We start from the raw sequence: 72,089 nt of genomic DNA on the forward strand, positions 1-72,089 counted from the left end.
TTGATTTCTAACATATTAATTAACTAACCCATATTGGATATTGTAGAAGTCCTTTATATAATACACAAACTGACAAACGTAACTATTTGAATCTAGAACCTCGAAGAAGAACAATGCTTTCCTCCATATTAAATCTTTCCTCACGAAAGTTTGAAATAGTGGGGAAAAAAGATATATATCTTCGACTATAGCTTGAAATTAAAGCTTTCCTCACGAAAAATGACAGAATATGAAATTTTGGTAAAAGTTTTCAAGCAGTATTTGCATCGAAAATTCATATTAACATGTGGATATGCCAATACAACCCTCCATGCATATGAAAACAAAAAAAACATTTTTTTATTAAACATATTAGTTCAAACCAGAGTGCAAGTAATATAAAAACTAGTACCAACTCTGAAGATCAATTTGTACACAAAATCAATAATGGAAAATAAAGAAAAACTATGCGTGAAAATTTTAAAAATACATGAAAACCCCATAAAATAAATTACCATGGTCTCAAAAGAGGGAAGATAATGAAAAATAAAGGAAAAGAAAGAAGAAAATAGGAGTAGAGATGAAGAACAAAAGGGAAAAGAAAAAAAGAGAGAAAGAACATACCTGGAACGGCTGAAACAAATGAAGAAGTTAAGGAAAAAAACCCTAAATAACATATAAATAGGGAGTATAATTTTCTTAAATAAATTTATATTTAACTTAAAGTAAATGTGTTATGATTTAAATTTGATGTTATTGTTATTTTATTTAAATAAATTTTATATTATTTTTGTATCTCTTATCAATTATATTTTTATTGTATAGTTTAAATTAAAAAATTATATAATTTATATATCAATATTTTTAAATAAATATTTTACCTGATTTTAAATAAATAAAATATTTTAGTAAGATTTAATTTTAGAGATTATTGTTTATTAAAAAAAAGTAGAGATTATTGTCGAACTTTTGATAAGATTGTTAATAATAACTTATTTTATAAACTACTTTATAATTTTTTAACAAGTATATTACTCAAGAATTACCGTAAGATTTTTGTTAAATGTTTTGTGTTAGAAATGTTTACTTTAATATGAATTTGTTTTATTTTAATAAAAAGAGAAAATTTTCAATATGTTTATTAATATTAGCATATATGTGAGTAAATAAAAAAATTAATAATTGGACACGAGTAAAAAAAGAGACATTTTTTTATGAATGAGATTAAAATGAATGATTTAGTTTTTTATATAAAAAATTACACAAAGGTGACAGGTCAAGCTTAACACATACATGATCAATGTCAGGACCTATAAATGACCAGACCAAATTCGCTAATTTTTATTTTAAAAATAAATAAAAATAAATAATATTATAATGTTTTTAATTAGTCAGAATAAGATATAAAAAAATCTTGGCGCAAAACATTAAGTGACATAATTTCATGATGTTATTTAAAATCATCATGCTAAAATTAATTTTTGTCACAAGAATAAAATGTCACTTTTAATATCTTCTAAATTATGACAAATCAAATTGTAACGAATAAAACTAATTAGTGACAAATGTGCAGCATCACTAATTCAAATCAAATTTTCATTATAATAAATCGTCACTAATACATTTTTTTTTCATTGGAGACAATTTTACAATGTCGTCATTTTATCTAAATGTCATTAAAATGTTTCTCACCAAAGTTTATGGAGGAAAGATTTTGACGCCAAACATATAGTGACGAAAATCAATGACTATTTTTAAAATTGTCATAAAAGATATACCATTAATCACTAAATATGACGAAAATAAAAAAAGCCACATTATAGTATATATTGTGACGTTATACGCAACGTCATATAAAAATTTCGTCACAAATTGATAAATTTGTTGTAGTGTTCAAAGTATTGTATTGTAGCTTTAGTAGGCATGTTTACTCATAGAACCTTATGTATTTGATTTGTAAACCTCAAGATGTATTATATTATTTTAAATTATGTGTTATGGAGCTCCGTTTTGTAAAATGTTTTTATAACATTTATTTATGTTTTATTTATGATATCATTCAATATGTTTGAAAAGAAAACGAATAGGTTTTGAAAATCAAGGGTTGCCTCGGTATCTCAATGTGGCACTTTAGGCCCAATTAGATTTAAGGTGTGTTACATGAGCAACATGTTTTGTCTTATTTCTGCATAATGTAAACAATTTCATATTTATAATTTAAACGGTTGACATTAAAAAACGCTACCTAGTACGTTATCATGAGCAACATGCTTTGTCTTATTTTTGCATAATATAAACGGTTTCGTACTTATAACTTAAACGGGTGACAATAAAAAGGCGCTACATACTACGTTATCACGATAAACATGTTTTGTCTTACTTTTCCATAATATAAACGGTTTCATACTTATAATTTAAACGGTTGACAAAAAAAAAGGTGTTACCTACTACGTTATCATGAGAAACATTTTTTATCTTACTTTTGCATCATATAAACGGTTTCATACTTATAACTTAAATGATTGACATTAAAAAAAACGTTACCTGCTACGTTAAAAGCTTAAAATGTTATGAATATTTATAATAAAAAAATTAAAAGTATCAATATTTGTGGAAAATATTGATTTTGCACTTTCTCATTTTCTATGTTTTTCTTTAATTCAAAAGTATCAATATTTTTGGAAAAGTATTTATACTTTTGAATTTTAAAAAAATGGAAAATGATATTTTAACTTTCAAATTTAAAAATATCGGTACTTTTGGAAAAGTATAAATACTTTTGAATTTTAAAAAATACATGAAAAATGATATTTTAACTTTCGAATTCAAAAGTATCGATACTTTTGGGAAAGTATCGATACTTTGCAACCTTCTCATTTTCCATGTTTTTCTTTAAATTTGAAAGTATAGATACTTTTGAAAAAGTATTGATACTTTCAAAATTAAAAAAATGAAAAATGAAATTTTAACTTTTGAATTTAAAAGTATCGATACTTGAAGTCTTCTCATTTTTAATTTTTTTGTTTAAATTCGAAAGTATCATACTTTTGAAAAAGTATCCATATTTTTGAATTTTTATAATAGAAAAATTAATATTCTAGATCGCAACTTAGTTTCTCATGAATCATAACAATCTTGTGCGCAATCTATTTTATTAATAAAAATATTAACATTCCAGATCGCAACCTATTTCTTAGTGAACCATGACATTCTTGGCGAAACTCATTTTATTAATAAAAATGTTAACATTCCAGATTGCAAACATCAAAATAATTTATCATATTATAAATGGAATCGAAATCAAGTTTACTAAATATGGGAGTCTCTCAATACATACAAATACATCCATAGAGTATAAATCAAACTAGAGTTATGACTCGATCGTACAAAAAGGTCCATATAAAATACATGCCGTTTAAAATAGACTCGAGATATACTTTGCAAACGTTTGATCTGGAATGTACTGATGTGATAGGCTTATCGACGGTTTCTACTAACCTGCGCACGGAAACACATTTCATACGTTGAGCTCACAAGCTCAGTGTCACGAAAATAACTATGCAATAATAAACACATTCATTGCATGAACATGTCGGCGTGCAGAGTCATAAACATGCAAAAGTACATAACAAACATGAGATAGGTCAAGTGGTGTAGTTAGAGAATTTACGTGCATCTCGGACGACACACTAGCCTATCTAGAACGGGATAGCTTCAGGGTAAGAACCGAAATTTACATGCATCGGAACTTATAATCGAGTCTACCTCAGATACCCGAGAGGTTGGGTGAAGATCGAAATTTACATGCGTCAAAAGCTCACATCTTGGACTTATTCGAGCATAGGGTACAATCCAAAATTTACGTGCATCGGATGTATACTGGTACGATCCAGAATTTACATGCATCGAATACATACCAAGCAAACAATATATGGGTATTTTACAAACAAAGGACGATCGTCATAATGCTAGAGTAACTCGGGTGTCCTAACCAGTTCCCGAGAGTCACACGAAGGCCAATCTTATGTCATCATATCTTGCTTGATTTATAGGTGAGAATTTAGTTATCTTGATTGTTTTCACTTGTATCGAATACTTGGAGCTTATTCAAATTCAAAACACCCAAGCCCGAAAACCCAAACCGATTGAACCAAAATTGCCCAAAAATCAACGATGGTACATACTGTGCCAGCAATATCAAAAATAGCTTCGATGTTTTGAAAAATGCATTGGTATCAATACTCATATGGGTAGTATCGATACTCTACCCTTGGTATCGATACTCCTTTGAGTATCAGTACCAAATTTGGCTACTGAATCTCAAACTTGTCACTAGTCTCTGAGTATCGATATTGGACCGGAGTATCGATACCCCTAGTTAGAGTATATGTACTTCCTTTATATTTTGCCTTGATTTTGGCCTTTTACGAAGAATAGTATCGGTATTGTTCTTCCAGTACTGATACTTACCGATACTGATGACCTAACATGCCTTGCTTTAGGCACGAAATTACATCCCAAACTCACCCAATCACTCCCCTAAGACTAGCAAACGTTTTCAAAGTCTTATTTGAGGTCTTAGAGGTCAGAAGGTATCATCATGCTTACAAACATCAAATACGAATTATGCCATGGATTTACTTTAGCATGCTTTCATGAGCTAAACATACCAAATATGCACATACAATGACCTACATGTGATATGGTCAAGTTAGAATTGTGTTACCTTGATTCCAAGCTACTGAAAACGCTCTTGAATCACTCAAGAATGAGTTTCTCCTTGCCCCTTGCCTTAAAGCTCTCACCCTTCTCTTGCACTAATTAAGACATAAGAAATGTGTTACTAGCTCATTGAAATGTTTGGAACAAAGTTAAAAATGTTACCACTAAAATCCCACAAAACTTGCTAGAACACAAGGTTCTTTAAACCCCCACTAAAACCCACTCTTGGGAAAACTAAGTCAAATCTTATAAATGGGGGCTTAAATGAAAGCTTGGAAGATAAAGATTGTAAATTTTACTTTAGAATTTCAAATGGATGCTTGAAACTCTTAAAATTCAAAGCTTTGTGTGATGCTTGGAGAGAAAGAAGATGAAGATAAGGTAGAGAAGAAAACAAGAATGTGGTGAAAAAGAGGAGTAATGGTTCAGACGTGATATCATCCCAAATTAAAGGGATTTAACCTTTAGTTTAAAAAATGGGATAATTACTCCCTTGGTCCCTGCACATCTAGGTCCAGATTAAAAACACCCTTTTTAATACTTGTTGGGCTCATCTCAAGCCCAAATCAAATGCTACTTGGGTCAAACTCTTCATAGGCTAAGGGCATTTATTCTAAGGTCCAAATCGAATATACCCGAAACTTCTAATCCGAAATTCGACGTGTTACAACAACTTATTTCTTAGTGAACCATGACATTCTTAGGCGCAACCCATTTTATTAATAAAAATATTAACAATCCAGATCGCAACATGTTTCTTAGTGAATCGTGACATTTTTAGGTGCAACCGTATTTCTTATATATTCATAACATTTTTAACTTTTAACTTATTTTCTTATTGTGAAAAAATTCAATGCCCCATTAGCTTAAACTCTGGTAACATTTTAGACACAATCTAAAATATTAATAATATGCATAACATTTATTGTTTATAACTTATTTTTTTATCGTTTATAACATTTTAAGTGTAACCTATTATGTTACTACATTGATAACTTTTCCAGTTTCACTTTATAACATTGTGTTCCGCTTTTAACTTGTAAGATAAAATTTTCGGTTATATCATTTTAAGTTATTTTAAAAATAATTACAACCTAATATATTACAAATAAATTAACATTTCATGTGCCGCTAAACCTGTTTTGTTAAAGGTTTTTTTTTTAAAAAAAAAAATCAGTTGCGCCGTTTTGAATCTTAAATTAGTCTCTCTCCTTAGAATTCCCCATTTTTTCATGTTAGCTGCACAATTCATATGTGCTTGTACTCTGCTGGATTTCTTAGATTCTTTCTTTTAATGTTCATTTTAATTCGGTTCCATCTTTGGTTTTCAGTATATTCAATCTCTTTACTTTCCCGTAATTTCAACATCAGCTGAACGAGATCACTTCAAATCTTTAAGGAGTATTACTTTTTTTAATCGACAGTTGTTCTATTAGAGAACAAGCTTCAACAAACTTGATCACATCGCGAAATGCCAAAGCTATATATCATTGCTCAATCAACAGGTAAACAGATTTCATCCTAATGCTTTCGTAAATAATCAGTGCATTAATCGTTGTAAAACAAGCCCATCTACATGGCTTAAAATGCATATTTCTTCAGTACTTTTCAATACATTTTGAAAACCTATTTCTAAACATGAATTCCCTCCGTGCGATATCGAATTAGAAAAAGAAGCACACTCATCCTAAATAAATAAATAAAAACCTGTTTAACTTTAGATATGATTAGGTAAGGTAAGCTGAAAAATAAAAACCAAACCAAAAACTCCCACCAGCCAGCCAAATACAAGCATACGATTAGGTAAACAGAAAGGGATATTACCTGTTCTAGGTTTCATATCTCCCTTCCAGTCAAACCCTCTCGTAGTTGCATAATCTTATTTCACCTATCTTCACTGGCTGTCCTAGGAGCATCACCATCATCCGGGCATCTTGATGAGACCCCAGTTGCATTAGTCACGGTTAACGAGTTCTTAGCCATGTATGAATCTTCTTCATTATATTGGAGCCGGCGGGCTCCACCATCTGTATCATAACACCTCACCCGATGAATCATTGCATACCTGCTGCCATGTTTACCATCATCACTGACTTCATATTTACACCCTTTACCACCAGCAGCTCTATCAAGAAATCTTCTACGTTCAATCGTGGGGTCAAAGTAATCATTTGAATTCAATCTCCGAATGGAACGCGCTTCATCATACCTTTGGTCCTGCGTCCTTGCATACGATTTTCGTCCCCTAAAATAGTCTAAACCAGGATTACAATCCTCATACATCCCATAATTTCGTTGCGGCGAGACTTGATTTCGGGGTGGGAAAATGAACTCTCCATGACCTACACCCAATCGCTTTGTCAATGGCAGCCTCACTCTATCCATTCTAGCTTCAGACCTAAAGTCTGGTGACCTATTGCGACGTCTTGAACCCTCATTTCGATCCCTTGATAACCAACCAATCGGAGAGCGACTCCTCGATCTTGATCTAGCTCTCTTGTAAGGTATGGTGTGATGATGTCTCCACCATAGGGGGAAATGCTTCCTCTCCTGTCTAAACAATGTGGCATGCGACTCATGTAGTGTGTGCTGTCATCATGAATATGCCTGAGATACTCATCTCTGATGCCTCTACTATCCCCCTGCGGGTATCTTCTAAACCTACGCCAATCGGGACTAGTATCTCTTACGGTTGGAATCCTTGGATGCATACTGTAAGAATCAACTCTTTCAGTTGGTGATCTTCTCCTAACAGGTGACCTGTAAGAACCCATAAATTGCCTGGTAACACGCTGGCCAGGTCTTGCAATACCAGCAGCTTCCGAAGGTATTTGGTCTTCGCCTGTAAGATATTCTCGGTTCCCAAAAACACATTTTGGTCTGGGGCGCCCAATATTGTCAGGGAAATCATAAATAGGTGGATGCCGCCGCTCAGAATCCCAATAATTAGCTGAAGGACTGAAAATGTGATCACCTCTGGGGCTTCTTCCACGTATATGTGAAAAAGATCTATCACTCCCTGCAGATTTCTCGGAACCAGCGCCTCTTCCAGCTCGAGGATACGAACAATTGAAACTGTCAAATCTGAAATATTAAAACAACCAGAATCATTGAAGTTTGAAATGTACATCAAAGAGAAGAGACAGTTGTGTCCAAAAATTTCACCTGCTTCCTGAACATCAGAGGAAAATGATCCTTCAACACATGAAAGCAATTCCCTTTTTGATACCTTGGATAAATCAACTCGAAGATCATAATTAGACCCATCCAAGCAATCAATTTTCATAGTTTCACCATCAGATACTTTCACAGTTCTAATCTTCAAGCTCACTGAATTTTTCCTCAAAGCCTCCCCTGATTCACAACTTTTAAAATTCGCAGTTAGTTCCATATTTGATCCTCGTTCTACCTTTAGTTCCTGCTCCCCACTCTCAGCTTCCAAGCCAAATGATCTTTCTTCCTCAAATTCAGCGTCATAATCCACATGTTTAGCTTCCTCCCAATACTGAACATCTGATTCCCTCAATTCCCCGTCCTCAAATTGTGAATCATAACCAGAACATCCTTCAGATCCTGGTTTCTCTGTACTCAGGTCATCAGGCCCAACAGGAATGGTTCTCAAATCTGAAGTCGTCCTACTACCCCCAACATCAGATGAAACCACTGCGATTGTAGTGTCATTTTCTATAACTTGAGATTCCTTAGACTGCAAATGTGAATCATAACCATAGCATCCTTCAGATCCCTGTTTCTCTGTACTCAAATCATCAGTCCCAACAAGCATTATTCTAGAGTCTGAAGTCAACCTATTACCTCCATCAACATCAGGTGAAACCACTTCTCTCATAGCATCATGTTTTGTATCTTGAGGTTCATTACTCTGCAAGAGTAAATCATAAACAGAGCATCCTTCAGATTCCTGTTTCTCGGTACCAAATCATCAGTCCCAACAGCCATCGTTCTCATGTCTGAAGTTAACCTATTACCCCCATCAACATCAGAAGAAACCACTTCTTTCTTAGTATCAGGTATCATATCTTGACGTTCATTAGTCTGCAAGTGTGAATCATAACCAGAGCATGCTTCAGATTCATGTTTCTCTGTACTCAACTCATCAGTCCCAACAGGAATGGTTCTCTCGTCTGAAGTCATCCTATTACCCCCATCATCAGATGAAACTATTTTGTTTGTAGTATCATCTTTTGTACCTTGAGGTTCCTCAGTCTGCAAGTGTAAATCATAATCAGGACATCCTTCACATTCCTGTTTCTCTGTACTCGAGTCATAACTACCGGCAGTCATGGTTCTCAAGTCTGAAGTCATCATATTAACCCCATCAACATCAGATGAAACCACTTCGTTTGTAGAAACATTTTTTATATCTTGATGTTTCTTAGTCTGCAAGTGGGAATCATAACCAGAGCATCCTTCACACTCCTGTTTCTCTTCACTCAAATCATCGGTCCCAACAGGGAAGGTTCCCAAGTCTGAAGCCGTCCTATTATCTCCATCGGCATCTAATGAAACCATTTTATCTGTATTATCATCTTTTATATCTCGAGGTTCCTGAATCTGCAAGTGTGACTGTGAATCATAACCAGAGCATCCTTCAGATTCCTGTTTCTCTGTACTCAAGTCGTCAGTCTCAACAGGCATGGTTCTCATGTCTGAAGTCATCCTATTACCCCCATCGACATCAGATGAAATCTCTTCATTCAAAGTGTCATTTTTTATATCTTGAGGTTTTGTAATCTGCAACTCTTCACTTCTCCCAGAAATATTAGCAAAAGAATCCTTTCGAGTATCAACAGTCCCTCCATCACAAAGCCAAGCATCCACTGGAACATTTAAATCCCAGTGTGAACTAATATCTGCAAAGGAACAAGCCTTTCTGGTTCTGTATCCTTGTCACTAGGAAATTCATGCAAAACAGCAAAGGAATTGCCTTGGAAAGATGAACCCTGAGACCTACTTTCATTTACCGAATCTTTTGGAAAGCTACATGCCGCTTCCAATGATGCGGTAGTTTCTTCCAAATGAGTTGAAGAAGCTGAAGACTGCATCCTCTCCACTGTTAGTTCTTCTACTAATGGATTTCCCTCATATTCAGTAACATCATTGCAGATGCTATCACTGCAAGCAGCAGCTGCAAGTATTTCAATCCCTGAGAAATCTTCGACACCATTTATTACCTCTGAAATCTTCTTATCACCAACACTAGCAATATATGACTTGGCAGAACAATCCGGTTTAATGAGTTGTGTGGTGTTTGAACCAAAATTCTGATTTGAAGCAGGTTTAAAATCTACATGCTGTTCAGAGGCTTCAAGGTGCAAATAAGGAGTCAATGGAGGTGGTGGTGACGGATATCGGAACGCAAATCTCCTTTTCTTGATTGGAACATTCTTTACTCTTTCACAAAAGCGCCTTCCTAGAACATCCACCCCAACCTGCTAATAATAAAACGGAGAATTAGTTCAAACAAACGAGAGAACCCAGACTGTAGTTTATAAGTACAAAAGAATGAAATGTAACCTTCTCTGACTCTGAAACCGTAAAATGCTCCACTGTCCTGGCATTTTTATCAGCTAGCACCATTCCCGGCATCAAGATTTTAGCAACCGGTCTCCTGGTACGTCTCATCACACTCCTTTTCCTTTTTGAAAGTATCTTCCAAGTCAGATCAGGATCCATAGGACTTGTGAGGTCCAGGCCTACTGTGCTCATCATGCCTGAAGATGCAAACCCTATCCCAGCAACTAATGGTCTACCACAACAAATCTTGCAGGATGCAGTGGTTTTTTTCTTAATACTTGGCACCAAAGTAGAAAAGAAACGCCGGGTACAAATACAAATATGGCTCTGAACAATTAAACCAAAGCTCCAATAAAATATGAATCTAATGTTGTATGTGAATAAAATAAATTTCAACTGATGAAGACTATTTTTTATGAAGTTTTTTGGTTTTAAAGTGCTTTATGTCAGGCAAACTACAAGGCCAAGGAATTTACAGTTAATTTGGTTCCTCCAATCTTGTCAGATATTTAACAATACAGAGATCACTATAAGAGTCTTCAACAGGTTAAGTGTCTATCCTGCCTGCATAACAATTTCAAAAAACAAGATCAGCCATATATACAAAAAAAAAACTGAACAAAAAAGATCAAACTTGTTCCATTTAAGGATCCAATCCACTTAATAAAAGAAAATTTTATCATCGCCTACTGAGCCCAAAGCTGAAAATAAGATTATCAGCATATGCCTCCAAATGTCATTTAATTTGAGGCAGATCACGATGACAAGTTTTGATATCCAGAAAAATTTTCCTAAGGATAAAACTAGTCAAAATTCGGATCTCTTTCGAATTTTTCGCCTGATTATTAATTCGCTTTACCATTATTCTTGCTTTTAGTTTCAGGTTTGATTTACCCTCAACAACTCAAAATGGAAAAAAATTGAGGAATCTATCGGAAGTAAGAAGCCAAAGAAATCAAAAGCAAACGAAATCGGAAATACAAAACAAGAAGGAAAGCAAAGAACCTCAAAATCGGGCAAGAGGATTTCTAATGGTTTGGAGTATATTGACCGATCTGAACCGTCAGCAAGTACCGGTTGAGGCGGATAAGGATATATGTCAGTCTCGGGCCGATCCAGCGGTGGGATTCCGAGATCGGAATAAGGAAACTTGAAAGATTCCAGTCTCGCTTCTTTCAGAATTGTTTGTAGGAAATATACACCAAAAGAAAGCAAAAGGAGAGGCGGAGCTTCAATTCCGTGTAAACATAAGGCCAATCGGAGGCCGGACAGAGGCTTTAAGGGTGACTCCGGGTGGCGCCAAGGCTGTTTTGTCTTGGTGTAGGAAGAGAGAAGAGAAGAAGAAAAAGAAGAGAGAGAAAAAGAAGAATGAGAAAAAAAAAGGTGAACTTAAAGGATCCGTGCCTGCCCTACGGGTCTCTTTTCCGGTTTCCGATTAACCCGATTTCTTTATTCGGAGTAGCCCAGTGGAGGAAATCAGATCTGGCGCGGCTCTTCCTACTCAGGCCCACCATTTTTCTTTTTATAGTATGTACATGCTCCATATTTTAGGTAAACTACTCAACTTTAAGATTTGTATCGAATTTTAAATTATTAATTTTAATGTAAATATTGGACTGTTAACCTTCCAACAGTGGGATAGTGCGGTAGTTTAATAATAGCATAGAAATCAAAAGTACATTTCATCCTTTTCCCATTAAAATTATAATTTCTGACCATTTTTAGTCATCTTCAAAGACCAATAATTTCAATTCATTCATGATTATATTTTTATTTAAAACTAATAAATAATCTTAGTATAATTTAAAACAAAGTAATACTAATATAATTTGCTAATCATTTAAAATGACTAAATAACACCATTTTTCTTGAAAAGTAACATAAATATAATTTCAAAAAATATTATGTGAACCATATACATTGCTCTTGACTTCATTTAGTGTTATTAATGAAATTGTTTTAGTCCTGTGTACAATCTGATCTAATGTATATCTTCTAGCTTGATTGTGAAAACAAGCTCCACTACATCTGCAATCGTAACGAGACAAGCTTCGACCACATCGCGAAATGCCAACGTTTATAACATTGTTCAATCAACATGTAACTAACTATATCTCATCCCTATGCCAATTAAAATAAAAATGTGCATTGATATTTTGCATAATACTCTCCATCTACATGAATTCCTTTGCTTTGTGCATAACGAAACTAGAAAACGAAGCATAATTTCAGCTATGTGGAAAGAGAGTAAATATGTAAAAAAACAGATTTCTTTGCTAAAACTAAAACTGAAACAAATGGAACAAAATCCTCCCACCAGCCAGCCAAATACAAGCTTATGATCAGGTAAAGAGAGAGCTATTACCTCTTCCAGTTCTCATGTCACCCTTCTCTAGCCAAACCCTCTCACGGTTGCATTACAGCAAGTTCACCTATCTTCACCCGCCTTACTAGGTGCATCAGCATCATCGTGGTGCCTAGATGAGACCCCAGTGGAATTAGTCATGGTTAAAGAGTTCTTAGCCATGCATGAATCTTCTTTGTTATACCGAAACCGACGGCCTCCACTGTCTGTATCATAACACCTCGACCGATGAATCATTGCATATCTGCTGCTGCTATGTTTACCATCATCATTGACTTCATATTTACACCCTTTACCACCAGCAGCCCTATCAGGAAATCTTCGTGGTCGAATCATGGGATTGAAGTAAGCATCTGAATTCAATCTACGAATGGGACGCGCTTGATCAAACCTTTGGTCCTGCCGACTCATCCTCACGTGTGATTTCCGTCCCCTAAAATGGTCTAACCCAGGATTACGCTCCTCAAACATCCGGAATTTCGCTGTGGGGAAACACGACTCCGAGGTGGCAATATGAACTCCCCATAACCAGAAGCAAATCGTCTAGTAAAAGGCAACCTCACTCTATCCATTCCAGCATCAGACATAAAATCTGGTGACTTGTTACGAAGTCTTGAATCCTCATTTCGATCCCTTTGAACCAACCAATCAATGGGAGATGGGCTCCTTGATCTTGATCGAGCTCTCTTGTAAGGTACAGCATGCTGAGGTCTTCCACCATGAGGAGAAATGCTTCTTTCTCTCCTGTCTAAATGATGGGCATGCGGCTCATGTATTGTGTGCTGTCATCAGGAATAAGCCGGAGATAATCATCTCTGATGCCTCTACTAATCCCTTGAGGAAATCTTCTAAACCAATTCCGATCAGGACTAGTATCCTTTACAGTTGGCATCCTTGGACGCATATTGTAAGAATCATTCTTTCAATTGGTGATCTCCTTCTAAGGAGTGGTCTGTAAGAGCCCATAAATTGCCTGGTAATGCGGTGGTCAGGTCTTGCAACACCAGCAGCAGCATCCGAAGGTGCTTGGTCTGTGCCCATGGGATATTCTCGATTCCCCAAAACACTTTTTAATCTGGGGCGCCCAAAATTGTAAGGGCCATGATAAATATATGGATGCTCCCGCTTAGAAGAATCCCAACAATTAGCTGAGGGATTGAAAAGGCGAGCACCTTCTGGTCTTCTGCCATGGATATGCGAAGATCTATCACTCCCCATGAATTTATCAGAACCAGAACCTCTTTCAGCTCGAATATATGAACCATTAAAATTGTCCGGCCTGAATATTTGAATAAACAGAAATCAATCAAAACTAGAAATGTACATGAAAAAAAATAGAGAATTAAGTCCAAAAGTTTTACCTGCTTTTTAGAACATCAGAGGATAATGATCCTTCAACACAAGAAAACATTTCCTTTTTTGATTCCTTAGACAAATTTACTCTAAGATCATAATTAGACCTATCCGAGCAATCAAATTTCATAGTTTCACCATCAGACATTTCCACATTTCTAATCTTCAAGCTAACTGAATTTTTCTCCAAAACCTCTCCCGTTTCAGAACACTTAGACCTCTCAGCCAGTTCCGGATTTGATCCTCTTTCTACCTTTAGTTCCTGCTCATAAATGTCGGCTTCCAAGCCAAATGATCTTTCTTCCTCACATTCAGTGTCATAATCCACCTGTTCAGCTTCCTCCCAACATTGATCATCTGATTCCCTCAACTCTCCATCCTCAAATTGAGAATCATAATCAGAGCATCCTTCAGTTTCATGTTTCTCCGTATTGAAGTCATCAGTCCCAACAGGAATGGTTCTCAAGTCTGAAGTCATCCTATTAACCCCATCAACGTCAGATGAAACCACTCCGTTTGTAGTGTCACTTTTCATATCTTGAGGTTCCTTAGTCCGCAAGCATGAATCATGATCAAAGCATCCTTCAGAATCATGTTTCTCTGTAACAAAGTCATCAGTCCCAACAGGCATGATTCTGGAGTCTGAAGTCATCCTATTGCCCCCATCAACATCAGATGAAACCACTTTGTTTGTAGTGTTATTTCTCATATCTTGAGGCTCCGTGGTCTGCAAGCATGAATCATAGCCAGAGCATCCTTCAGATTCCTGTTTATCTGTAATGCAGTCATCAGTCCCAACAGGCATGATTCTAGAGTCAGAAATCACTCTATTACCCACATCAACATCAGATGAAACCACTTCGATTGTAGTGTCATTTTTCATATCTTGAGGTTCCTTAGTCTGCAAATCATAGCCAGAGCATCCTTCAGATTCCTGTTTCTCTGTACTCAAATCATAAGTCCCAACAGGCATGATTCTAGAGTCTGAAGTCACCCTATTACCTCCATCAACATCAGAGGAAACCACTTCTTTTGTAGCATAATTTTTTATATATTCTGAATCATAACCAGATTCCTGTTCCTCTGCACTCAAATCATTAGTCCAAACAGGCATGCTTCTCAATTCTGAAGTCATCCTATTACCCCCATCATTCTCAGATGAAACAACTCCATTTGTAGTATCATCTTTTATATCTTGTGAACCATAACCAGATTCCTGTTTCTCTGTACCCAAGTCAGCAGTCCCAGCAGCAATGCTTCTCAAGTCTGAAGTCATCCTGTTACCTCCATCTACATCAGATGAAACCACTTCGTTTGTAGCATCATTTTTTATATCTTGAGATTCCATAGTTTGCAACTCTTCACTTCTCATAGAAATATCATCAACAGAATCCTTTTGAGAATCGACATGCCCTCCATCACAAGGCCAAGCATCCATTGGAACATTTAAATCCCAAAGTAATCTATCATCTGGCAAGGGAATGAATCTTTCTGGTCTTGTGTTCTTGTCAGTAGGAATTTCATGCAAAACAGCAGAGGAGTTGTCTTGGAAAGATGAACTCTCAGACTTACTTTCATTTAAAGAAAGGTCCGTTTCCTTGCCACTAGGAAATTCACACAAGGGGGACTTTTCTGGTGCTGTATCCTTGTCACTAGGAACATCATGCAAAAAAGCCAAGAATTGTCTTGGAAAGTTGAACCCTCAGACTTACTTTCATTTGTTGAAACTTTTGGAAAGCAGCACGCGGTCTCCAGTGATGCAGTAGTTTCTTCCAAATGAATTGAAGAAACAGAAGACTGAATTCTCTCCTGTGTTGATTCTTCTACTACTGGATTCCCCTCGTATCCAGTAACATCATTACAGATGCTATCACCGCAAGCAGCAGCCGCAAGTATTTCAATCCCTGACAGATCCTCGACACCATTTATTACCTTTGAAATCTTCTCATCATTAATATTAGGAGCATATGACTTGGCAGAACAATCAGAATTCTGATCTGTGCTTGAACCACAATTCTGATCTGGAGTAGCTTGAAAATCTACATGCTTTTCAGAGGCTTCCAGGCGGGAATAAGGGGTCATTGGTTTTGGCGGTGATGGAGACCTGAACATAAACCTCCTTTTCTTAATTGGAACATTCTCCACTTTATCACAAAAGTGCCGTCCTAGAACATCCACACCAAGCTGTTAATAGAAAAAATGGAGAATTAGATGAAACAAGTGAGATATCCCTGAGGGTAGTTTTATAAGTACAAATGAATGTAATCTTACCTTCTCTGACTCTGACATTGTAACATTCTCCATTTTTCCGGCATTTTTGTTGGCTAGCCCCAATCCTATTGTCTTGCTTATAGCAACTGAGTTCCTGGTTCGCCTTGTCCCAATTCTATTCCTCTTTGAAACTGTCTTCCAAGTCAAGTCAGTATTCACAAAGCTTCTGTGTTCCAGGTCTACTGTGCTCATCATGCCTGAAGATACAGATCCTATCCCATCAATTAATGGTCTACCACAACAAATCTTGCAGGATGCCGTGGCTTCTTGCTTGCTACTTGACACCAGAGTAGAAGAGAAACTTCCGGTGCAAGTACAAATATGTCTCTGGAAACAATTCAAGCAAAGATCCAATAAATAAGCATCTATATAGAACTGAATGTATACATACTGCCACATATATAAATATTGTCAACTGACTACGACTATTTTTCATGAAATTTTTAGTTTATGTCAATCAAACCAAGGCCAAGTAACTTACAGTTACTTTGGTTCCTCCAATCTTGTCAGATATTTAACAATACAGAGATCACTATAAAGCTCAATTTTCAACAGGAGAAATGTCTGTCCTTCCTGCATAAAAACACCAAATAAAACGATCAGCCATATGTATACAAATAAAAACTGAACAGAAGATACAAAAAAAGAAGCTTAAGCATCCAATCCATTTATAAAAGAGATTTATCATCAAATATTCATCCCCAGAGCTGATAAAGAGACTATCAGCATATGCCTTCAAATGCCATTTACTTGAGGCAGATCATGGTGACAAGTCTGATGTCCAGGAAAATTCCCTTCAATTGAGAATGTAATATTGGACAAATTCTTGGAATCAGTGTTCTTCGCATACAACAAAATATATACAGTAAAAGTTTCATCGATCATCATCAAAGTATACAGTTTTGACAAACTGTGTTCTTTCTATGCATTATTTCTGCATACTAAATTCGGGTAATAATAGGAAGTAAGGTTGTTTCAATCTATTCCCAACAAAATTGACTTGGCATCCTAGCTACTTTTTGTCAAACTATGTGACTGGAAGCTTTACCAAGAGCCAAAAAACATCAGAAAAGATCTCCATGTCTAGTTTGAAGGACAAAAATTATTCTTCCCTTAAACCTCTTCTCTGCAGCTAAGGTGTTTTGAATTTCACAAACAAGCACATGAGGCTCCTTAAATTAGAAAAAGTAACCCAAGATCCATAGATCCAAATCAGATAAACAATAAAAACACCAAATTTTTCATCAGAAGATAAACACATCAGCCTATTGACACATCAAAAATAAACAAACAGTTCATCTAACAAAAAATATATACCCTAAAATTTCTATCGAATCAGCCTATCGACAAGTCATAATAGCTCCCAGAACAGTGTTTCAAGTCTTGGTTTAAGCAGCAGCTAGATTGATTTCGATAGAGTGAACTAAAGTAGACAAATAGCCTAAAATCGTCGCAGATGTCTACTTATGCAAGAAAAACTCCTTCGACAAAACCTCTGCAGCTATCGTTGCCAAGAGCCTCATTGACGAAAATTCCCCAGAAGAAATTTTTAATCAATTTGATGCCGAATGTTGACATAGAAGAATCCGAAATTGAAAACCCCACCTCTTCAACAAGTTTCTTCAAAGAAAAAGTAAAAATCCCAAATCTGTTCATCCTCTGATTAAGATTCTTTGACGCTTGAACAACGGCAAATCCTATCTTGGAATAAAAGGGTAAAAAACAACCACAAACAAAGGGTAGGAATCCAAAATCTAAGGTTTCTTAGTACATGTCTTCCATTTATTTTAATAAATAAAACCAAATAAATAAATAAAAATCACCTCATCCAATCGGTGATATGTCGAAAATTCCTTACCCAGATTTCAAATAAAAACATTCATCATCTCCAACGAAAAACAAATTCACCCTTCAAAAAACAACCTCCTCCGTAGAGTTTAGATCTCTAAATCAAATACATAACCGAAAACCAACTATCCGGGACTTTCAAAACGCTGATTTGGATCTTCTCATCGCCGATTAATAAAATCTTGTTCGTGTTTCTGGTGTTTGGGAGGCGTGAAAGAGTTTCCCTGATTGGATCAACACTAGGAAAAATATACGGACCTTCTAATCGCCGATTTTGCCCTAATTCAAAGTCTCAGTTGCGAGGAAAGGAATTTTGGAAAGGAATATATAGTAAAATAAATAAAAATAAAATAATAATTCTGGAACTCTCGATTTCGGTGCTTCCACAACAAAGCCAAAGAGCCCTCCCATAAGTCAAATAGTGACCAATCAATGGCGCAATTTATTGACTCGGCGTAAAAATGTCAATATTTTATTAAATTTTAGGATAATATCATATTTGGTATATATACTTTGACAAAATATCCAATCTGATACATATACTTTTACAATGTCCAATTTGGTGTCTGTCGTTTAAAAACTCTTCAATATGGTAACTATACTTCGATAAAAAATGATCAATGCAATGCATATACTTTTATAAGATTCAATGTGGTATCTATAATTTTTTAAGATGTCTACTATTATGCGTAAACTATAGTTTTGTATTATTATGATTAATAGATTAACAGTGTCAGTAAGTGTTGTACATGAACTATCATTTTGTATGTTATTTTGGTATATGGGTTAACACTATTAAAATGTTTTAAATCAATTAATAAAAAATTGTATGTATTATATTAATACAAATAATGATAGTTTAAGTATCAAATTGAAGATTTTATTAAAGTACACATTAAGTATTTTAAAAGATGTATGACATCAAACATTTTTATCAAAGTATATATATCAAATGTGATATTATCCCTTACTTTTGATAAACTTGGTACAATTATGAGTTTCATCCCTTTACTTCAGAAAAATGAGAATTTAGTCCACCTGGATAATATTGTTAAAGCTTAATGTTAATTTGATGATCTAAAAAATCAAATGTTTACATGGAAGCATAAATCAACAGTTTAACAATTTATATTTGATAAAAAAAAAGTTCAAGTTTATGTATCTAGCAATAAATGAAAATGTGGATACCCAGTAGCAGAGCCACAAATGTGACCACATTAAAATTTTATTTATATCAATCTTATTTAAAAGTTTTACATTTTTAATATATATATATGTTCACCCTGAAAAATATTTTTGGTTCCGTAAATGTTGATGCCTTGCTTCTCTCGCATTGTGCTATTCTGTTATTTTGATTTGGGTTCCATATTCTTTACTTTTGTCCTAGTGAAGGAACCCACCAACCAAAGTAAAGAATATATGAATATGTCTAAGTATATGTAATATATAATTTGTAATATAATAAAATTCATGATTAAATAATTCATATAGCATTAATTGGGTTTGACAATTGACAAAAAAAATCAAATAATTTATATTTTAACAAATATATAATTAAAAGTATTTTTTTTAACTTGAGATAGTAACTTAGCTATTTATTTTTTAAAAAAAATTACTCACATTTTCACTTATGCCTATTTCTTTCATTCATAAGAATGCAGATATTTATATAATCTATAATCTATAAAAGTAGAGGAAACGAAATCGATTTGAATTACCAAAATTGCAAATATATTTTGTTTATGTTCAACAAATTGAATAGCAAATATCATATTACATTAATTAAAATATATTTTTAATAAATTATATACATAAAATCACGTATAACACACGCGGTATTAAAATTGGTAATTGTTATAGTATTTTATATTTCAAATTTTAAAATAAAATATTTCAATAAAATAATGATAGACACTTCTAAACTAAATACTAAATCAAATCAAATATATTTAATTACTTATCCAAAATATATATATATATATATATATTAATTAAAAAATATATACCCAATAAAAATCAAATCCAAACCCAATAAATCATGGGGTCAAAAACATTTTAATTTGTCAATTGTGAATTCAAACGACCTGATGTCACCGTTCTCACACCTCAATTCAAGGGTTAAATTTCTTTTATTAATATGGGGATTAAATGTAATACCCTCAAACCAATCTACTTAGAAGACCCAACTCTACTTAAACTCTAATATCACTAAATGTAACATCCTCAAACCGATGCAGGTGACCGGATCTGATCTGAAGTGTCATATTAAGGTCACCGAACGACTCACAGTAAAAATTCATGAAACATAAAATTTATCAAACACAATTTAAAAACGTAAAACAAGTTATAAAATAAAATATAAGTTCAGGAATCGTTCTGATATTAAAGTAGAATTCAATAATATACGAAATCAAAACAAGTTTCAAACACTGTTATAAAAACAAAATGTGACCAACATGCCCCTAACTACACATGTACCTTACTCTGTAAGCAACGCCGAAAGAACTCCCATTACTGATATCAATACTGCACATGATCAATTCTTTTAACATGAAATGATAAGTAATATAGTGAGCTTTGGGAAAGCTCGGTAATATAAACTATTAGATGATGCTAAAAGTCAAGTAAATATATGGTAAAGAATGAAATTTCCTTAGTAAACCAAGCATCTACAGGTTCTAGTGATGAGTGAGAAAATTCAATAAGTGGTTTCCAAGTAATAGTCATAAAACTTACAGTCCAGAGAGACAGATTCAGGAGAAAATATTGGGGAATCTAGTATGTTCCAACAGTACCAGAAAATAGTGTACAGAAATTTCTAAAACAGTAGTAGTAGTTTATTTTAGTAACACAGATTTTTAAAATCACAGTAATACCCTCCTCCCGAATACCGATATGCAATTCCCCAGAACTACATCCAATGACTTATCCTAGGCCCATTGATCGTAGGAGCCAACCTAAGGGAGTATCCTTGGGCCTATGGGCCTACCCAATGGTCACCTTAGGTTCGTAAGGAATTACCAACTTGATCAGAGTTGAACCTATATTCTCCAGAATCCTACCCAGATAGAGTCTCACTAAAACAGTTTAGATAGTAACTAGTAGTTCCATGATCCATAAATCAGACATATTTATATTTTCCAGTAAAATATGTAATTAAATAGCATATATCAGGCAGTCATACTTTATAAATGGTAAATCAGTAAATCAGAATATCGATCAATTAAAATATTTGTAAATCAACCAGATAACAAATCGTATTCCAGAACAGATAAAATAGTCATATAGCACACAGAGAACACAATAGAAAATTCGGTTATTTTTTCAGAGACACCTAATAGTTATCAGAAGGAAAAACATAGAACTTCTGTAGATTTATCAAATTTCATATTCGAGGTCCCTTATTGAAAGGGTTCAATGACTAACATATTTAATCAAACATCTAAAAGTTGATGATTCAAGACTATTTAGAATTCGGGTGCATCAAGACGGTATTTAGGAAAAATTTACATCATAATTATTGAAGATTCATATATAACACTAGTAATTCCATTATTAATGCAATCAGAGGCATTTCGACATTACGATTCCTAAAGAATTCTTAGTAATTTAACCCAAAAAGAGTAAAACAATGATTTCCAGTAATCAAGATTTCTATCGAATTATTAGGATTTCGAGTCAAATAGAACTAGCATATCCCAACATTGTGATACTTGTCAACCATTCTCACTGATATATTATACTATTATTCACTTGCTAATGCTGATAGAATTAGTTGAATTGATCACCTTCAGAATCATTGTTGAACGAGTCTTGAGGTACTGAACATGTATTATGGTGGTATTTATTTTATTTTTGTATTGCAATAGTGTCTAGAATGACCGACGTGCTTGGGTCATATTCTAAACCTTAATGGGCGGTACAATACTTAGGTTTATCCGTATTTCCAGAATTTATCCAATGGCATCCACTTATTTCTGGGTTATGAAGGTATTTAGGCCATTTTAGTATTTGAGGGTATTTTAGTCCTTTCATTTGATTTAGTTTTTTATATAATTCAATAATTTTGAGCAATTCAGACGAAAAATGTACTTTCGATAATTTAGTCTATGGGTGTTTGCTAAAAAAAGTCAGAAATTCTAGGTCTTGTGCCTTCTCAAGGTTAGGAATCGATTATATGGAATTTTCCCAAACAGATTAAGAATTCAACATGTGAATCAGTAGTTCTACCGAACCAAACATTAGTTCTTAGGTTAATTCCACTATCAAAAGCAATCTATGACCTTTTTAAACCTTAAGGGTGTTTTCGTAATTTCTTATCTAGGTATATTCGGTATTAAAACTTAATGAAAATAATCAGAATTTAAGGATCATCAGGTTAAATGGTTTACTAATTAATCATTGAACTATATTTATTTCTTATTGGTTTTCCAATTTCTTATGCGAGGCGTCAGAGTCTTATACAATTTACTAACTTCTTACTGTATTCAGTTCGAGCTCAACAATAATTAAACTACAAATAATTGATCAATGATATTCATTCATGAAATAAACAATATCAATATATTTCGTAAAGCATGCAAAAAGTAGTAATGTATTAGCTCAATTTTTTAGCTATATCGGTTGATTGTTTGAACCCCATTTGATCGCTCTCAAATTTGTATTCGACCTATAACATCTATGATACATGGAAAAACTAATTGCATTAGAAACGGTCTTAAACATGAAAATCAGATTGAATCAAAAGGTAAAAGAAAAAACACTTACCAAGCCCGAATTTGGCAAAAGAGACCCCCCCAAACGACTTAGGACATAAAAAAATGAAGATATGTAGTTTCAAAAAAAATCAACGGTCGTTTAACGGTCGATCAATAACGGTCTATAATCAGTAAACGGTCAACGGCTCATCTTACTTCGACTCGCGACTTGTGGCTCGACTTGCAGCTCAACTCGGGTGGTCTGATTGGTCCAAACGGATTCTAGAAGTCCCTTGTCTGGAAAAAACCCACGTACAAGGGAAGGCGTGGGGCGCATACAGCGGTGCTGGTTTTCGGAACAGCTCTAAACTTCGCAGAAATGATAATTGGGGGTTGAGAGTCTCATATCGATGTTACTTTATGATGGTGAATTGTAGATGAGAGCTTTTTACCATGGTCCAAACTCATTTACACCCCTATTCACACCACGGTTGTCGATGACAACTTGAGCATAGATCGAATACTCTTTATGCCAGGAACATAGTAGCGCTGGTGGTGTCATCAACGGATGACTGGTCGGCGACAAAATACCGGTGAAAGTTTATTGGATGAGAGAGAAAAACAAAAGAGGGAAGGGGGATAGAGAGGAAAATACTTGCTATTTTGGGAATTGTCACGCCCCAAATTAGGGGTCAATTTATTAGTTTTTGAAACTTATAGGCAATTTTAGAAAGTTATAGGAAATTCAGGGACCCAAACCTTAAATTTACCCATTTTCTATTGACAGATACCAAAAATTTATTTTTTCTCAAACCTAAAACGGAACAAGAATCGGGGGAAATCAAAAGTAAATCCCCAACATTAGAACTCTCCTCTTTGACCTGATCTGCCACCGTCCGGCCAGCACCTTTGGCTTCGTCGTCACCTTCTAAGCAAACCCAATCGTCTATTCGCTTACTCAGGCCACCCTTTGTCAAGAAAGATGGAGAGAATTGTTTGTCACTTTCCATCTCCAATATACGCCTGCAAACGCCGACTACCAACACCACCAGAACCAGTCGACGCGTCATCTCAGTCTGATCAAATCCCTATTAATCATGCTCTGTGAACCACCGTCATACACTGTGGAGACTCGTCAGACTTTATCGGAAAAACCAAGCAAAACACCGTTCAATTTTAAGCTGTTTCAGATCGATCTCAACTCCGTTGGTCTCATCGCTGCTGCCAGTAGATTCCCATTATCATTCGCTCCAAACCCATCCCTTGGGCCATTTTATCGCCAACGTTCTCCTCGTCGTTGGCGTGGGTAAGGACGATTTAGTTTTGTTATTTTTTACCATTTTTGGTTGATGTTATTGGTCTGATCTGGTTTGAAATGATGTTTAGATGCTAGTGGAAGAAATGACCAACCCCACCGAGGTCATCGCAGAAGCCACACACATTTGCGTACGCATAGGCTTGTTCTGCCTACCCTGTAAACCTTCTAAAATCGCTCCAGCTGGTCTGGACCGGTCTGAAATGGCCCAACCAGGTCCGAATCGGGTCTAGTTGACCCGACCAATTCAACCCGGACTGAGTCAACTCGTATGAGTCAACTCGTCTGAGTCAACCAGTTAACTTTGATCGTTGACCGTTGACTTTGATCGAAAAAGTCAAATTTTCTGAAAAGCCCTATTTTATGTTTTTTGACGTCCTGAGTCCGAATACGAAGTTTGTTTTGCCAAATTCGCACATGATAAGCCATATTTCAATAATTTACCTTCAGATTCAATATGTTTTTTCAATTAAGTTCAGTTTTTGACGAAAAATTATTTGCTATGTATCTGAGGAATTATTGGACATTGAATTATAGTTCGAGGACGATCGAATGGAGTGTAAATGGTTGATCGATATGGCACAAAAATTGAGGTAATACTCTACTACCTTTTGTATGCTTTTCGTAACCCACTGATAAATGATAAATGCATGAATGGAAATGATTTGTCCATTAGGTGTAGTTAATTATCATTGGACTAAAAAATGGAATAAAGACGAAACACCGTATAAGACTTAGACGGCTCATAAAAAATTGGTAGACCAATCAGAAACAAATCTCAGTTCAGATATTCATTCAGTAAATCAATCAATCTCAAAACGCATAAATTATGATTAATCTCGTTAAAAAATAAATGTTGGAATTATTTGGATAAGAAATTACCAAAAATAGCACTATGGGGTAAAATTATGAAAATGCCCTTGTACTGAAAAATGACCAAGACATCTCCTAATAGTGAAAATAACCTTCAGTGATCAAATAAACAAAGTGCTCTGAACTTTAAAGGAACTAGAATACTTTCAAGCCTAAGTTATCCAAAGTAAGGCCACTGATAGAATTGAATGAAATGATGATAATACCCTTGAAGAGTAAAATAATCCAAAATATCTCTAAACCCTGAAATGACTAAATTATATGACCTATTGAATTGAATGGAAGAACTGTTTGTATCCGAATTTAAGAAATATCCAAATTACTTTGGAAACTCCGAAATAACCGGGATAAACTTGAATATTAAATGACCTGAGTACACTCAATGACCTTGAATTAATGAATAACTTGGATAAGTTTGGAAACATCAATGGTTATATATATATTGTACCGTCCATAAGGGTTTTGAATCACGAATCAAGCACGTTAACATTTCCTAATAACGTTGCAATGTCGAATTGGAATAAAGACCATTGGAATGTCTGTTTGTCTCCCTAAGACTCATTCATCGATGATTCTGAAGATGATCAATGGACAAGAATTGTTTGTATTAAAAAATGAATACTCTGGAAGTGCAACGATTTGACCGGTTGACAGGTATCATCGATGGGAGGGTTAACTCGATATTCCGATAGATCAACACAAATTGTAAATGGCCTGAATCTTCGTTTCTCCCTTATCAGCTCAAATCACTAAGAATTCTCCAAGAACCTAATGCCCAAAAATACCTCTGTTTTCCTGAATAATGGAATCACTCATGTTATATCTGATTTCTGTTTACTGACTGAAATTATTTTTATACGGAGTACTCTAGGACTCGGGTATGATTGAAGACTCTGGCAGGTTCAGTCGCTGCTGGTAATTCCTTGTATAGATTCAGCACCGACTGTAATTCCTTAGGTGACCCTTAGGTAGGCTCTACAACCCCGAGCAAGGTGCTCCCTTAGGTTGTGCAGTCCTGCGAAGCTGCATATGGCGTTCGGTTGAAGGGATTACTATGGTTTTTGAAAAATAAGTTTTAAAAAGATCTTTACATTTTCAATGGTTTTGTGGGAACACATAGACACCCTTTTTGATATCCTAAACCCAGTCATCCTAAACATTTTCCTCTAAATTGAAAGCTTATTGTCTTTTACTATATGAGATATATTGGGACCTCAACTCAGCAAAAAAGTCTTAGATGTCTGAATTAATAAGGAAACATATGCTTATATATTATCTGCATATCCTTCAGCATCTTTTGGTAGTACTGTATTACTGAGCTTCCCAAAGCTCACTCAGTTACTCACTATTTTAGGTTAAAAGGATTGAACTAATGAAACTATTGACATCAGTAAAGGATTTCCATCGGCGTTGCTTGCGGAGTACGATGCATATGTTTAGGGGGCATGTAGGTGGTATTTTGTTTTTACATCCGAGTCTAAAATGTGTATGATTTTAACTCTGCCTGTAATATATGAATGATTTTCTGAACTTTTATTTTAATTATAAATTGTTTATGATTTTACACGTTTTAAAAGAAATTTTAAATTTTTTCAGGATTTTTACGGTGGGTCACTCTGGTCGCCCTAATATGACACCCCAGATCGGATCGGGCCAACCACATCGGTTTGAGGGGGTTAGTATAGAAATGTGGGAGTTTTAAACTCTTCACATTTGAAAAATTATTAGATGGACCCGATTCACCATGTCATTCGTGATCCTAATCAATAATAATTTTTCATCTCATTTTTTCTAAGGTGAATCTTTACCTCTTTCTTACGGATAAATAAAAAGTGAATAATTATTTTAAAATTGATGGATGTGATTAATTGGGACCATGAATGACGTGGACAGCAAGGATCATGAAATAATTTCTCCTAAATTAGGGTGTGACAACCGTGAACCCGTTTTTTTTTTTGCCCAAGACCCGTCATAAAATGGTGAAGTCCTTTTATGTGCAGATTTGATTAAGGATGAAATTTTAGATATTTTAAGGGATTCAAATTTGATTAAAAAATATATTTAAAATGATGGAGGAATTAAAAAAATGGAGTTAATAGAGTTGACTAATGATGTTTTATTATTCAATTTTTATTTGGAATTTTTTGAGTGTATGAAATTCAAATAGAATGTTCAGCATAACCCTTGGCACATCCATCTATTGAAATGACTGACTATAAAGAAGCTACTCATTTGAGGGTCGAACAATACAACAAGAGGTGCTCGGCCTTTACACCACCCATTAAAGGGTAACCAGAAAGAAGCAACAAATCTGGTTAGTCATCAGCTGTCAATGGCTTTGGGAATCAGAACTTACAATTTCCATTCCTTTTCCACAAAGAAATGAAATGGAATTTAACATAGTTTTGTGCTGGTCATTTTAAACTACAATAGTCAATGGTGGCAAATTACTTGAAGTCTTCCTTTATCATTTTCGTTTACAACAAATTAATATTCTTCTGAATATATAAGATTGATGCAGAAAGTGGTGGTGGCAGACTTCCACAAACATTTACCAAATAAATGCGTTGGCTCAAATTTTCAGTCTCTTCTTATAGTGCAAGAGATTTGAGGTTGCCATTCTTCAACCCATTTTCCGGGTTGCAAACTTTCACAGTCATTATAGCCAATCAATTCAATGCCTTGTGTCGTATTAGTAATACAAAGAATCTCAGATTAAGTGTTAAAAATACTTTAAAATGAATCTCAATTTTGGTTCTCAGATTTTCAATCTCTTTACAAACGAGTCAGAGTTAAGAATGGAGCAAGAGTTTATGTATTAGTTATGGGAACATACTCCATCTGTCTCATTAAATATGTCTATTATTGATTTTTTTGGTCAATATTTTTTCATTTTACTTATTATTATTTAAAATTCGTTGTTGATAAAAATAAGAAAAGTAATATTTTAAAAACTTTAAATCAGGTAGTTTTTAAATATACAATTTACAAAATTTAATTATTTAAATATTTAAAATACTTATGTCAAAGTTTTAAAATGTTGACTTTTAAAAAGTTAATAATAGACACAATTAATGGAACTACCAAAGGAGTTGTCAAAAATTTGTCTTAACGGAACTGTGTAGCGACATGTCTCAACTATTTTCGATCAATTGATCAATCAAACAAAAGAGTATTTTTTTTCTATATGTATTTTATTTATTATTTAAGAAATTTGATTTCGTTTGTTTTATTTTTCTTAGGTGTGATTATGGTATCAGATCGTTATACTTTTGATAATCTCAAGCAGTGGTGGATCCATAAATTTAAGAATGGGAGTCCAAAATTTTAATATTATTTTCTTAAAAATAATGGGTATGCAATTTTTTTTTCCATTTTTTCTTGAACTAAATTTCAATTTTTTCTTAAATAATGGGGATGCACTTGACCCCCTACGGGCTTAGTGCATCTGTCCCTGATCTTAAAGCATGTGATTAACATATTTTTATAATGATATGATTATTATTATAGTTATTATTTTTCTATTTCATTCTCGGATGAACGTATTTTTTCTGACATTTAATACTTCATTACTTCTACATATGACTTCAATAGGTATGGCAGGTGAAAAATACAAAATCAATAGGTCAGATGATTATTTTATAATTTTTTATAGTTAAAAGATCAAAAGACAAAAGCATTACTAATCAATTGATTATTTGTGTAGTTTACCCTATAAATTTCCCATTAATATATAATGTCGTGTGATCAGCAACAATTCTAATACAATAATTAGACTAGAAAATCTAACATTATTATTGATCCAATAAACACGTCTTAATCCTTCATATCACCTGGACACAATTTTTATCTCAAAATTTGTGGAAATGTGTCAGTGATGAAATGGTTATTTTGTTAAGAAAAGAGGAGATAGTTACCTTGTTGATTGAGCGATATATTAACTTCGAAACTTGCGACGTAATCGATTTGGATGAAGTTTGTTCTTAACGGAACAAAGCTTGGCAACGACATAGCTCATGTTGATCCGTTCATTCGGTGATTCAACAGAACATGCTAGTCTTATTTCAAATATCGAAATCAAGCATCGAAGATGTATCTTATTTCCCAAGTTGTTTCCACGGAGTATAATTTTTGCTATTTCTCCTTGTCTAAGTCTTTCTTGAAAGAAGAAAAGGATCTATAATCTCCGTCATCCTTTCATCCAAAGCAGCCTTAACAAAGTTGTGAAGACTGAAACCTTCTTTAAACCTTTCATCGGTCGTTATTTTTTCAAAAAACATCTCTAGCAGGAGGATGCCATAGCTATACATATCACCTTTTGTTGACAACTCACTTCCAATGCTATATTCTACATTAGCTCATCATAAATTACACGTAAAAATAATTGCAAAGGAAAATCTCCATAAATACAAAAAAAAACTTATTTTATATTTGTATGTTTTTCTTTTAAATAATTGAAGAAATGAATAAATTGAACTTACCTGGTGGTGCATAACCAATGGTTCCTATTAATCTAAGAGAGCTTGACTGATTAGCGGAATAGTTAGGCATATTTGCATAGAGAACTTTTGCTGAGCCGAAATCACTTATTCTATGGGAGAAGTTTATGGTTTCTCATCGTATGTGATTCATTGATAACATCATTAGATGGATGTAGCCAGTGCTCCAAGCTTCCATATGCCATGAACTCGTACACCAACGCTTTAAAATCATTACCTTTGTAATCGACACTTGAAATAGCTATTAATACCTTGACAAGATTCCGATGTCGAATGTTTTTCAAGGTCTCACATTCAATCAAGAAACTCCTGGAAGCTCCTCGATTTGGATGATTAAGCACTTTTACTGCAATAGTTGCTCCACTCTCTTCAAGAATTCCATTGCTGACAAAACCAAAGCTTCCGGATCCAAGGAAATTTTGCGCAAAGAATACATCAGTTGCCTTTAGGATGCTTTGGTAAGATAATTGTAAAAAGGATTTTTCTGTTCTTTCTTCTTTCTAAACCACAAGATGAGGAGAGAAGTGAAAACCGAAGTCACTCCTAAAATAACAACAACAATTGCAATTTTCAAGAAAGTGTGTGAGGTTGTTTTCGAGATACATTTTGGTAAGCGTAACTCGGGGATGCCTCCACAAAGCTCTGTTTCCCTCAACGAACATAGCACTTACATTCCTAATGATTCTTTCAGTTGATATCACTCCATCAAAATCATTAAAAGAGAGAATTAAATACTTTAATGCCACAAAACTCATAAGAAATTCTTGAACTCCACCTGAAAGATTATTGTCAGATACGTCTAATGCCACAAGACCTCTCAATGAAGTAAAACATGAAGGAATAGGACCTTCAAAATAATTGCCATACAAGAACAATTTCTCCAGACTTGCACAACTGCCAAGATCGTTTGGAAGTAAACTAGATAAGCTGTTTTGAGAAACAAGGAAATCACCTAGATTTTTTAGTTTTCCTACTTCAACCGGAAGCTCTCCGGTCAAGTAGTTTGATGACAAGTCTAGATTTATAGACATGGATGAGATTCTAAGTACTTCAAGTGGTATTGATCCACTAAGATAGTTGTAAGAAATACTCAGTAAGAGCAAATTTTAGCACTTACCTAGACTTGCGGGAATGCTTCCCTGAAGATTATTAGAATCTAAACCAAATTTGGTTAACATAGTTAAATTTGCAATAGACTCGGGAATAGTCCCAGAGAGAAAATTAGCCTGAGCGCGAAATAGCTTTAGCTTCTGAAGCCTCCCAATATAAAACGGAATAGGACCTGACAGTTGATTAACACTTGCTGCTAGAATCTCCAAATTAATGAGGTTTCCAATCCCATCTGGCATATTCTTCCCACTATTTTGTTGTCTTCTATTACTAATTGAGAAAGGGTGCTAGAAAAGTTGCTAATCCATTGGGGCAAAACCCCTCCAAAGTTATTAGTGTCGATACGCAAGTTTTTAAGTTTGGTATTATTGACTAAAGTGTAGAGAACTTTATCCGCTGACTAGTTTATACCACTGAACTTTCAATTTTACCAATTATAATACTCAACTTTAGTTTTGTAATGCAGCTTGTAAAATTGAATGTAAAATTGAAGTTCAGTGTTATAATTGACAAAATTGAAAGTTAGTGGTGTAAACAAGTTAGCGGACAAAGCTCAGTGGTATCTGGAGTAGTTTTCCCTAGTTTTTATTGCAGAATTTCTTCGTTAAGAAGCTGATTCAGCTTGATGGAGCTATCAAAAAAGCAGTTGGTAACATCCAACTCTCTTATCCTTGTTTACATAGAAGTTATTCATCTTCTATCATGCTTTTGCGTTGCTCGAGTGACAAAGGAATTTTTTGGATAAATGAAGATTAGATAAACGAGAGGTTGCCAATGGAGGATGGGATTTTACCTGTTAAATGATTCAACCTGAGGTATAATCTTCAAGATTTCCTATGGAAATAGGAATTTCACCAACAAGGACATTACCCTTCACATCCATAATTTTTTTAAAGATTTCCTATGGACCCTTTCGGGTTAATCTAGGTGACTTGTAAGATGGGGCATTTGCAAGCTCCACATATTTTTTTCTCTGAGAAGATTTGCATAATTTTATTAGCTGTCTAAAATGTCTTCTACTTCCCTAACTTGTCTCCCTCTTATTAGTCAAAGGACCAACTCTTGGTATCACATATTTTTTTCCCTGGAGATAACCAACTGATGAGAAGATTTGCAGACTTTTATTAGCTGTCTAAAATGTCTTCTACTGCTCTAACTTCTCTCCCTCTTATTAGCCAAAGGACCAACTCTTGGTATCACTTTCATGCACGCTAATTAAGCCTTCAAATTGATGGTAAAAAAATGCGTGATTATATAGAAAATGGGCAATGTCACCTTCAGAGACTCCCACAAATTATGCAGGATAAGTACTGTTCCCATCAATCTATAGCTGTGACCCTACTAAGATTATCCACCATAGAATCCAGCGTTTACTTGACAAGTCTCCCACTGTGATTTCCTTCAACTTGCTTGGTTTAGCAAGCCCCGTAGTTGGAGGAAATCAGTCTCTTTTCCTTGGGTTTAATCATTAATATTCGATTTATTGATCTATTAATTCTAATTGAATACTGTAAAGGTTTATTATAGAGACGTTGAGAGTCGTTCGTTCCCGCACAAAGTCGGTCAAAAAAAGGTAAAGCTCATTATGGAAGAAGCATTGACCATAAAGACCAACCCCAAGTAGAGACTTACCTAACTAAAGCAGGGACCCATGGAAACCATTGCCACACGACTTTCTAAGTTGGAAAAATTGAACCACTTAAGAGGAGAGAGAAAATGATACTATCAGAGTTCAAAAACTGCTTATATTAACTCTAATTCTTCATCAATTCATTCAGGATCATGAAGCTATCAAAAATGCATTTTGAAGCATCAACCTCTTTTCTCCTTGTTTACATTGAAGTTATAATTCTTCTCTCATGCTTCAACTTGCAGGGTCTTAACTTGCTTGGTTTAGCAGCAACTCCTGTGGCTAGAGGAAATGACACTGATCAACGAGCTCTATTCCAGTTCAAAGCAATGATAACTGGAGATCAGCTTGGGGTTATGGAGTCTTGGAATAGTTTCATTCACTTCTGTCAGTGGAATGGTGTTACATGCGGTCGCAAGCATCAGAGAGTCACCGAGTTGGAGCTGCAATTCAACAGTCTCTCGGGGATATTTATCACCATATATTGGAAATTTGAGCTTTCTTAGGGAGTTGAATCTTGCTGGCAAAAGCTTTTACAACAATATTCCTCAAGAAATTGGTCATTTAAGAAGACTGGAAATATTAGATATGACCAATAACTCCATCAGTGGTGAAATTCCCTCCAATATATCATCCAGGCTTACAAGATTTAATATGAGAGGCAACCGACTAACAGGAGAAATACCTGCTTTTCTGGGTCACTTGTCAAACCTGAAATTCTTGAGTTTCGCCAACAACAGTCTGAGAGGGAGCATCCCACCTTCATTGGGGAACTTGTCATCCATACAGACACTTGTTTTGATGGCTAATGAATTAACTGGGATTCTACCTGAAGCATTGGGGCAACTGACAAATCTTTCAGGTTTCTCCATAGCCGGAAATACAATTTCTGGTATTCTTCCAATCTCAATGTTCAATCTGTCCAATATTATAATCTTTGATATTGGTAGAAACAAGATTCAAGGTACTTTTCATTCTGACTTGGAAATCAATATGCCACGTGTTGAATTCTTTTCTGTACAAGGAAATCAAATCTCTGGACAAATCCCGATTTCAATATCCAATGCTTCAGAACTGAATGTACTTCAATTTCAGGATAACAGACTTCATGGAAATGTGCCTTCGCTAGAAAAGTTGGATAGCCTATTTAGAGTTAACCTAGGCTCAAACCATTTGGGACATGGGAAAGAAGGTGACTTGAATTTTCTCTGTGCTTTAGCCAATAACACCAAACTAGAAAGTCTATACGTATACGACAATAATTTTGGAGGGGTATTTCCTGAATGCATTAACAATTTTTCTAGCACTCTTTTGCATTTAGAAATAGATGAGAACAAAATATCAGGAATAATTCCAAATGGGATTGGAAATCTTATCAATTTGGAGGTGCTATCAGCATCAACAAACCAACTGTCCAGTTTCATCCCCTTTGATGTTGGGAGGCTTCAGAAGTTAAATATATATTTATTCTTGAGGATAATTTTCTCTCTGGCATTATCCCCCATTCTATTGGGAATTTAACATTGCTAACCAAAATTGCTTTACATGGTAACAATTTTCAGGGTAGCATTCCTGCAAGTCTAGGTAAGTGCCAAAATCTACTCACAATGGATCTTTCTGACAACAATATTAGTGGAACCATTCCCCCTCAAGTATTCCGGCTATCATCCATGTCCATTGCATTAGACTTGTCATCAAACTATTTGACTGGTGAGCTCCCTCTTGAAAATAGAAAATCTGAAAAATCTAGGTGTATTAGATGTTTCTCAAAATAGGTTATCTGGTTTACTTCCAAACAACCTTGGTAGTTGTGTAAGTCTAGAGAAGTTGTTCTTGGATGGCAATATGTTTGAAGGGCCCATTCCTCCATCGTTGAGTTCATTGAGAGGACTTGTAGAGTTGGACTTATCTGACAATAATCTTTCAGGTGGGATTCCGAAATTTCTCGTGAGTTTTAGGGCATTAAAGTATTTAAATCTCTCTTTCAATGATTTTGAGGGAGTGATACCAACTGAAGGAATATTTAAGAATACAAGTGCTACGTTCGTTGAGAGAAACAATAAGATTTGTGGAGGCATCCCTGAGTTACACTTGCCCAGATGTTACTCGAAAAGATCATCAAAGACTTACTCAAAAATTGCAGTTGTTATTGTGATTTTAGCAGTGACTTTGGTTTCCACTTCTCTCCTCATCTTGTTGTTTAGAAAAAAGAAAGAGCAGCCAACAATTATTTGTGCCGAGAATTCCCTTTTACAATTATCATACCAAAGCATCCTAAAGGCCACTGATGGATTCTCCATGCAGAATTTGCTTGGATCTGGAAGCTATGGTTCCGTATACAAAGGAAGTATTGTAGAGAGTGGAGCAACTATTGCAATTAAGGTGTTTAATCTTATGAATCAAAGAGCTTCTAGGAGTTTCTTGACTGAATGTGAGGCCTTGAAGAACATTCGACATCGGAATCTTGTCAAGGTATTAACAGCCATTTCAGGTGTTGATTACCAAGGTAATGATTTTAAAGCGTTGGTTTATGAGTTCATGGTAAATGGAAGCTTGGAGAACTGGCTGCATCCATCTATTGCCATCAATGAAGCAGAGACGATGAGAAACCTAAACTTCTTCCAAAGAGTTAGTGTGTCAATCGATGTTGCTCACGCACTTGAATATCTTCACCACCATTGTGAAACATCAATCATTCATTGCGATCTTAAGCCAAGCAATATTCTACTAGATGAGGCGATGATTGGCCATCTAAGTGACTTTGGCTTGGCAAAAATCCTTTCTGCAGACATTCTTAACTATTCTTCTCATCAGTCAAGCTCCCTTGGATTAAGAGGAACTATTGGTTATACTCCACCAGGTCAGTTAACGTATCCATTTCTTCCAATTTTATAATCATTGTTTATATACTTTTATCTTGACATAATCTAAAAGCAAAACATATAACTCAAAGCATGGATGTCATAGGCTATCTAAATACTTTTTGAGGATCCATTTCCGGTTATTACTATATGATTTGTGATAAATTATTGTAGAATATGCTATGGGATGCAAGTTGTCAACAAAAGGTGATGTGTATAGCTATGGCGTTCTCTTGTTAGAAATGTTTACGGGGAAAAGGCCGACTCACGATATGTTCAAAGAAGGTTTCAGCATTCACAACTTTGTTGCGGCAGCTTTGCCTGATCGGGTGACTGAAATTATTGATCCCATTCTTCTTCAAGAGAGGTCTACACAAGGAAGAATTGCAGATGTCACTCTTAATCACAAACATCTTCAACACTTGAATTCAATATTTGAAGTAGCACTCATTTGTTCTGCTGAATCACCTACTGCGCGGATGGACATGGATGATGTCGTTTCCAAGCTTTGTTCTATTAGAGACAAGCTTCTCCGTCCAACTCGCTCTCGTCATTAGGAAGAAACTTTATATGCTGCTCAATCTGCAGGTATACTATAAGGTGTTCTTATGCTGTAGTAATCATATTGCATTGTTCTTAACAAAATGATCTGTCACTACATGACTTAAGGCACATAAGATTAAATTACTTTTCAGACAAATGCTTTATTCCAATCATGTTGGCTACATTTGACAAAATATATCTGATGGTTTAGACATTTTCTTAATTTCATGTGCTGCAGGTACCTAAGGCGTGCCATAATATTAATGGACTTGAGAGGCTTAGGTCAGGCAAAGTGCAGCTATTCTCTTTTATTCTCATTGCATTTGGTATTTGCAGGACTATTGTTTTCCCCAAAGAAAATCTGCTTTGAGAATATATGTAATTATACACTGTATCTATATATATATCGTGTGTGCCAAATACTAGTGAGATGCAATCTGATCATTTGATCATATTACGGGTGAAAATATTTAGTATAAATTACACTCAAGATCACTTATTATGGATTCGATAACAACCATGTCACTCTTTTTTCTAAAGGTTACAAACAGGTAATTCAATAAAAATATTGTTATAAGTAGATCGTAATAATAACAAGGTTATGCAAGCAAACCTAGTTAGCTTGCTCGTATCATTATTCTAACATTGATCTTAACAAACAGTGTTGTGCTTGGTTTCGTTTGTTTGGCCATAAATGGCTTGCACCTTGGTTCAGTAACTAGAATTTCACAATCAGAGAACATGGTGTTTGCGATGTTGTCTTGTATCATAAAATGCTTTAATAATTTGGCAGATTACCTGATTTGAAAGACATGTTCGCAGGCTTTAACAGTCGTATTGTTGCTTAACTATAAAACAGACATTCCACATGGTCTCCAAGGTGATCATAGGCAAAGGGTAAATCTTTCTTAAACACATGTTTGATCTTTGTACTTGTGATTATTATTGTCATAACCATTTTTCTTTGAAAAAATAATTAAATATTATTTTAAAAAACAGTTATAATTTTTATTTGGAAAAATTTGATGATTTTGGAATTGATTTGAATTAAATAGGATAGGGAGTCGTCATCGACCTTTGGGTCAGTAGCTCGAATACCTAAAAACGTCTTTTAAAACAATTTTAAGAAAAAATCATTTTTTAAGACAAGAAAAGGTCTGCGTTTACCAAAAATTTGATTTGATGGGTTCGAGAGTCGATTACGCGTGGGGAAGGGTAAGCACCCCCACAACGCCCAAAATTGGTACTGTGTTGCTTACACTTAGTCGTAAAATGGTGGAAATCATAAATCGAAAATAAAGTTAAAATAAGATCCTTTAATTGAACATTAATTAATTTGCTTCGAAATAATTAATTAGAAAAAATTCTTTAACTTGAAAAGAAATCTCGAGATTAGCAACCCTCCGTTGGGAAAGTTATTTCGACTACTTCTTATCCGTAAAGAATATTCTCTCTTCGATAAAATGTGAATCGAATATAACTTGAAAATCAACATTTTTCATACAACAAAACAAATTGTTATTTACTTTACCATGCATTGCATTATTTGAATTAAAACAAATTGATTAGTGCTAAAAATAACTTCAATTTATTTCAAGTTCACATTTCGTTCGAATGTCGTATCAGATTACACCACTTCGATCAAGTGATGCTTTCCACACCTATTCTACAAATCGGTGTTCTTGAAAATATTCGAATAAAATTTAGTTAATAAATAAGCATTTATAATAACTAACAAATATATACATAAACATGTAGGTTAAAAATTAACATCATATATACTCATGCATACATATTAGTGACATAAGCTATAATTTACAAACATGATGAATTAGAATACAAATAAAATCCAATCATACATATTAAATAAGGACTAAATAACAAGAACAACAAATTTTAGAGGCATAATAATAAACATATAACAAGTCATGGCTAATATACCAATATAACATAACATGAGTATTAAAACAAAACAAAATTAAATTACAGAGCCTATTGTGTGATAATTACAGGACTAAAACTTAATATAGTCAAACATAGGGGATTAAACTGGGAATAAAATCAAAGTTATCTAAAGTCAAAGTTAGTGACTAAAACAAAAGAAACAGAAAGTAAAATACCGAAATTAAAAATAAATAAAACAGGGAATATAACATGTTAGTGACTAAATTGAAACAAATGTAAAAATAAGATCTTAGAATCAAATGATAAAATAAATGAGGAAATGGTGGCTAAATTAAAATAAATGCAAATAAAGTGTCATAAATAAAATAAAATGAAACATAGAAATGACCAAAATAAAACAAAACATAATATGGAGCTTAAATCAAAATAAACAATAAAAGATCAATATAGTGACCTAAACGTAAAAGCAAGCTAAACATAAAGGGATTAAACTAAAAATAACCCTAAAGATATATAACAAACATAAAAAAGGGGAAAATCACAAAAACAATACCTAACTATTAAAAAATATTTAAATAGTCACCACACATGATCAAAATGCAAAACACGCCTAAAAGTAAAGGGACCTAACAACAATTAAACCAAACATATATATCATGAACAAGAAATGGGTAAATTACAAAAACAGTCCCTATAAGTGACTAACATACAAAAACACGCTAAACATAGGGGGATCTAAATGTAATTTTCCCCTAAAGTTTTCTATAAATAACATTCTATTTTTTTTATTTTCATTTCATTTTTCTAAATTATTTTTAGAGAGATATGGTCTCCCCTCTCTCTAGAAAATTGATGGGTGTCCAGCCACTCACCTTCACCGACTGTCGTGCCGTCTGTCGCCGGTGGTCGATGGCCACCAAATTACACTAAGAAGTCCGTCTCGGCCTCCCCGTCTCCGATCCAGGGTCGATTTCACGAGAATCGGCCCCAAACTTCACGAATCTAGCCGAAATCATTCAACCTTTCTCTCCCCGATCCACCGTCGTCCGCCGTTAAATCGCCTCCATTTTTCAAGTATATTGTTCTTCTCACCAATACGCACCTCCTCACCGTTCGGATCGTCAATCGGAGGTCCTCCTCCCCGACAAGGTGCTCGACCGAAGGTAATATATATATATATATATATCTCGAATGAAAAGGAAAGAATGGAAACAAATTGCTAAATTGTTTTTTATTATTCATGTTCGGAAAAAGGAGAATTTTTTTTATATTGCTTTTCTTTTCAAATCGGGGTCCCTTCCCCTTTGCCATTACGTTGTTCTTTTTTCCCCGTAAAATAGGAACCCCTGCTCTTTTTTTTTTTGCTTTCCCCCTATCTCTATATTACAAATGTTCCACCTAAATAATAATTTGCTTGTTGATTTTTTGTTGATGTGTTTGGTGGCAATTGATGGTGTCGTGACTTGTGGAAATGGTGTCCTTGTTGCTGCAGCAGGGTATGACTTTGGTAGGACATGGGCACGGGGTATGGTTGTTGCAGGTGTAGGGGCATGGGGCTGTTGGGATTTGGCAACGGGTCGGTTCTGGATCTAGGTCGGATCCGGCTGGGTTCTGGGTCGAGTCTTGTAATTGGGCTTCAACTGGGTCAATAGCTTGTAATGATGGGTCGCTGGGCCTGCAAATTTTGTAATTAAATTTGGTTAATAATAATAATAATAATATTTTTGTAGATCCGGATAAAAACAGATGTCTACAGTTGCCCCTCTTTACACATTCTTGTGTTAACAAGAATAGGGCAATGATGAAAAAGACAATCAATTTTTGTCCGATTCTCTTTTTTTTGGTTTTGAAATTGGATATGTTTGTTGTTGGGGACGACACTGCTCCTATGTGATGAAGAGTTCTGGTCATCTAAGAATGACACGACTCCTACGTTATGAGGAGATCTGGTCGGTGGATGACACAGTTCCTAAACGATGAGGATGACTGACCATCTTTAAAAAAGGTGATAACTCGGTTCTTACGCGATGAGCACGACTGATTATTCAATGCTGACACAACTCTTACGTGATGAGGAGATCTAAATATCCAATAATTAAAAGTTTTTCTTATCTATAAAAACACAAGAACCATATATATCAGAACATGCCCAAAGTGAAAATTGTTATTATTTTCCTTTTCTTTTTGTCATTTTATTTAGAAAAAGTGCTACAAAGTGTAACTTAAAATAAAATTAGATAAAGGAAAGTGATGAGAACACAGCAAAAAAAAGAATAAAAATAGTGCACTTTTCAACTTTTAGATATTTTTTATATTCCAAGATATTTTGCTGCCACCTACTGCCCTTTTTTGACAAAAAGGGTACAGCCTAAGATATTTCTAATGAGCATTCATAACCACTCTCGTGAAAGTCAAGTGGTTTTCACCCTCGACATCTTTTGAGCCAGATCTGAATCTTTTTTTACGATAAAAAAATATTTAATGGTTGCTTTCGTGATAAGTGAAAATTAATAAAATATTTGATATCGATTTAAGATTAGAATCATTATCGGTACTAACTATTAACGCACGTGACAAATATTGCAGTTAACTAGCTGTACGAGAATATAAATGTTTTCGTTACACTGCTTTTGGTGGCGCGTGAAAAGCAGCTTTCTTCAAAGTTGCAACCCTTTTCGGGTTCTATCCATGGTGACCCGATCCTAGTCCTTCTACAATTTATACCCCACAGCTCCTCTCCCCCTTCTCCCAGTGCATTTCTTCTACGACTCAAACCCTAAAACATGCTCTCATCGTCGTTGTAGCCTTCCTTTCCTACATGGAAGTGTGAAAAACTCCAATTTCTACAAGAGAAAAAAAGATTAAAAAAAAACCATGGCCAACAACCCGAGAAACAACGCCAACAAGAAACTGAAGCATCATTGGAACCATGATTCCGATGTTGTCGAGGGAAACCCCGAGGTATGGGCAACGCTGGACAAGAATTTCAAGCAGGTGCAGTCGGTTTTAGACCGGAACCGGGCGTTGATCCAACAGGTCAACGAGAATCACCAGTCCAAGATCCCAGACAACATGGTCAGAAACGTGGCACTGATTCAGGAACTCAATGGCAACATTTCCAAGGTTGTCTCTCTTTACTCTGATATGTCTTCCAATTTCTCCTCTGCGTTTCAGCAACAACACAGCAACGGGGACAACAGGGACGACTGAAACTTTCGTTATTATTAATAATAAAAATAATACTATATAAATAATAATAAAAAAGAGTATTTTTAGGTGTCTTGTTTGCTGCTCGGTTGGGTATTTTTAGGTGTCTTGTTTGCTGCTCGGTTTATCTGAAATAATTCCTTTGGGAACTTGTTTGAGATAATTGCTGGGGTTCATGTTTTTTGTTTTGTAATGGCTTATGATCGAGTTGTTTTGATATGTTACTGTTTAGTTCGGTCGTAATTGCAGACCACGGTCGCTCAAGGCTTTATGACCTGCATGAGTACCAAAGGGTGCTCGAGGCTCGGTGATAAAACCTCGAGAGACATTCTAAAATATGAACATAGCTTCGTGAATAACATCAAATCAACAATGAAAAGATGTTCGAAACCCGGTCGATAAATCATTTCTAGGATATGGCAGTAAGCAAGCAACTGATGTATGCTCTATAAAGGGAATATTATCAATTAAAACAGACTCTAAACGTTTGCATTCAGTTGAAACAAAATGTGTAAATTATAAAGGCATCTCGCCGCTATCTACAATGACAACTTTAGATTTCGGCACACCACTCTTGTTTCCTTCGGCTTCTATCTTGAAGATGACATCTATTCCGGTAATCACTTTGCCAAATACGACATGATGCCCGTCCAACCTTTCAACGAAAATCAATAGCACACATGCGTGTGAGCTTCGGAAAATCTCAAACTATTACAGGATAGCAGTTTTTAACTTGTGACCCCTCAACAACAATTTGAAGTTTTGAACTACGAAAAGTGCATGCGTAAATAGCAACATGGTTGAAGTTATTTGGTCACGAGATAAGAAAAACTTCAATTTGCTCTAAATATTTCCATATATTTGGAGGATCAGACTCTCATCTCTATATCTGAATATGCATCAAACATATATGACGGTTACGTGTAGTTTTAAAAAGAAACATAGATAAAAAGTTTGAAGACAAGTCAAATACCAGCTAGTTGTTACCGTTGTGATGAAGAATTGTGATCCATTGGTGTTATTCCCAGCATTGGCCATCGAAAGCCGTCCTGCTCATAATGAAAAAGATTCATAAGTAAATAACCAGTAATATGCTTCTTATAATGAGTAAAAATCCTTTTATAGAAAGAACGTGTTCAAGGAAACTTATATGCCATATAAGAATCACAAACAACTCACCAGGCACATTATGCTTAAGCTTGAAATTCTCATCAGCAAACTTTTCACCATATATAGATTCTCCACCTCGTCCATTGCCATGAGTAAAGTCACCACCCTGGATCATAAAGCTGGGAATAATTCTATGGAAAGTGCTCCCTTTGTAATGAAGAGGCTTCCCGCTTTTCCCGGTTCCTTTCTCCCCTGTTAGACAAGGAACAAATATATGTAGGCAGCTAAAAGTAGTGAGTTTTCCTGGTTAACTAATCAGAGCTAAAAAAAAAGTCGAGCATCAAACTGAAGCATAGATACACTGTTCAATCGATTTGGCAGTCACCTTTCTTTCACAAACTAAAATTTCAAATACCGCACGTTTATATACATGTAGATATTATCATCCAATACATCAAAACTTCACAACAATACTCATAATTGGTATTCATGCATTTTTTTTATAGTGTTAAGGCCTGCTAAATAACACTATAGTACTCTCAAATAAAGGTTTGTCTTAATAAACAAAGATTATATTTTTCATTAACTACCTAAACAACCAAAGATGCAAATAGGCAGATAAGATAGTTAGAATGTTAAGGTCCAGAATACGATGAGGCATACTGAGATTGAGAAAAAGGCAACCCAGCCATTACCAAAAACTTCCAGGAACAGATGTCGTTTTTAAGTTTACATGCTAATTATGCGAAGATAAGCTTCTTTTATGAGTGAAAAATACACCAATAATAAAAGATTATCACTTTATTACAGAAAACTTCACTAAACCGTTGCAATCTTACCAAGATATTGTATTGCCTGCTTGGTGCTAATGAGAAATAAATCACATTACTTAGTGCACATATAGGGAATTCGAGCACTAAAAACATACAAAGTTCCAATATAAGAGGAATAAACGTTACTACGCTACCTGTGCAAAGGGCGAGGAAGTTCTCTGCAAAAAGAAAAAAATTATGACTCGTAACAACCGACAAGTAATAGCACAATCTTTTCATGGAAAGGTCAAAGAACTGCAAAATCTCTGAGCTATTCACCTGCAGTTTTAGGAACGGTTTTGCCGAATAGGCCCATGACTATTCGACCTGAAAGCAAAAATGAAAGAACAAGGAGCCTTCTAAAGCAATAACAGAATCAAGAAAGACTAAATCTGAGAGAAACCGAAATCCGACATCTAAACTAAAACTGAGAGAAACTGAAATCTAACATCTGAATTTCCAACCAATGATTTCATGTTGTATAATACAACAAAAAGACTAAATTTATAATTCAGCTATCAATTAAATCCCAGTTTTATAGAAATCAAACAAAAGCATACCAGCAGATTTTCCATCAATATGGACATCGAAGTACACTTTATGTGTAATTTCTTCTGTATCGTCCTCAAAGCCCTAAAATTACATAGAAAGGGAGTGAAAAAAAACCCCAAATTCAATTCAATTACCTACGCTATAGATTCACAGATTAAAAAGGACGAATTACACAAATCAATTGGCAAACCTGATTAAGCTTGGGTTCGGAAACTCCAGCGTCGCTCAATCGATTCTAAAAACACCAAAAAGAAGGGGGGGGAACCCCATTTCTTTCACTTCTTTTTCTTCCGGTGTAAGGAAATAAAGAGGAGAGAAAAGGGTACCTGAATCAAAGCTAAGGTTCCAAAAAGAACCAGAATCCACAACGCCGCAACCGAAGCCAATCTCTTCTTGGTTGCCATATCTGCCTTCTGTTTTCAGCTGTTTCAATGTCGGAAAGGAAATATCAGTTGAAAACCGGTTACTGGGCTGGACTCTGTTTTTTATGTCTTGTGATCCCGGTAAATGTTAAAACTGATGAATAGGATGTTACCCAAATAAATATTAATTCGATAAAAATAATATTAAATCAAAATATAATGAAATAAATTAATGGATTAATAGATCAAACACATATTTTAAAACATGAAGAAAATATCAAAATCCGATCGAGTAAATCTCATTATCTTATAAAGATAATTAAAAAACTTTAGATATAAACAGTAAAACTGATGCAGAAATTAATTCGAGTAAACCTCGTTGTCTGAAAAGGATTTTAGAGGTTTCAGAAACATGTTCTACAAGGCTGCATTGAAACACAAGTAAGACATACGTACATATATATTCATATGCTTTCATCTTCTTCTATTCTTGATATCTGTCAAGTATCCAGACTCCGGTGTCGTCGCATTCGTTTATGTTCGAGCCTAGCTTTGCTGCCGGAAACATCTCTCGGGCTAAGGAGTAGAGCCTTATCCAGGGATCAATTCTGGCAAAACAAGGTCTTTTGCATCGTCCGATCTTCGAAGCCAAGGTTCTGATACGAAATCCATTTGTCCTTTCACAACCAGATTCTTCATTTGCCCTTCAGTTTCTGAAGTTCAGAAAGAATAAAGCAAAATGAAAATTATTGCTTTGGTATTATATTCACAACAACAACAGCAGTAGCTGATAATTGACAATAATTTACCTGCTTTAAACGGTAGATTGCCACCACTGAGCATTATATACAGTATAACTACGGCAGACCAAATATCGACTTTGGGTCTGTAATCATTATTAAGAAGCATCTCCGGAGCTATGTAGTTCGCCACGATATGAACAAAAAAGGGATCCTCGTAAACCCCTTTGATTCTCTCAATATCTTTCTGACCAGACAAATGTTACAGCACTTTAATCTCCCTCCTAATTTCCTCAACTTGCGTATTGAGTTTGAGTCTCTCTTTGGGTATCGACTTACGCACAAACTCCATGCCGGTGGCAATCTCTAGGATATAAAATCAGGTAATCGTTCATATTTCACTCGAATCATGTCAGGTCAGGTAAATTCTGATACAGGTAATGTCAAGTCAATTTGATGGTTCGACTCAAATCAAGTCAGATTCAGGTTAAATCAGTTCGGGTCATATTCAAGTTGATTTGACACCAGATTTAGTTCGGGTTCAGATCGAGTTAATTTCAGTTCGGATCAATGTCAGTTCAGGTCAAAATAATTCAGATCCAGAGGAGTTAAATACTAAGTTAATTCAGGTTCGAATGGACTTCAGTCGGATCTCGTTTAGTTCGGATCACATCATTGAAAGATAAAATTCAGGTCGGATCTTTACCAGATACAGATTAAGTTCAGGTCGGGTCATTTTTTATTTTTAGATTAATTATTTTTCGCCTTTCGTGAACGTTGAATTGCAATTTGTAATTGTATATGATTTAGAGTAAATTACTTCAAATATAAATAATCATGGATCAATTTTTATAAAAATATAAATTTAAGGACTAAATTGAACAAATATAAAATTACAAATAAAAATTTAAATAAATTAAACAACACATATTGACGAGAGATCAAATCAAAATAATTTTAAAATGTGAGGTTGAAATTAATATAAACTAAATTATGCCAAAAGTTATGAGCCAAGTACAAAAATATAAATAAGAAATAAGTATAGGCCTATTTCAGATGCAAATATAATTTTAAGGACTAAATTGAACAAATATTAAATTAGAAATAAAAACTAAATAACACAAAAGGATCAAATCGAAATAGTTGTAAAATATGAATAAAATCTGTAAAATAGACTAAATTACATTCATTTCAAAAGTTGAGAAAAAAATTAAAACAATTATAATATATTAATTTATATGTAAACTTATAATAATATAGTATGTATAAACTATATAGTTAAACTATAAAAACTATATAGTTTATATATAAAACATACATAAACCATATATAAACTATATATATAGTTTTTATTAATAAACCATATAGTTTATATAGCTTATATATAAACTCTATATAAACGATAAAATTTATAACTATATACTATATATAACTATAAACTATATATACTATATATATATAGACTATATGATGCATGTATATAGTTATACTTAGATATATATGTTATATATGTTATACTTAGATATGTATGTATCATGTATGTTATACATATGTATGTATCATGTATCATGTATCATGTATCATGTATCATGTATCATGTCTATATATTATATTTAGATATGTATGTTATATATGTTAGATATGTATGTATCATGTCTGACATACATATGTATATATATGATGCATGTATATATGATATACTCAAATATATGAATATATGTATAATGCATGTATATATGTATGATGTATGTATGAGTATGATGGATGTATATATTTACATGTATGTATGATAAATGTATATATATGTCATATTTTTATTTTATAATAAAATAAAATTAAACATAATAGAAAAATTTATCAAAATATGATAGATTATAAATAATAACATTTTAAATAATATAATGTAGGATTAAACTAAAAATAAATTTATCAAAATATGATAACTTATAAAATATATAGGGATCAAATTAAAAGAATCGAGAATGTAAAGCTTAAATTAATATGAATTTGGACAAAATTGAATGAATTTAAAAACTTGGGAACAACGCTACAATACGCATTAAAGACAAAAAACATGTGGACTAAGAGGCCTAAATATAACTGCCTATTTAAAGTCAAATTTTCTTTTTCAGATTTTTTTCTCATTTTATGATTTCTCTCTCTCTCTCTCTCTCTACAACTCGATTTTATCAAAATTCTCTGACTTCTCTCTAACCGATACTTCTTATGATCCCTAAAATCCTAAATCTCAGGGAATTTTCATCCCTTTCTTCATTACCATTTAATAGAGACAGTTCCCAAAATTGATTTGTCTCATGTTCCCCTTATTCATCTTCGAAACGTATTCTGTTCATTTTCTTTTCCACTTGTCCATTCAAACCTTGCCTTTTTAGGATTCTATGGATAATTTGTCTTACGAGTTGAACTTTCCAGGTAATATGCGATTTTTAATTTTTTTTATTTCAAATTAATAATTTTTTTTTATATTTTTTAGGAGATTTACCAACAGATAAAAACGAAAAGCATTCTGAAATAGGTAAATGATCAACTGTTCGATTTTTTTTTATTTTTTATATAAAATATATTTAATTTTCATATAATGGGATGTAAATGATCAACTGTCTGAAGCAGTTGATGTCAATAATTCCTCTAAGAAGAAGGCTACATGTTCATCCGAGTTTGGGAGAAGAACTTCTCCTATTTGGTAGCATTACACCTTCGTCAAATCGACAATGGTTCTGTGTATACTAAGTGTAAGTATTGCAAAATTAAAAGGTATAAAGCTGATTTTTATATTGGTACATCTAACCCTAGAAGGCATACTGAGAAATGTCAATCTTATAAGGAATATATTTCTGAAAATCCTCGTATGGTAAGTTCTTTTGATCAAAACAAACACTGTGAATTGTTTGCCTAGACTATTCTGTGTCATGGTTATGCTTTGAGTATGGTTGAGCATGAAAAACTCAAGGATTTGCATCATTACCTTAATTGTAGTGTGAAGGATATATCGAGGTATACTATTACTAAGTATTGTATGTTGGAGCATGAAATGTAACACCCCAACCCGTACCCGACTCAAATACGAGTCCGATGTGTCACTTTGACTTTTCAAACTTTGACTCTTAAAGAAAAAAACCCCATGAATTTAAAACTTTGTTTAAAACAAAACGTTTTACATAAATATACACAAAATACAACTCGATCAGAGTGCTCATAATTTAACTATTATTACATGCCAACACTCTATACACAACAAAATACATACTTTTCGATTACTTCTGATCTGATCTTCTAGTAATAATATGTCCTTGCTACTTCTATTCTTGTTCTTCTCGTTTCTTGGTACCTACGTGTAAATCACTTACACGCTAAGTCATAGACTTAGTGAGGCAATAAATAAACATGTAACAGTAGATTCATGATATGCATTTTTACCATTTGATCATGATATTTCAATATGCATGTATCTATTTCATATGACATATAACCAAGTCATGCACATTTAACTTACTTTTTTACATCACTTTCACTTTAATTTATATTTCAATTGCCCATGTATATTGTTGTTGAGAACAAAGGTATGTGAGTACATTGAGGTTGTGCACTAATGATGTCACCACAGCTCGTATAAATTCCCTCATGGGCACCGAAAATTTGTTCAGTATTCGTCCCGAAGGACTGCTATATATGTCCCGTAGGACCACTACATCCCGAAGGACTACAATATCCTCGATTCTTGGCATGTCAACTATACCTATAGCTCTCGTATCATATACTATGGGCATTTCGATGAATACATTTCTCATCACTTGTTCTTCTTTTCTGTCACATACACATGTATGTGTAACCATGTATTTTATATCATATCATAGCTTATCTCATTTCACATTGGTCATGTCTCATAGCATATATCACATATGCATATAAATGTATATCATATCATATATCTTATGTTTTATGCTCTTATGTCTATGCATATCATATAACTTATATAATAAACTATACCCATTCATGTATTCATGCATATATAATCACAAATCAAATAATATTTAGGAGTCACTTCTTACTATAGTAACTCCATCACTAGTTCATCGCAAGCCAATGTTCGTTCATAATATAAGTACAATTAAAATTGCACTCACCTTAGCCTTATTTGCTTTGATTCGATCCTAATCCTTTGATTATTCCGGAACTTGTTTAGACTCAATATCTATATAAATATAACATTTCAAAACAACTATCAAAAGCCTAAACCTTAAACTTGATGTTACAACTTAACCAAATTAAAGAACCAAATCCATTTTTTCATTTAGGGAGGAATCGATACCCCCTGAACATACTGGAATTTTTCGTTCAAGAGGGGGGAATCGATACCCATCATAGGGTATCGTCCCTCTACCCAGAAATTGTATTTAAGCTCGAAACATCAATTCTTCATTTAATTCATCTATTTTAAACCCCTACCATATCATTAAACCTAACCACCATTACTTAAACCAATTTATATCCATGAAAACCATCCATAACCTCAAAATCCTATCGCTCATATGTAAATCAAGAATCATACTCAAATTTCAATATGTTCTAAATACAATTCTAACACTTCATATTCCTTAATTAGCATGACAAGTCAAATTTAACTTCAAATTCAACTTATCAACTTTTTTTTCCATAATTTCATATAAACCCCGTTTTCTTTAATTTCTTATAACATCTTCATCTTTTGATTATAAGACAACTTAAGCTTTCCTAAGCTTAGTTCTAATGATCAAAACCTAACTTTTAATTTAACAAATAACCAAAAAAAAATCAGAAAACTCACCTCATGCTTAAAGCCTCACGTATGAAGAACAAAGAGGAGAAGATAATCTGGAGAATTATCTCCTCTTCCACGTATCTCTCTAAATAGAGAGATGACTTTAAGCTAAATTACCATACTATCCTTTTAATTCTTTCATATTCACCACTTAATCCAACTAAATATTCCTATTTAAATCAAATTCTAAAACTTTACAATAAAATCACTAACCCATAGTTTGGGATGTTACAAATCTCACCCCCTTAAGAAAATTCGACCTCGAATTTTCATTGTACAAAGATATGGGGATATTGAATCTTCATGTCCTCTTCACATTCCCACACGTCGCTTCTTCCACCTTGTGATTTCTCCATAGCAATTTGAGTAATGGAATAGTCTTGTTCCTTAATTGTTTAACTTCATGGGCTAAAATTTGGACCGGTTCTTCCTTATATGTCAAATCCGATTGCACTTCTATTTCTTCTGGTGATATAATATGGGAGGGATCAGATCGATACTTACAGATCATTGAAACATGGAAAACATTGTGAATTTTCTCCATATCAGGTGGCAAAGCTAATTGATATGCCACTGGTCCCACTCTCTTAACGATTTCATATGGTCTAATAAACCGAGGACTCAATTTTCCTTTACGTCTAAATCTCAATACTTTCTTTCTCGGAGACACTTTCAAGAACACTTTATCTCCGATTTGAAACTCAATTTCTTTCCTTTTTAAATCAGTATATGATTTCTGTCTATCAGATTAAGCTTTTAGATTATTCTGAATTACTTGAACTTTCTCTTCCATTTCCTGAATCAACTCAGGACCAATAACTTCTCGATCCTTAAGTTCATACCAATTCAATGGTGTACGACATCTTCTCCCATATAAAGCTTCATAGGGAGCCATTTTGATGCTTGACTGATAACTATTATTGTACGCAAATTCAGCAAGTGGCAAATATTTTTCCCACGATCCTTTAAATTCGATAACACAAGCTCTTAACATATCCTCTAGAATTTGAATAGTTCGTTCAGACTGACCATCTGTCTGAGGATGAAACGCTGTGCTAAAGTTCAGTTGTGTGCCCAATGCTCCATGTAAAAACTTCCAAAATCGTGACGTGAATCTAGGAACCCGATCAAAAACTATGGAAACAGGTACACCATGTAACCATATAATCTCTCTAATATACAACTCAGCATATTTATCCATAGAGAAATCAGCTCGTATCGGAATGAAATGAGCTGACTTAGTCAACCTGTCTACAATCACCCATATTGAATCTCTTTTGTTCGGAGTTAAAGGCAACCCCATCACAAAATCCATCATTAAATTATCCCATTTCCATTGAGGAATTAAAATTGATTGTAATAGTCCCGACGGAACCTGATGCTCAACCTTAACTTGCTGACAAGTCAAACACTTAGATACGAATACTGTAATGTCTTTCTTCATTCCCAGCCACTGATATCGACTCTTGAGGTCCATATACATTTTGTTTCCTCCTGGATGCATCGTTAATGGACTACAATGAGCTTCCATTAATAAATCATTCTTTAATTCATTAACATCTGGAATCACTAGCCTCGCTTGATAATATAGGTTCCCATCAGTTTTCATCTCATAATCTGTACACTCTCCATTCTTTATTTGCTACAACTTCTTTGAACACTTTTCATATTTAGTTTGCAATTCTTTAGTTCGATCTAACCATGATGGTTTGATAGTCAATTCTGCAAAAATTGCACCATCTCCGCCTAATGATAGTTTAGCATCCATAGCTCGTAAGGCTGCAAACGTCTTTCGGCTTAAGGCATCTGCTACCACATTTGCCTTTCCGGGATGAAAATCAATCACAACATCATAATCCTTGAGAAATTCCACCCATCTTCTCTGTCTTAAATTCAACTCTTTCTGAGTCATCAAGTACTTTAAACTCTTGTGATCCGTATACAAGTAGCACTTTTCACCATACAAATAGTGACGCCAGATCTTTAAAGTGAACACTACTGCAACCATCTCCAGATCGTGTGTCGGATAATTCTTCTCATGTGGTTTTAATTGTCTCGAAGCATATGCCACCACCTTACTTTTTTTGCATTAATACACATCCCAAGCCATTATGAGACGTATCACTATACACTACAAAGTCCTTGCCAGACTCAGGTTGGACTAACACTAGAGCTTCTGTCAAAATCTTCTTTAACTTTTCGAAACTCTCTTGGCATTCTTGAGTCCAAGTAAATTTTACTTCCTTTCTCAACAGCTTAGTTAGGGGTAATGCTATTATTGAAAAGTTTTTAACGAACCTTCGATAATAACCAGCTAACCCTAGAAAACTTCAAACTTCTGACACATTCTTTGGAACTTCCCACTCCAGAATAGCTTTAATCTTTTGAGGATCCACTCGAACTCCTTCTGCAGAAATTACATGTCCAATAAATGCCACTTCATTCAACCAAAATTCACATTTAGAGAATTTAGCATAAAGCTTATTGTCTCGTAAATTATGCAATACAATCCTCAAATGAGAACTATGCTCTTCCTCTGACTTTGAATATATTAAAATATCATCAATGAAAACCACCATGAACTGATCCAAATAGGGTTGAAAAATTATATTCATTAAATCCATGAAAGCAGCTGGTGCATTCATAACTTTAAACGGCTTTACGATAAACTCATAGTGACCAAAGCAGCTGGTGCATTCGTAACTCTAAACGGCTTTACGATAAACTCATAGTGACCGTATCTTGTTCTAAACACCGTCTTTGGAACATCTTTCTCTTGAATCTTTAATTGATGATAACCCGAACGTAGATCAATTTTTGAGAACACTGAAACTCTATTTAATTGATCAAATAAGTCATCGATTCGAGGAAGTGGATATTTATTCTTGATAGTCACTTTATTGAGCTGTCTGTAGTCGATACAGAGTCGCATTGATCCATCTTTCTTCTTAACAAACAAAACTGGATCTCCCCAAGGTGATACACTTGGTCTAATAAACCTTTGTCCAGTAATTCCTGTAATTGAATCTTTAATTCTTGTAACTCTTTTGGAGCCATTCTGTATGGTGCCATTGCAATGGGTGCTGTTCCAGACATTATCTCAATCTGAAATTCTACCTCTCTGTCTGGAGGTAAACCTGGTAATTCTGCAGGAAATACATCAGAGAACTCTCTCACGATAGGAATTTCTTCAATCTCTTTGTCTTTGGATCTTACATCCAACACACTAGCAATGAACCCTTGACATCCTTGTAACAATAATTTCTTTGCCGTCATCACTGAGATTACATTTGCCAATGGATTCCACCCTTCACTAAACACCACGATTTCTACCTCTTCCGGACTTCTCAACGTTACTCTTTTCAGTCTACAGTCGACATTAGCATAATAACGATATAACCAATCCATTCTCAGTATCACTTCAAATTCTTCAAAAGGTAATTCCATCAAATTAGCAGGGAATTCAATTCCCTGAATTCGTATGGGACACCCTCGACTCACCATATGTACCCGAGCACTGTGCCCTAATAGATTTGTCACTATCACCTCATTGTTAGTAGCTTCTAATTGAATGTTCAATTATCTCACTGACTTACTAGTAATGTATGAATATGTAGACTCCGTATCAATCAATACCATAACATGTTTATCAAACAGTAGAAATATACATGTTATAATCTCCAGATCATCCCAATCTTCAGTGGTCCTGAGATTATACACTCGAGCAGAGGAACGTATCTCTTGTTGAGCAGAGGACTCTGACTGACTTCTTCCTCTACCTCTACCTCTTCCCCTTTGGTCTGTAGAAATAGACCTCTCTGGCTATGCAAATTCATCGACTACCCTAGGACAATCCCGAACAAAATGTCTGGTGTCCCCACATCTAAAGTGAGCTCCAGAAATCATTATGCATATCCCGGGATGATTCTTTCCACAATGTGGGCATTGTCTATCTTGACTTTGATTAAATCTTCCAGCTCTAGATCTCACTGATTGAGTTTGTCGACTTCTCATCGGATTTGATCCTCTAGCGGAGGATACCACTGATTCTAATCTAACTTGGGATCGAGAACCAGCATCTCTGCCCCTTTTTGATGGTGCAAAACTCAAAGAAGCACCCGTTCTTTTGACTATTTGAGTCCTTGAATTTTCAAATCTCTCGTTCCGAGCTCTTTTCAGAGCTTTAACACGGTTGACTACTTCTTGAAACGAAGATAAATTCAAGACAATCAACATTTCCTTCAACCAAGGACGTAACCCCTCTACGAACCACTCACAAGCATCATTCTCAGTAGGAACAAGCTCGGCAACAAAGCGGCTCAACTTATTGAATTCACACTCGTACTCATATACAGTGTGATTCCATTACTTCAGATTCATGAACTCTTGCTTCATTTTTCGAATAAATTGATCTCTGATGTACTTATGTTTGAATTATTCTAAAAACAAGGACCAAGTTACTTAATCATCAAACATTCTCAATGTAACGTTGGCCCACCAAATTCTCGCTTGCCCTCGAAGCAAGGAGACGACTCCATCTAGCTTGTCAGCATCGGAACAATGAAGTCCCTCAAATATGATTTTCACATCATTAAGCCAAAGGTCTGCAGCAATAGGACCTTTATCGGCTTCCCCTTTAAACTCTAGAGCTCCTAAACCCTTCAACTCTTTTGCAACATTCATTTTTGGAGTTGAAGTAACAGGAGGTTGAAAATGCATCAATAATGCGTCTAAAGTTCTAAAAAATACATATTGATCATTCACAGGCACTCCAGAGGGTGTCTGTTCTTCACTCTGCCTGGCCAGGGCAGGTGAATTACTGCTTTCAGCGAGTATATCATCTCCTGCTTCATTTCTAGAACTACCTTGTCCGGACATCTATAAAAATACAATCATATAGTTCTATTAGCATAACAATATACTTACTATTCCATCATATCAGAAGTTTTCACTATTTTGTTGGCATGTATACCTTATAAAACACTCTAGACTCCAATTTATGTCAAGAATTGACTAAACCTTAGCTATGATGCCATTAACTGTAACACCCCAACCCGTACCCGACTCGAATACGAGTCCGAGGTGTCACTTTGACTTTTCAAACTTTGACTCTTAAAGAAAAAAACCCCGGGAATTTAAACTTGTTAAAACAAAATACGTTAATTTACATAAAAGAGACCACAAAATACAAACTCGATCAGAGTGCTCATAATTCAACTACTTATTACATGCCAACACTCTATACACAACAAAATACCTACTTTGTCGATTACTTCTGATCTGATCTTCTAGTAATAATACTGTCCTTGCTATTTCTATTCATGCTCTTCTCGTTTCTTGGTACCTACGTGTAAATCACTTACACGCTACGTCATAGACTTAGTGAGGCAATAAATAAACATGTAACAGTGGATTCATGAATATGCATTCTTACCATTTGATCATGATATTTCAATATGCATGTATATATTTCATATGACATATATAACTAAGTCATGTACACATGAAACTTACCTTTTTGCATCACTTTCACTTTAATTTATATTTCAATTGCCCATGTATATTGTTGTTGAGAACAAAGGTATGTGAGTACATTGAGGTTGTGCACTAATTCTGTCACCACAGCTCGTATAAATTCCCTCATGGGCACCGAACATTTGTTTAGTATTCATCCCGGAGGACTGCTATATATATCCCGTAGGACCACTACATCCCGAATGACTACGTCCCGATTGACTACGTCCCGAATAACTACAATACCCTCGACTCTTGGCATGCCAACTATACCTATAGCTCTCCTATCATATACTATGGGCATTTACGATAAATACATTTCTCATCACTTGTTCTTTATTTTCTGTCACATACCACATGTATATGTAACCATGTATTTCATATTATATCACATAGCTTATCTCATTTCACATTGGTCATGTCTCATAGCATATATCACATATGCATATAATAATGTATATCATATCATATATCTTATGTTTTATGCTTTTATGTCTATGCATATCATATAACATATATAATAACCTATACCCATTTCATGTATTCATGCACATATAAAAATCACAAATCAAATAACATTTTAGGAGTCACTTCTTACCATAGTAACTCCATCACTAGCTCATCGCAAGCCAATGTTCGTTCAATAATATAAGTACAATTAAAATTGCACTCACCTTAGCCTTATTTGCTTTGATTCAATCCTAATCCTTGATTATTCCGGAACTTGTTTAGACTCAATATCTACATAAATAAACATTTCAAAACAACTATCAGAAGCCTAAACCTTAAACTTGATGTTAACAACTTAAACCAAATTAAAGAACCAAATTCTATTTTTCATTTAGGGGGAATCGATACCCCCTGAACATACTAGAATTTTTCGTTCAAGAGGGGGGAATCGATACCCATTCATAGGGTATCAGTTTCCTCTACCTAGAAATTGTATTTTAAGCCCGAAAATCATCAATTCTTCATTAATTCTTCTATTTTAAACCCCTACCATGTCATTAAACCTAACCACCATTACTTAAACTAATTTATATCCATGAAAAATCCATAACCTCAAAATCCTATCCCTCATATGTAAATCAAGAATCATACTCAAATTTCAATATGTTCTAAATACAATTCTAACACTTCATATTCCTTAATTAGCATGATGACAAGTCAAATTTAACTTCAAATTCAACTTATCAACTCTTTTCCATAATTTCATATAAAAACCCATTTTCTTTAATTTCTTATAACTTCTTCATCTTTTGATTATAAGACAACTTAAGCTTTCCTTAAGCTTTGTTATCTTCTAATGATCAAAACCTAGCTTTTAATTTAACAAATAACCAAAAAAAATCAGAAAACTCACCTCATGCTTCAAGCCTCACGTATGAAGAACAAAGAGGAGAAGATAACTCTGGAGAATTATCTCCTCTTCCACGTGTATCTCTCTAAATAGAGAGATGACAATATCTTTTAAGCTAATTACCATACTATCCTTTTAATTCTTTCATATTCACCACTTAATCCAACTGAAATATTCATATTTAAATCAACAAATTCTAAAACTTTACAATAAAGTCACTAAACCGTAGTTTGGGATGTTACATGAAAAGCATAAAAAATTGTCCCTTGATTGAATGCATTTTGTTTATATGTGATGGATGGTCTGCTTGTACTTCACGTTCTTATTTTGCTCTTACTGCACATTATATTGATAATAATTGAAAACTTCAGTCTAAAATACTAAATTTTCATCGTTTTCCTCCTCCCCTTGATGGTGAGTCAATCTTTAAGTTTGTGAAAAAGATTATATGTAAGTGGAGTCTTGAAAAAAGCTTTTACCATAACACTTGACAATGTGTCTGCAAATGATAGGATGGTTAAGAGACTTAAATATTATTTGAATGACATTTCTCCTCTTCCCTGCAATGGTAAGTACTTCCATGTAAAGTGTGCTATCCACATTTTGAACTTGATAGTTCAAAAAGGTTTGAAGGTATTTGATTATTCTTTTATTAAATTGTGTGAAATTGTTAAGCTTATTAATTCTTCTGAATCTCGACTTTATGCCTTTGAATTAGCTGTTAAAGACTGTGATTCTTCTTTCTGTGGTAAGTTATTATTGGATGTTCCTACTCGATAAAATTCCACTTACACAATGATTCATAGGGCATTTGAGGCTATGTTAGCCATAAACTTGTTTGTTAATAGAGAAATTGAGTTGGATATCATTACTGATTATGAGTGGGAAATTGTTCAAACAATCTGTGATTTTCTTTAGCCGTTTTATGAAATTACTACTCTATTTTCTGGATCTAAGTATCTCACTTCTAACTTGTACTTGGCTAATGTTGTTGAAAATTGAAAAGTTATTGTGTGATGCTCATAATGATTCTTGTGAAGATATTTATGCAATGACAGAACCCATGCTTGAACTATATGAGAAATATTGGTATGATCACTAAATGATTTTGTCTTTTTCTGTTCACTTGATCCTCGATATAAATTACAACTTCTGAAGGAGTTATACATTTTTTTACGTAGAGGACGAGGTTCAACAGAGGGTAAGTCTCATTTATAATAAGTTTCTTGAGTTATATGTATTTATTCAAAAAAATGCACATTATGGTTCTTCTTCTGTCCAAAGTAACACATCTTTAGACATAAGTGGGCCAAGTTCCAATCGGCCTCAATCACTTAAAAAATCAGATCTATTTCAGGTAAGTTTTTAGAATTTTATATTCAATTTTATTTATTTTATTATGTTTCTAGTCACTAATTATTCTATTTCTTATTTTTTTTTTCTAGAATTTTGATACCAATTTAGATGCTTCAAGGAGTGGACGGTCATATGTTGACTCTTACATTAGTTTGCCCCTTGTCCCTCGTACTGGAGAATCTGATTTTGATATTTTGGAGTATTGGAAAAATCAAAGTATTTCATATTTGGTACTTTCTCGCATGATGAGAGATATATTGGCTATTCAAATTACTTCAGTTGCATCTGAATCATCCTTTAGAATGAGGGGTCAAATTTTGAACAAGTTGAGAGATAAAGTCTTACCTCAAAAAGTTGAGATTTTTGTAACAACCCTTAATTGGTTGTATGGTTTTGAGCTTGATGAAAATGATGAAGATTATCTTATTGTGGTTAATGAGTTTGCTCTATAAAAGGTAAACAAATTATTTATTTTATTTCTAATTTTAACTTCATTAATATTTCGAACTGCTTATTAATGATTTTAATTTTAATTTTATAGGGTGTTTATTAGTAAGTCAAAACATTAGAATTAGTTTGTGAATGATTCTGTCTTGTTTCTTCCCTTTAGAGATAACTTCTGTTTATTTATTTTTATTAACACTATAAGAAAATATACCTTTAATGACACACGAACGATTACACACGCTAATTTATGACTTGCAAAAAATGTGTGTCATTAAAAAATGTCATGTTTCTTAAAATCTGAATGATTTATGACTTACAATAATGTGTGTCATATTTAATAGTCATAATCCAAAAAAATTACAAAAAAAACGGAGTACACTTTTTAATTGTGTGTTATCTGTAAAAGTCGTTTTTTAATTTCCCCCATTATTTTCATCTTTTCCCGCTTCTTATTCCTCCACCAATTTCAATTACTTCCATTACGCATCTGCTTTCTCAATTTTCACTCCAAAAGCCGTTGTAGACCAAACACTTTCTCCTTCTTATCAATATTTCTACTCCTCATCGGCGGCGCCCTCTCCTTCTCTCTCATCGGACTCCATTTTAAAGCTAGGGTTTCTCGCTAACAAATCTGATGCCTTTCAGCCTTTAACTTTCAAAGCTAGTGATGCGATCCAGCTGGCTCGTCACTACGGTCAGTGTTACTGGGAGCTCTCCAAGACTCATCTCAGGTCAAACCTTAATTAAGATTTTTAGGAAATTTTTGAAGGTTTGATTAAAAAAGTTTACTTTTTTTGGGTTGTTCAATTTATTAGTATGTTGGTGGTGGCGACTTCGGGGACTGGATATGTACTAGGGAGTGGAGACGCCGTTGATTTGGCGGGTCTTTTGTAACATCCTCAATACCGTGTTAGTGATCAAATTGTAAAGTTTCAGAATTTGATGACTAGAGTAGAACCATGGATTAGTTCAATGATTTATTTGGAAATAAATCATAAAAGTTGTTGGTAATTATTAAATGAAGTAAAGGGTAAAATGGTCAATTGACAAGGAAAGATATTTTCTCCCCTTTATTAGGAGATTAACACATGGGGGAGAGGAAGATGAAAACTCTCTTCTTCTTCACTTGTTTTCTTCTTCTCCAACGTGCCCAAGCTAGGCAAAGGTCAGTTTCTTTATTTGTTGATTATTAGCTGAAATTTAAGGTTAAGTTTTGATTATTAGGTGATAATTAAGCATAAGAAGAGCTTAAATTATCTTGAAACAATAAGATGAAGAGAATAGAAGGGATTAAAGAAAAGAGAGGAATAAGTGAAATCTTGAAAGATGGTTCTTTAATGAGGTTTTAGAGTGAATTTGACTTGTCATCAATCTAATTAACATGTATGGAGTATTAGAATTGGATTTGTAACATGTTAAAATTTGGGTATGATTCTTGAATTTCTTAAGGAGAATAGAATATGGAGGTTAAAGAAGTGATTATTGAGTAGAAATGAGGGAAAATATGTATATGTAAGTAAGGAATATGAAAGGGGATGAAATATGAAGCATTTGAGTTGAATTAAATGGATTTTCGGGCTTAAAATGCAAATTCTGGGCAAAGTGTATCGATGCACATTGAATGTGCATCGATGCACTCTTTAAAGAAGAAACATCGAATGCAAATGGGTGCATCGATGCATAAGGAGTGCATCGATGCATCCCTTTAAAATGAAACCATCGAAGGTAATTTGTGTATCAATGCATGGGTAGCGCATCGATGCACATGTTAAAGAATACATCGATACACTGTAGCATGCATCGATGCACTTCAAGGGGAAATTGAAATAGACATTTCTTCTGGTCTAAGAAATGATAGATTAGATTATAACAATGGGATACTGATATGTATCAATGTATAATTATGTAGATATCGAACACGAACAAGTTCCGGGTTGTGTATCAAGTTAAGATTCGATCAAAAAAGAGGAAATCATAAAGTGGATTGAAACTTAGTGAGGTCAAGGTGAGTGCACATTATTTAGTATATGATGTTAAATGGAAAATAAGACTTATGATAAGTCTATTTTCAATAGTAAAATGCATGAATTCATAGAGGTATGTGTTTGTTATGATTTATATGTGTGTATGAGTATATGTGTTATATGTTACATGATATGACATGCGAGTTACATGAACAAATGAGAAATAGTATAAGTCATATGAAACGATCTACGTGAATACATGCACTTGTGATACATGTGATATGATATGAGATATATGGTTACACATACATGTGGTATGTGACAGAAAAGAAATAACAAGTGATATGAAATGTTATAATGATAATGCCCATGTTATGTGATATGAGAGCTAGGGGTATAGTTGGCATGCCAAGAGTCGAGGGTTTACCTATGTCTTTCGAGACATATGGACAGTTTACCTAGGTTCTTCGAGACCTATGGATAATTGTCGAGGTTCTTTATGGCCTCTGGATAGTTGTCGGGGTCTTTGTGACCTCTGGATAGGTCCTTCGGGACATTTATACGAGTTGTGGTGACAGCATAGTGGTGCACAACCTCTATAGACTCACGTATCTATAGTTCTCACATGTGTACCAGGGGTTAATAAAGAGATAATATTAATAAACTGGATATGATGATATATATTTGTTTCCTTATGAAATGTTATGTGTGATATATGATGGTACAAATGTAATTATAAGATTATATGATAAAAGGAATCAATGATAGTGATAAGAATGAAGATGATGATATAGTTTCTTGTGTGTATATGATTTACGATAGGATATATGTTTTACATGACATGATATATATATATGTTATATGGTATACGTGAGTACATGTTAAGGTATATGTGAATGAGTATAATTGATTGACATGATGATAGAATAACAAGTCTATCATATATATAATATGGACATAAAAGATCATAGGAACAGGAGATAAGAGATATGAATGATAATGACATGTATGTATGTATGTATGTATGTATGTATGTATGTATGTATGTATGTATGTATGTATGTATGTATGTATGTATGTATGTATGTATGTATGTATGTATGTATGTATGTATGTATGTATGTATGTATGTATGTATGTATGTATGTATGTATGTATGTATGTATGTATGTATGTATGTATGTATGTATGTATGTATGTATATATGTATGTATGTATGTATGTATGTATGTATGTATGTATGTATATATATATGTATATATGTATATATGTATGTATGTATGTATGTATGTATGTATGTATGTATGTATGTATATATGTATGTATATATGTATGTATGTATGTATGTATTTGTTACATATAACAGTATATGAGTTGTAAGAAATGATTACTAGTAAATGTTTACATTGTATGTTTATTGCCTCACTAAGTCATAGACTCACACGTAGGTTACAGGAGTGAGAAGAGTAAAGAGCAATGTGGAGCAAGACATGTCAGTTCTCCTTACCGAAGGTCAGATCAGAAGAAAGATGAATAATATGTATGTTAACAACTAAAGTTTTAGTTGGCATGTATTCAAAATAATGTATTGTATAAGCTCTGAATAGTTTTTTAAACGTTTTGAATAAGTTATATGTTATAAAAGTTTTAAATTATTCACTAATTTTGTACAAGCAAAAGTTTTGAAAAGTCAATGTAATACCTCGGACTTGGATCCGGGTAGGATACGGGTTGGGGTGTTACATTTAATGGTATCAGAGCTAAGGTTTAGCCGATTCTAGGCTTAAACCGAAGTCAAATGAGTTTTAAAAATGTGTACATACCAACATAGAGTGAAAATTTCTGATCTGATAGGGTAAAGAGTGTGCTGTCTTGTTAATAGAGTTAAATTGTTATGTTATATAAGATAAGTGAATACTTGAGAATGATTTAGGAGATATATATGTTATATGATATGAATTGGATGATCATGTACACACGTGATATGTGATAGAAGAAATAATATGAGCACATGAATATATGAGAGCTTCCAAAGTGAAGCACAAGGCGATAGACCTGAAGGTAATAACATTCACCTGCCCTGGCCAGGCAGGGAGAAGAGCGAAAACCTCAGGGAATGCCTGTATAAGATTAGAGAATGTTTCATGATGTTGAATGAATGTATAGAAATAGTTAAAAGAGTTAAGAGCACCTGAGTTCAAGGGTGAATTCGAGAAAGGTTCTGTTGTTATAGACCTTTGAGTAAATGATATGAAGATAATGTTAGATGGTTGTTATTTCTCCAAAGTGGAGAAGTTAAATTGAGAAGTTTCGTAATTATGAGAGAAAACTAGAGTATGGTGGACAAATGTCACCATAAGAACGTTAAAAGATCAAATGATGTGGTTAGAATTGTAGAAGAGTTTAACAATAAGTGCATCAGTGATACGTTTATAAAATGAATGAAATCAGAGTTATGGATTTGAAACAAAGAAATAGTATGGTGTATAAGCAAGAGTGTGGATATGATAAAGGTTTGTACTCTAGAAGAAAGAGTTAGCGTTGACTAACGAGATTACATGCTGAAAAATATGTTGATCATATGAATGAGATATAGTGAAGGAAATAACGATACTTATGGTTGAGGGAAAATAAGGATTGAAAGAGAAGTATAAAGTAATATGAAAAGCTCATGTGTATTAAAGTACATACAATGATTAAGAAATGATGAAAGGTAGGATGTATATGATTGGTTGACTAGGGTTTGTGCCCTAGATTGAACAAATGTTATTGACTAGATATTAGAGTAAAAGTGATAGAGTTATAAGATTGGAGGAAAAGATAAAGTTGAGTTAATCAATTATGATGTGAAACTGAATATAGTTGTGTATTCTGATCAGATCACTGTGATGTAGAAAAGGAGATAAGTATTTGCATGAAACCTTAGGGAAGAAAAAAAATACAAGTATAAGAAATGATAAAGAATGAAACTCTGTATAAGAAATGGATGATCAAAGTTATGAAGATGCAATGGAGATTGGTACATAGAGATGAGTATAGGTGATAAGACAAGAGTATATGAATATGAAAGGAAATATATGATTTATGTATAAGGAGAGATTTTAATTTGGATCAAATAAAGGAATAATGTAATAAAGGAAGGAAAGATTAAGTAAAGGAACTAGCATGAGAACATTAAAAGATATGTTCTTACTGATATGTTCAGTGAAAATTCGAGGACGAATTTTCTTTAAAGAAGGGGAGATTTGTAACATCCTCAATACCGGGTTAGTGATCAAATTGTAAAGTTTCAGAATTTGGTGACTATAGTAGAACTATGGATTAGTTCAATGATTTATTTGGAAATAAATCATAAAAGTTGTTGGTAATTATTAAATGAAGTAAAGGGTAAAATGGTTAATTGATAAGGAAATATATTTTCTCCCCTTTATTAGGAGATTAACACGTGAGGGAGAGGAAGATGAAAATTCTCTTCTTCTTCACTTGTTTTCTTCTTCTCTAACGTGCCCAAGCTAGGCAAAGGTGAGTTTCTTTATTTGTTGATTATTAGCTAAAATTTAAGGTTGAGTTTTGATTATTAGGTGATAATTAAGCATAAGAAGAGCTTAAATTATCTTGAAACAATAAGATGAAGAGAATAGAGGGGATTAAATAAAAGAGAGGTATAAGTGAAATCTTGAAAGATGGTTCTTTAATGAGGTTTTAGAGTGAATTTGACTTGTCATCAATCTAATTAACATGAATGAAGTATTATAATTGGATTTGTAACATGTTAAAATTTGGGTATGATTCTTGAATTTCTTAAGGAGAATAGAATATGGAGGTTAAAGAAGTGATTATTGAGTAGAAATGAGGGAAAATATGTATATGTAAGTAAGGAATATGAAAGGAAATGAAATATGAAGAATTTGAGTTGAATTAAATGGATTTTCAGGCTTAAAATACAAATTATGGGCAAGGTGTATCGATGCACATTGAATGTGCATCGATGCACTCTTTAAAGAAGAAACATCGAATGAAAATGGTGCATCGATGCATAAGGAGTGCATCGATGCATCCCTTTAAAATGAAAACATCGAAGGTAATTTGTGTATCGATGCATGTGTAGTGCATCGATGTACATGTTAAAGAATGCATCGATACACTGTAGCATGCATCGATTCACTTCAAAGGGAAATTGAAATAGACATTTCTTCTGGTCTAAGAAATGATAGATTAGATTATAATAATGACATACTGATATATATCAATGTATAATTATGTAGATATCGAACACGAACAAGTTTCGGGTTGTGTATCAAGTTAAGATTCGATCGAAAAAGAGGAAATCATAAAGTGGATTGAAACTTAGTGAGGCCAAGGTGAGTGCACATTATTTAGTATATGATGTTAAATGGAAAATAAGACTTATGATAAGTCTATTTCCAATAGTAAAATGCATGAATTTATAGAGGTATGTGTTTGTTATGATTTATATGTGTGTATGAGTATATGTGTTATATGTTACATGATATGACATGCGAGTTACATGAACAAATAAGAAATGGTATAAGTCATATGAAATGATCTACGTGAATACATGCACTTGTGATACATGTGATATGATATGAGATATATAGTTACATATACATGTGGTATGTGACAGAAAAGAAATAACAAGTGATATGAAATGTTATAAATGATAATGCCCATGTTATGTGATATGAGAGCTAGGGGTATAGTTGGCATGCCAAGAGTCGATGGTTTACCTATGTCTTTCGAGACATATGGACAGTTTACCTAGGTTCTTCGGGACCTATGGACAGTTGCCGAGGTTCTTTATGACCTCTGGATAGTTGTCGGGGTCTTTGTGACCTCTGGATAGGTCATTCGGGACATTTATACGAGCTGTGGTGATAGCATAGTGGTGCACAACCTCAATAGACTCACGTATTTACAGTTCTCACATGTGTACCATGGGCTAATAAAGAGATAATATTAATAAACTGGATATGATGATATGTTTGTTTCCTTATGAAATGTTATGTGTGATATATGATGGTACAAATGTAATTATAAGATTATATGATAAAATGAATCAATGATAGTGATAAGAATGAAGATGATGATATAGTTGCTTGTGTGTATTTGATTTACGATAGGATATATGTTTTACATGACATGATCTATATATATGTTATATGGTATACGTGAGTACATGTTAAGGTATATGTGAATGAGTATAATTGATTGACATGATGATAGAATAACAAGTCTATCAGATATATAATATGGACATAAAAGATCATAGGAACAGGAGACAAGAGATATGAATGATAATGACATATATGTATATATGTGTGTGTGTGTGTGTGTGTGTGTGTGTGTGTGTGTGTGTGTGTGTGTGTGTGTGTGTGTGTGTGTGTGTGTGTGTGTGTGTGTGTGTGTGTGTGTGTGTGTGTGTGTGTGTGTGTGTATTTGTTACATATAACAATATATGAGTTGTAAGAAGTGATTACTAGTAAATGTTTACATTATATGTTTATTGCCTCACTAAGTCATAGACTTAGCGTGTGATTGTTTCACACGTAGGTTACAAGAGTGAGAAGAGTAAAGAGAAATGTGGAGCAAGACAGGTCAGTTCTCCTTACCGAAGGTCAGATCAGAAGAAAGATGAATAATATGTATGTTAACAACTAAAGTTTTAGTTGGCATGTATTCAAAATAATGTATTGTATAAGCTCTGAATAGTTTTGTAAACGTTTTGAATAAGTTATATGTTATAAAAGTTTTAAATTATTCACTAATTTTGTACAAGCAAAAGTTTTGAAAAGTCAATGTAATACCTCGAACTCGGATCCGGGTTAGATACGGGTTGGGGTGTTACATCTTTGTTGTACTTGTGCTGGAACCATGATGGTTGCTGCTTTGGCTAATTCATTGAATCAGGTTGTCTTTTAAATATTTAATTATTTTCATTGAATGCTTTGTCATGCACAATTTTAGAATGCTAACTAATAGGTTATTTTTCATGCACAATCTTTTAAATATTTTCTTGAGGAGTTTAGGGTTCTTAGATATTTGATAAAATTATTCTTTCTTAGATATTTGGAAGTATGTTTTGTAAAGAAATGTGAAAAAATTGGAGAAAAGCATTATTATTCTTGAGGTTTGCCTTTCATGTAATTCTTTCATAATAAAAGATGCACCTTTTAGGTGAAAAAGCTTGCACTTTTGTAAAAGCCCTTATGTTTTGACATTCTTTTTTCTTTCCTTTTTATTAACCTTGGTAGAAACTAGGACCGGGACGGATGTACAGACATAGCTTTTAGGTGCAAAAGCTCATTGGTTATGATTTAAATTCGTCGACATAGCTTTATTGATAGAAGTGATAGATAAGTACCCTGGCAAAAGGGGATAGGGAAAGAAACAATTATAAATTAGTTGATATTCTAGGAATCGAATTCGTGACTTGCAAATTGTAATTTCTTCTTACCTTCTTTCTTGAACACTATGTTTTTCTTACATTTGAGTTGGCCAATGTTGCAAGGATGTGACAGCATGGTGGTTGTATTTTAAGTTACTTTCATGAATTAACTAGATAGACTGACATTTCAGTTAACCAATGGTATTCATGCCTCTAGGTTTTTGAGATAAATAATGATGCAAAAATGAAGCGAACAAAGCTAAGACCTCTACCTTCAGGACACATTAGGCAAATTAAAAATTAGTTTCGGCCGCTATTGCTTTGAAAGGACTCGGTGTTATTCTATTTGTATTTGGCTATGGCTTTGGAGTCTTCCTCATGGTGAGATTTTTGTTTCTTAAGAGTGATTATTTTGGTTCCGTTTGAACTATGAAGTTATATGTTAATTCCACCGAGCAGTTACGTTTGATTCTTCTTTCGTGTCTCATCTAATTGTTCTTTCTTTTGTCATAGTTTGTGTATTTGCTGGTTAGCACTCCTCTTCTCTATGACTTCTACAACTATCGACCCGAAGTGCCCCAGTACGCTGCTCAGCTCGGTGATTTTCTGCAGGTATTTGCATGTCTATATCTGAAGTATTTCCCTATGCATTACGAAATACAACGTGCAAACTTCATTGATTCTTTCATTAATGGCAGTCTGTTGCGCAATGCGGTGCATTATTGTTCTTCTGGGGGATGAAGAGCTTGATCACAAAGAGGCAACTAAGGAAGAAAGTCATGAAGCCGAAAATTGCTTAGATATATCAAAGTGATAGCAGATGAAGATTGTTTATTTGCAATGCCAGGTATTATTTTGCAGGATTATCCGTTACCGAACCGAACTTAATTTTACTCCAACCCTTTACATTTCAATTCCCTCTCGTTCAACGAACAACAGATTTAAAAACTTCTTACTGTGGAACGTCTCCGAAATAATTCTTCGTGGAAACCGTATGTACTTAACATATTTGATTGTTTTCTTTTATTTATTATTTATGTGGATTTAAAGACTGGTTCAGGTATCTTGATATGCTTCCCACCACTTTTGGGAACCCGTTATGGTTTACCGATAATGAGATGCTGGAATTGAGATGAACAATCTTGTATAGAGCAACTGAATTACGGGTAAATATAAGCATATAGTTTAACGTTTCTCTTGAAGATGAAATGCATGTAATTTGACTACCCATGATGATGAAAGTTAGTGTAATTGTTTTATAGAAAAAGGATTTGATTTCTGTGTACAAAGATAAAGTGAAGGGTTTGGTGAAGAAACTTCTTGCTCTTGATGGAGTTTCAGAAAGGTCGGTATTAATTACATCGAATAAAATAGGAATCAAGTGTGTTTATTTTCCTTTTTCCCAATTATGAATTGTTGTTAATGCTTCTTTTGCAGTGAGGTCTGCTTTGAAGATTTCCTTTGGTAGGGATCTCCTCAAAATGGAATCTTTCTTATTCTCTCTCAAAATGGGGTGGGTGAGGGACAATGAATGAGATTGACTATTATACGATGACATTCCTTGCACTTTAAACTTTGGTGGTTAATACTGCGTGATTTCTATAATGCTAGGGCGAATTCTATATTTTGGTCTCGTGCTCTGAACCTTCCTCTTCCACATTCTTATGTATTTCCCCAAATTCAAGAAGATATCGAGACAACTTGTCCAGTTGAAAGAAGTTCTGAGGTGACCATCAGTCATAGTGGACTAAGTGGAGAGCCTGTTAATGAAATTGATGGAAAAATGAGGTTACACTTTAGTTCTTACCACTTTTGTGCCTGGATCTTTCCTCTTATTTGCTTTCACAGGTGAAAGTTTACTGTATTAACATGGAGTTGAGGTTAAAGATTTTTATTTATTTTGGGTTTATATCAGGATTTGAGGGTCATGAGAATGACAACAAAGTCAATAGAGCAACTTCCACATCGAAACAAGAAGAAACTGTCTGGGTGGAGGGTTTTCTCCCTGGCATTGACTTTTGCAACCATGGTATGTTAATTTTTATTAGTCAGTGGCTCTCTAGTCAATTGGTTAGAGTCTATTCTCATTGAATTTTTTGGTTGTTAATTTTATTTTTAGACTTGATGGCAGTGGCAACATGGGAAGTTCATGTCCCAAAGGTAAGCATTAATGCATTATTATTTGTAATCAATAAGCTTAATTCTCAATATTATTGGAAACGTTCTTTAATAAAATGTAAGTTCCACTGTCAATATACCTTTTGTTCCTAATATTTTATGTGTTGTTAATTAGTTCCCTTTGTTTGGGGCTCTGCTGCTATGCTTTTAACTGATCTATGAATTTCTTATTTTTGTCTTTATGATATCCTTTGTGTATTCTATTTTTCATGCATATAGCATCGCAAGCCTATTTCAAAGTTAAATTACTATTAATAGTCTATTCCCGAGGACATTTAACTTATATGTGACTTCTGTGGTTACCAGCTGATCGGTATGTAATTTAGAAATCTAATTTGTTAAATCAGTGCGATTGAGTAATTCCTGTTTCCATACTTTATGCATTATTGTTCGTCTTTTCTACCTTAGAGGGATTGTAATTGGATTTCTATGTGCCAAGGTGGGTATTTGAGTTGTATTATATTTCTCGTTTAGAAGTTGTGAATTAAGCATGCTGATAAACATAATTGAATTATTTTGATTCTTAGTTTTGATATAATTGGATTGCTTAGCGTTGTACTATTCTTGTTCCTTATCACTTCATTTTCAATTTTCTTTTGCAGATATACAATGAGCAAATAACAGATTTATTGGATCCAAATCAAAGAAACCTACAGGTAGAATGGATTTTGTGCTATAATTTTGGGAAGGGGTCGGGAACAGCTGGTGCATCTGATGTTCCTATTAGTTCAGTTGAAGCCAATGCTCATTCATAGCCTGTTTCAAGAGTTCTCGACTATGAAGAAGCAACTTCAAAATTGCAGAAGAAGCTAGAGGAGTTGCATCTAAGATCTTATAATCTGTTAGTATCTTCTTGTGATAATCTGAGAACATTTTTGGTTTTTTGTTTTCAAATAGCCATAGGTGATGGATATTATGTTTGTAACTTAATATTGTATGCAAATGGATTGCTTATATATAATATGATATATATATTTAGTATTATGAGGCATTAAATGTGATTTAGTTTGATTATTTGTCAATTTACAATATATATATATATATAACAATAATTTACGAAATACAATCACGACACACGAATGTGTGTCATCTTTTTTTAATGGCGTGTGCTTCAATGACGCATCTTTTTTTAATGGCGTGTGCTTCAATGACACGCAATGTAAGTCATACATGCGTGTCATAAATTTATGACACACAAATGTGTGTCCTCTTAATTTATGACGGGGGCTTCAATGACGCTCAATGAACGTTATAAATGCACGTCATAAATGTGTGCCATAAATGCGCGTCATAAATTTATGTCGCACAGTTGCGCGTCATCCTAAATTCATGCCGGTGGCTTCAATGACAGGCAAATATGTGTCATCCGCACCCATAGATGACGCTCAATGCGTGTCATTAAAGGGATTTTTTCTACTAGTGTAAATTAATTTTTATATTTATTATGTTTATTCAATTAATTTTTCGATATGTTTATTAATGCTTCTGTTTTTTTGTAAGGTTCCTTACAAGTTACAACAAGCATCATGCTAAATGCTTCTTGAATGATTATGTCATGTTATATTGCTTCATTTAGAAATGTTTATTGAATGCTTGATTCTATAAGGGTTTGGTAATGTCGAAAATGTTTGGCACTATTGGCCATCGTATTTCCTTTGGCTTTACCACTGACTGCATGCTTGTTTAATGCAAAAATGTTGCCTACTATTTGTTGTTGCCTGTTGCTACCTGTTACCTGTTGCTGTCTTGTAAATTATTATTAGTCTGACTTAAATAAATTGTTGTAACTTGTAAAATTCTTTTCTAAATAGTTGTTCATGTAAAATTATGTTGATGGTATTTCAGCTTTTAAAGTTGAAAAGTTGTCTATAATTTAACAATGTTGGCAGCATTTAGATATTTTGATACAAAAACTCGATGAAGAAATTTCTAGTAGAAAAGTAAGGCTTTTAGCCTTATAAAACTTTTGTTATAAAATCTGAGAGCTTAAATTTTAACCTTTTTTTTGTTCATTTTATTATATTGAACTGTCATAAATTTTTGTTATTCAAATTTTCAATCAAATGTTATTTAGATTTTGCATATCAATTAAATTCATCTTTTATATTATGTTATATATATATGTGTTATAATTTTTAGATAAATTATCTTTACATTATTAATTAATTATTACATAAAACATAAATTAAACTATATAGTTTACATTTAAATTAATTTTATTAATCATGTTCAATGCCAATAAATTATTCTAACTTTTAATCATTATAATTAATTTAATTAATCATGTTTAATAAATAAATTACTTAATAAAATAAGATTAATGATTATATTGAAGATTTATAACATAATAATCATAATATAAGAATTATAATTAATATAATAAGTCTATTTATTAATTTAATTATCATAATTAATATTTTATTATAACATTTAAAAATTAATCATATTAAATAAACTCAAAATCTCACAACTTCATTAAAATCTTATAATTTCATCAATGATAATATATAAGTCAGGTAAATATCAATTTAGGTAATATCAAATCAATTCAATAACAAGATAGATCATTTACAGGTTGAGTAAATTACAGGTCATGTTCATAACAGGTCAGGTTGAAAACATGTATAGTAATATCAGTTATTTACCAGGTTAGTCTCATGTTCAGATTCATATCAGTCGGATGTAGGTCGGGTTCGATTATCATATTTTCGATTCAATTCGGGTTTAAGTCGTTCTCAGATCTGGTGCAGGTCGGGTTCAGATCCACAATTTACAAGTCCAACTATGGTTCAAGTGAACCCCAGTTCTGACTCGAGTCGGTTTTGGATCGCCACAACTCAGGTCAAAAACAATTTTGACTCGAGTCGGTTTCAGTTAGTTTTACATATCGGATCATCTTTTTACACCCTTGACAATCTCGGTGGAAAGGTAAGTAATCCCAGAACTTCCCCGACCTAATTCAAGATCAAAAGTGAAAAAGTGATGAATATTGGAAGTTTCATAGCCCAAAATAAAACAACTTTTTCTATAAATTTTCCCCATAAGGTATACAATGCCGTGAAGCTTTAACCCTAATTAATAGCACCACACATATATACTCTATGAGGAAGACTTGGGATGCAAGTAAATTACTAATATATTTATAATCGTAAACCAATTGTTACACAAACAGTGCATTAAGTTGACAGTATTTTAATTTAATAAAAATATTAATTAGAAGAATTTTATATTCGTACGGAGTAATACAACCAATTACATTAATTAATATATTAATTAAAAAATATTTTTTATTAAGATTAAAAATAAGATAAAATAAGTTGTGCATTTAAGAGGCGGAAATATAAAAAAATGATTTATTTTACGCATGTATAGATGCTCATAATTTGTTTCCTATTCCTTCTTTACTAATATTTCGTGCTTTTTAGAGAAAAATAAGTTTAATTAAAATTATTAATTGGAAGAGTTTCACATAAATAAGAACTTTAATGGAATGATATAACTAATTTTATTTTAAAGTCTATTTTAATTTAATAAATACGAAATTAATTGGAAATTAAATAAATATTTGAATTTAATAAAAATGTTTAATTAGAATAATTATAAATTAAAATATTTAATTAGGAGAATAAACATCCAATTAGGATAATTAACTTAATCGAATTAAAATTAATTTATATAGTTAGAAACTAATTATCCTGATTAAATTAGGACAAAATTAATGAAATATAGTATTTGGAAAAAATTGTAAAATATTAT

The 72,089-nt window shown here is 33.8% G+C and overlaps 5 protein-coding genes and 2 long non-coding RNA genes across 7 annotated transcripts; 4 read left to right on the top strand and 3 right to left on the bottom strand.

The window, feature by feature from the left end:
• Window positions 1–9,387: 9,387 nt before the first annotated feature.
• Window positions 9,388–10,503, bottom strand: LOC120206258. Its single transcript, XM_039205966.1, has 2 exons — window positions 10,237–10,503; window positions 9,388–10,151 (listed from the first exon to the last, which is right to left on the bottom strand). Exons 1-2 carry the CDS (start codon window positions 10,429–10,431, stop codon window positions 9,549–9,551), a joined length of 798 nt encoding a protein of 265 aa, XP_039061897.1. The 5' UTR covers window positions 10,432–10,503; the 3' UTR covers window positions 9,388–9,548.
• A 1,858-nt stretch (window positions 10,504–12,361) lies between these two features.
• On the bottom strand, window positions 12,362–14,781 carry LOC120206257. The gene is made up of 2 exons (XM_039205965.1): window positions 13,963–14,781; window positions 12,362–13,880 (listed from the first exon to the last, which is right to left on the bottom strand). The coding sequence occupies exons 1-2, from the start codon at window positions 14,757–14,759 to the stop codon at window positions 13,481–13,483; spliced, it is 1,197 nt and encodes a 398-aa protein (XP_039061896.1). The 5' UTR covers window positions 14,760–14,781; the 3' UTR covers window positions 12,362–13,480.
• An 18,004-nt stretch (window positions 14,782–32,785) lies between these two features.
• LOC120206247 (probable LRR receptor-like serine/threonine-protein kinase At3g47570) lies at window positions 32,786–35,615 on the top strand. Its single transcript, XM_039205956.1, has 3 exons — window positions 32,786–33,648; window positions 33,973–35,057; window positions 35,233–35,615. Exons 1-3 carry the CDS (start codon window positions 32,786–32,788, stop codon window positions 35,613–35,615), a joined length of 2,331 nt encoding a protein of 776 aa, XP_039061887.1.
• Window positions 35,616–40,242: 4,627 nt separating this feature from the next.
• LOC120206260 (protein EARLY FLOWERING 4-like) lies at window positions 40,243–41,209 on the top strand. Its single transcript, XM_039205968.1, has one exon. The coding sequence runs from the start codon at window positions 40,381–40,383 to the stop codon at window positions 40,714–40,716; it is 336 nt and encodes a 111-aa protein (XP_039061899.1). The 5' UTR covers window positions 40,243–40,380; the 3' UTR covers window positions 40,717–41,209.
• LOC120206259 (peptidyl-prolyl cis-trans isomerase CYP20-1-like) lies at window positions 41,156–43,623 on the bottom strand. The gene is made up of 8 exons (XM_039205967.1): window positions 43,514–43,623; window positions 43,378–43,422; window positions 43,196–43,268; window positions 42,915–42,962; window positions 42,791–42,814; window positions 41,893–42,075; window positions 41,687–41,762; window positions 41,156–41,368 (listed from the first exon to the last, which is right to left on the bottom strand). The coding sequence occupies exons 1-8, from the start codon at window positions 43,589–43,591 to the stop codon at window positions 41,230–41,232; spliced, it is 666 nt and encodes a 221-aa protein (XP_039061898.1). The 5' UTR covers window positions 43,592–43,623; the 3' UTR covers window positions 41,156–41,229.
• A 22,856-nt stretch (window positions 43,624–66,479) lies between these two features.
• On the top strand, window positions 66,480–66,942 carry LOC120206240. The gene is made up of 3 exons (XR_005524090.1): window positions 66,480–66,536; window positions 66,669–66,767; window positions 66,854–66,942. It is a non-coding gene; the product is annotated as an uncharacterized LOC120206240 (long non-coding RNA).
• Window positions 66,943–67,289: 347 nt separating this feature from the next.
• Window positions 67,290–67,878, top strand: LOC120206242. Its single transcript, XR_005524091.1, has 4 exons — window positions 67,290–67,321; window positions 67,418–67,500; window positions 67,593–67,619; window positions 67,767–67,878. It is a non-coding gene; the product is annotated as an uncharacterized LOC120206242 (long non-coding RNA).
• Window positions 67,879–72,089: the final 4,211 nt, after the last annotated feature.

This window comes from Hibiscus syriacus, unplaced genomic scaffold (genome assembly GCF_006381635.1).
Source record: "Hibiscus syriacus cultivar Baekdansim isolate YM2019G1 unplaced genomic scaffold, ASM638163v2 tig00013565_pilon, whole genome shotgun sequence".
Taxonomy (NCBI): domain Eukaryota; kingdom Viridiplantae; phylum Streptophyta; class Magnoliopsida; order Malvales; family Malvaceae; genus Hibiscus; species Hibiscus syriacus.

What these genes read in the sequence shown, in the direction of transcription:
- LOC120206247 (XM_039205956.1), top strand. Translation starts at nt 32,786, where the DNA reads ATGACCAATAACTCCATCAGTGGTGAAATTCCCTCCAATATATCATCC. An exon ending in GATGTTGGGAGGCTTCAGAA is followed by an intron (nt 33,649 to 33,972) that starts GTTAAATATATA and finishes TTCTCAAAATAG; the next exon opens with GTTATCTGGTTTACTTCCAA. An exon ending in TATTGGTTATACTCCACCAG is followed by an intron (nt 35,058 to 35,232) that starts GTCAGTTAACGT and finishes AAATTATTGTAG; the next exon opens with AATATGCTATGGGATGCAAG.
- LOC120206257 (XM_039205965.1), bottom strand. Translation starts at nt 14,759, where the DNA reads ATGCCTGTTGGGACTGATGACTGCATTACAGATAAACAGGAATCTGAA. An exon ending in TCTGATGTTCTAAAAAGCAG is followed by an intron (nt 13,881 to 13,962) that starts GTAAAACTTTTG and finishes TCAAATATTCAG; the next exon opens with GCCGGACAATTTTAATGGTT.
- LOC120206260 (XM_039205968.1), top strand. Translation starts at nt 40,381, where the DNA reads ATGGCCAACAACCCGAGAAACAACGCCAACAAGAAACTGAAGCATCAT.
- LOC120206259 (XM_039205967.1), bottom strand. Translation starts at nt 43,591, where the DNA reads ATGGCAACCAAGAAGAGATTGGCTTCGGTTGCGGCGTTGTGGATTCTG. An exon ending in CCGAACCCAAGCTTAATCAG is followed by an intron (nt 43,269 to 43,377) that starts GTTTGCCAATTG and finishes ATGTAATTTTAG; the next exon opens with GGCTTTGAGGACGATACAGA. An exon ending in GCTTAAGCATAATGTGCCTG is followed by an intron (nt 41,763 to 41,892) that starts GTGAGTTGTTTG and finishes CATTATGAGCAG; the next exon opens with GACGGCTTTCGATGGCCAAT.
- LOC120206258 (XM_039205966.1), bottom strand. Translation starts at nt 10,431, where the DNA reads ATGATGAGCACAGTAGGCCTGGACCTCACAAGTCCTATGGATCCTGAT. An exon ending in CGGTTTCAGAGTCAGAGAAG is followed by an intron (nt 10,152 to 10,236) that starts GTTACATTTCAT and finishes TATTATTAGCAG; the next exon opens with GTTGGGGTGGATGTTCTAGG.